Source organism: Cetorhinus maximus, chromosome 19, assembly GCF_964194155.1.
Source record: "Cetorhinus maximus chromosome 19, sCetMax3.hap1.1, whole genome shotgun sequence".
Classification (NCBI taxonomy): Eukaryota; Metazoa; Chordata; class Chondrichthyes; order Lamniformes; family Cetorhinidae; genus Cetorhinus; species Cetorhinus maximus.
Window position 1 is genome coordinate 79,285,655 of NC_135897.1, and position 72,089 is coordinate 79,357,743.

The window sequence follows — 72,089 nt, forward strand, 5'->3', positions numbered from 1 at the left end:
CCTGCAACCCTTTCATGGACCTTCCCTTGTGTTCTTTCTGACCCCTCCTTTCCATGCCTCTCTACTTGTTTGAAAACTGTTGCATCTCTAACTACTTCCAGTTCAAATGAAAGGTGATCAACCTTAAACATTGGGCAGAATTTTGCTGTCAGTGAGCAGGGGGCGGGGCCCGCTCGCTGACGCGTAAAATGATGTGGGGAACCCCCGATGTCGTCCCGGCCCATTTAAATTTTCAGGAAGGCGGGGGCGTAGCAAAATAAGCTGCGGGCCGGCCGACCTGTCAATGACCAATTGAGGCCATTGACAGGATCAATTAAATAATTAAAGGCCAGGAGCCCTGGCGGACAATAGATAAAACATGAAACCTCATCCACCGGCAGGATGAGGTTTCATGCAGGGTTTTAAACATTTTAATAAAGTTATTATGTAAATTATGAACATGTCCCATCTCATGTGACATTGTCACATGATGGGGGCATGTTAGGGATTTTTTTTCTATTTTTAATATTTTTAACAGTGTCGGCGCTCTCCCTGAGGCTGCACTTAGCCTCAGGGAGATGTGCGCTCTTTAGTACGCATGTGCAAAAGAGCGCACTCTCGCTTTTGGGGAATCCCACCCCCCCCCCCCCCCCCCCCACCGCCTGCACAGGGAGCGCATAGTGCTTCCCGCCGGACGTCACGCTGGGTAGGCCTTAATTGGCCCGCCCACTTAAAATGGAGGCGGGGCCCGCTTCTCCGGCGGGATTGGCTCCCCACCCGCCGGAGATTGGGTTAGGCCCATCCGCCAGGCAGGCAGAAAATTCTGCCCATTAACTCTGTTTCTCTCTCCACAGTTGTTGTGTGGTGCATTGAGGGATTCCAGCATTTTCTGATTTTTATTTAAGAATGTACACACTTGTATTCCATGGTGTAGTTTCAAGGTCTATTGCTTGTGAGCTTTAAAGGAAAATTGTTTCCCCCACTCCAGCACCACCCCTTCCCCCACCACCGTACTGGATTTCTCTCTTCCCTGAGAGCCTCCTTCTCCCCACACACTCAACATGGTCATACTTCACCTTACTAGACGTCAAAGTCAAAAATTTTCAATGAGAAAGGACATTGTAAGTAATGTCCTCTGGGAATGGCAGATCCATCAGTAATGGGGAAAAAATAGTTTTGAAATAGCTTCTCGATGTACTTGATCCCTGTAAATTTAATTATAAAAGCAACAGAGTTATTGTTTGAAATTGTAACACAGTTACAGTGAATGAATGCTGATAAATTTGTGCGCAGGGAAAAGAGGGGATTTTTCATCTGTTTACTTACTCAGGCTGTATTTTTTTCTATCTGCCACACTCCAATCATCCGCTTCTTATCGTGGTCTGGTTTCATAGTACATATAATCCTGCAAAAGGACAGTTTCATTCAGCATCCATTTATACAACATTTTCAACTTCGAAAAACATCCAGATGTGCTTTGCAGAAGCATCATCAGTTAAAAACTGACACTGAGTTTCGAAGAAGAAGAGTTCTAAAGGACGAGAAGGAGGCTGAGACTTTGAAGATGTTCCGGGAGGGAATTCTAGGGACTGAAGGCCAGGTAACTGAAGGCAGAACCGCCAATGGTGGGGCAAAAAGATTTTCGGGGTCCACAGGAGGCCGGAGTTGGCAGAGTTCTCGGGAAGTACTGGAGACTGGAGTGGAGAAGCTCACATAGAGAGAGGGAATGCTGAGGCAATGATGGGTTTTGAAGACAAGGATAAGAATTTTAAATTTGATGCATCAGGGAATGCCAGCTCAGAATTAATGGGTTAGTGAGTTTGTATGGGATAGAATAGTTGGAATAACCAAATTTGGAGGTGGTGAATGCACCCGTAGATGGGCTGAAAGAAGGGCAGAGCTGGGCTGTATTATGGAGGTGGTCTTTGTAATGAAGAGGATCTGGAATCGGAAGCTCAACTTTGAGTCAAATTAGATGTTGTGTTTGATAACAAGTTCATTTCGGATGTAAATCAAATTACTTTCATTTTGACAATGTTGAATAGGAATCAGAAAAGATGAAAGAACTGTTCAATCATCATTAAATCTAGGATTACAAAATCTATGGGGTGAGTTGCAACATATCATAGAGGAAATCATAAGCAGTGAATGATGATACAGTGCTTTACCAATGACAACCTCGTCTTCTATATATCTCAGCTTTGAAGACACTGACTGTGAAATTCTGCTGTGCAAATATTATCCTATGAAGGCTATGAACACATCTGGATGAAACTTGCTCTCTTGACCCAATTAAAATAAATGGATGAATGTCTCAGTTAAAATAATGGGCAGAAGTATTTACACATTAATTATCCTATGGTGTAATTACAATGTAATTACGTTCTTTGTATTTTCTCTCCAGATTCCTCCTGAGGTTACTGACTCATGCTGAGATATAGTTCCAGGGGTTTTGATAGCTCTCTCCATGGGAGGATTTTCCATTGCGGAGGCTAAGGCTGGGATTTTCCGTGCCTGCTGGCGTTGGGCATTTTCAGCAGCGTGAGCAGACAATATGGCGTGATTGGTTTCACGACGGCTTGAAACCAGTTCGCAACCGCCCACTCAGCCCGCTGATGGCAGGCTGTGTTTCCTGCCTTTGGACATCAAGAACCTCATTGTAATACATCAGCATATCATTATTAGGCCAGCCCGCCAGACTCATTCCCCCCGTCCCGCTGGGACGTCCGCCCACGTCGGCGGGAAAGCACGCCGATGTGTTTCACAACAGCATATAAACGGCGTGCACTTGGTGAGTTGCACTTTGAGGGGAAGTCTGAGGTGAGTACAGAGCAATGATGTGCAGCGCTCACCAGGATTGCCTGTTGCACTTCAAGATTGAGGAGCGTTGGGGGGTGGTCAGGGGTATCCCTGCCGCTGAGGTGACTTGTTGGGGGAGGAAGGGCAGCCCTGCCATTGAATATAGTGCACAAGCATTTGGTGTGGCATAGGGTGGGTGAAGGAAGCAGCCATGCAGTAAGGCAACCTTGCATAAAGTGACTATTCCTCTGCAGCTGAGACAGTTCAGGCACAGCCGCATTGATATGATTGGAGTTGGGCTTCTAGCTTATCTGCCCGCTCAAGCAATGCAGAGGCATCAAAGTGCCACCAAGTGCTCCAGAGCTTTTCACCTCTTGGACACACAATGCAAAGTTATGAGCGTTTTAGTGGATTGCAGAACAGTTGGACGACTGCACACGTTGTTCAATCTCCTTCCTAAAGCTGGCTATAGAGCAGTCACTGGTGGAGGCGCTCACAGCCCCCTGCAATGTCATCATCCCAGTTTGGACCAGTCTCCCCGATGGTTCAAGCTTGGTGAGGGCCTTGATTTCAGGCATTCCTCCACTGGTCTGCGACCTCTCCCTCTTGTTTGCTAGCTTGTCCTGCATGAATAAAAATCGAGAGAGTGTAAGCAGGATGCCAGCTAGATCAGATGATAAGTATGCCTGGCCTGTGTGGGTGGTGAGTGGTCCCATGGACAGGATGAGGACAATGATGGTGAGTGTGAGAGAGTAAATGGTGATGACCCTTGAACCGGCAGTGAGTGAGGGTCCTGTGGATGTGTGATGGGTTTGTGAGTGTGTGAGTTGAGAGTGATGAGAAGAGTGACTTACCCTGGTGGAATGGAGGACATCATTCGTCCTCTTGTGGCACTGGATCCTCTTTTGAAGGGCATTGGCACTGACCACCACTGCCACTGACCACCACTACCACAGTCTCCCAGGACTGGTTGGTGACGCCAGTGCCCATCCTGCGGGGGCAGAGGACATCGTGGCAGGACTCCACGAATCCAAAAGTTGTTCCAGTGATGCGTCACTAAACCTGGGGGCTGCAGCCTTCTTGCCTTTCATGGACATCTTCCCTGCAGCAGTCGTGGGCTGAAAGCACTGGGATGTGGTACGTGCGGCAGCCCTTCAAATATGGCGCCCGGCATGATGAAGTGGTGAGGTGATGGCACGGCAGGCGAATGAGAGCCCGTCTGCCATGGAAACGGCGCGTTTCCTAGGAATGCATAAATAACGTGGCGTGTTGGTGATGATACAGTGTGAAAACCAGCCATCGCGGCCAGCGGGTAAAACGTCGTTATACCCGCCCACTACTGCACTTAGTGAAAACCTGGGATGATTCCGCCCTAAGCCTGGTGGCAGAAGCGAATGTTGGAGTGACTTCCGCTGGAGAAGGGGCCGGTTGAACACACGAGATCCCGCGCTGCTCAGCTCATTAATTACGGCAGCCCTGAGAAGCATGTTGAATCTCGCAGTGAGGTGGGCAGGAAATGGCCTATCCAGCCATTACCTCGGTGGCTACCACATCTGAGTGCCATATTTGAACGGCACTCGGGCATCCATTCACTCTTCCACTCTACCCCTTGACTACCCTCCCCCCGCACCCCCCCTCCACACCCAGTCTGACCCCCTCCCCTGTGTCCAGCCTTGGTGCAGCGTGTGTGACAGGAGGCTGATATCTCTCAGTGACTGTATGAAAGGAAGGCGAAAGCAGCATCCACTGACCCGAGAGTCCAAGAAGAAGTCTACCTCGCCAGGCGCCTGCCGCTCGTATACAGTCGCAAAACAGAACGTTCCAAATTCCCGCTAAATTTGGAGGGGGACAAGATTCCAGTGTGTTGGCTTTTAATGACCACTCATGAGATGCAGATGGGGTTCCCAACATAGATCAGTGGGACCATAAGACCATAAGACATAGGAGCAGAAATTAGGCCAATCGGCTCATCGAGTCTGCTCCGCCATTCAATCATGGCTGATAAGTTTCTCAACCCCATTCTCCCGCCTTCTCCCCATAACCTTTGATCCCCTTACCAATCTAGAACCTATCTATCTTGGTCTTAAATACACTCAATGACCTGGCCTCCACAGCCTTCTGTGGCAATGAATTCCATAGATTCACCACTCTCTGGCTAAAGAAGTTTCTCCTCATCTCTGTTCTAAAAGGTCTTCCCTTTACTCTGAGGCTGTGCCCTCGGGTCCTAGTCTCTCCTACCAATGGAAACATCTTCCCCATGTCCACTCTATCCAGGACACTCGACCTGCCTTTAACTCGCTATGAAATCTAGGAGAGCAAGATTCCAAACTAATTTCCCAACTTGGGGAAACTGAATTTTGGCCTCCCGCCAAATCTTGCTCCCCTGCCCGCCACGATTCCCACTGCTTATGCGGGCAGAAAATTCCGCCCATATGTCACTCTAAACAGTGACTGGTGGAAGGCTATTCGACCATGGGGGAGGACTTTCCATTTTGGGTCAGGACTCCAGGGTCAGGGGGTGCTCCCAACCCTGCCCCGTGTGGGAGGCAGGCACCTGAAAGTAATTTTGCCTGAATTGGAAAATTCCAGTCAGCCTCTGATAATTGGCCTTTCTTGATCTTTAAATTGTGTGAACATGCGACCTGCTGTCTGCAGGCACACTGTTCTGCTCCCGAACCAGTCTCCAGAAAAATGGTTCGGGGGTGGGTGGGGGGTAGAATGGTACTGGCAAGCCCAGTACACTGGTCAGTGGCGTGAAATTATGTGCCCACCCGTCCCCATACTGGGGCAAAAGTCCCGCCCAGCGTGTCCCAGTTGAGCTTGATTCTATCCTCCCTCACCCTGTTCTCAGTAAGGACCACTGGAAACTGTTCGTAAGCAGGAGATTCCAACTGGCACTTGCCTCTTTCCCCTAACCCTGGGATGTGAAGGTCATATGGAGGTATTACTGTTGATGATAATTCTTAGGAATTGATTTTTTAAAAATGTTGAAACTGATGCTTTCTCTTTAACCTTAATTGTGTAATGAAAATCGCTTCTCTGATGGTTATCCTTTATTTAATAAAAACAAAAAGCTAAAAGCTACTGCGGATGCTGGAAATCCAAAACAAAAACAGAATTACCTGGAAAAACTCAGCAGGTCTGGCAGCATCGGTGGAGAAGAAATCAGTCAACGTTTCGAGTCTTCATGACCCTTCGGCAGAACTGAAGCATAGTTAGGAGAAAGGTGAAATATAAGCTGGTTTAAGGTGGGGGGGGCGGGGGGAGAGAGAGAAGTTGAGGGTGTGGTGATTGTGGAGATAAGCAAGCAGTGATAGGAGCAGATAATCTTTATTTAATGTTCTTTATTCTTTCACGAAATGTGGGCATCACTGGCAAAGTCAGCATTTGTTTCTCATTCCTAATTGCCCTTGAACTGACCATTTCAGAGGGCAGTTAAGAGTCAATCACATTGCTGTGTGTCTGGAGTCACATGTAGGCCAGACCAGGTAAAGACAACAGATTTACTTTCACAGAATCACACAGAATCACACAGTGCAGAAGAGGCCCTTCGGCCCATCGAGTCTGCACCAACACGTGAGAAACACCTGACCTACCTACCGAATCTCCTAAAGGATAATGGTGAATTGGATGGATTTTGACGACAATAGTTTCATAGCCACCATTACTAAGACTAGCTTTATATTCCAGATTTATTCATTGAAATTAAATTCCACCAGCTACCATGGTGGGACTTGAACCCATGTCCCTGGAGCATTAGCCTACACCTCTGGATTACGAATCCAGTTACACCACTGTCCCCCTCTAATGTACAAGAAGATAGTTAAATATTTTCCTAGCCTGATCACCAAAGATGGGACCCTGCTTTTATCCCAAGGTGGGAATGGGCAGGTAGGGGCGGAAGCAGGTGGTAAACTATCCACGGCTTCTCTTGCCATGAGGTTGACCTGGTGGGAAAGCCAAAATGGCAGCCCCATGGTTAAAATAGCAACCAGGCCACAATTATACCCTTGAAGTTTGACCTTTCCATGAGGTACCTCTATGGCTCCTGTCAGGTGTGCTTTCCACCAACTCAGATTGGGTTAAAACAGGCGGCTATGATACACCAGTGGGCAAGTTCCCTGAGCAATTTTAACTGCCTGACACCCTGGTGACAACCAAAGCAGGCACTGTTAAAATCTCCCCTAGAGAAATTCATGGCAGAATGCTATTCACCCTTTCTTGTCAATGTTGCATCCAGGTCTCTCTCAGGAGCTGCTTTATTGTATCCACTTTTCCTTCTTTCCCCCCAGGCTAACCCCATTCTCTTGCTTTCTCCTCAAAGGCTTTTGTATTCTTCTTCTTCAAGTAATATTCCTGTATCTTTCTTTAATGCTGCAACCAATTTAACAATGATCGCCACTTGTGGTAAAGCATTCCACATTCTGATTTTGCATGACAAAGATTCCTTTAACTTCTTTTATTTACCCACTACTAATTTTCAATTCGTAGTTTTGTATGTGGAAGGTCTTGTGGCAGTGTTCCCTATTTCTGGGCCAGAAGCTCTGGGTTCACATCCCACTTCAGGACTTGATGGCCACGGAAGGTGTGTTTGTAATGTAGCCAAACAGATTGACTATCAGCCTGTGAATCCTTCCAATGTAGCAGGTGGTAAGCGTGGGAGGGTTTCCTGGTTACCACACTGCAGAGGGCAATGACAAACCACTGCACTGCTTTGCCAAGCATAATCATGGACTGGGTTGACAAAAACCCCTAAAGGCATGATACCTGGTGGAGGAGTCCTGTACATACCAATGGAAGTAACCCTTCAATTCCTAAAATAATATTTTGAACACTTTTACTAAATTTTCTCTCAACTTTCTTAGTTTGAGAAGATACTAGTGACTCATCTTTCTTTGTAATTCAGACCCTCTCAGCTCTGTTAACAAGCTGATAAGTCAACCACATGTTTCACTAAAATCTTTATACTTACAATTAAAAAGCAGGCGCCCATCAGGGTGGCTTTAATCCTGACATCCAACGTCATTGGAAATTTGACCTCAAAGTTATCTACATCTGTGAGAACTTCAGTAATTAATCCACTCCAGTTCTTTGCTATATTTCCAATTGTTTTAGATGCATCAAGGTTTTTAATCTGTAATGAAATAGTAAAAATTGTAACCATGCAAGACCTCCATCAATGGTATTCGACGCTACTCCAGGGCAGGATTTTCGGGCGGACGCGATGGGAAAGCCTGGGAACGGCTGGGAAATGGTCTGCGATTCGTCCCCAACCCAACCGTGATTTCACGCCGGCTGGTTAATTACCGGCCCAGCCAGCCAGCATGAAACCTCTGCTGAAAGGCTCAACGCTGCCGGGGTGGGGGTGGGAGGAGAGCGAGCGCTGAAGTCTCTGCATGTGCGGCAGAGCACACAATGAAAGCGCCCTGAAGGCAGAGAGCTGCCTCAGGGAGCTGAAGAATTTTATAGTCAAAAACAAAGATTTGAAAAATCTGGCAGAAATGTCCCCACGTAGGACTCACTCACATGGACATATACATAATGGGCAGAAAATTCCCCCCGTCGGGAGGGCTGTGCGGGAGCGGGCACGAATCTGATCGGCGCCCCCGATCGGGGCTGCGCCGCCATTTTACGTTGGCCTGCCCATCGTAACGCTCGCCCGGAAGCGCTGAGCACTCCCTGTGCGGGATGGGGGGTGGGGGGGTGGAATTCCCTGAGTCAGGGCCTGCACTCTTTCGGGCACGCGTGCGAAAGAGCGCAGAGATCCCCCTGAGGCACGGAGGTGCCTCAGGAAGATTTGTTTAAGTTTTAAACATCCAAATAAAGAAATTTGAAACTTTAAAAACTTTTAGACAGTGGCACATGAGCTGGGACATGTCAATGAATTTTTAAAAAATACTTTATTGAATTTTTAAACATTTCATGAAACCTCATCCTGCCCATGGACGAGGTTCCTTGAAAAACGCGAAGGCCGCCTGGGCTCTTCGCCTGCCCGTCAACTTTAAGGCTGGACGGGCAGCTCATTTAATTATTGCAATTAGTTTTTAACAGGCCTTAATAGGCCTTTGACAGTTCGGTGGACGCACAGCTGACTCAGCTGCATGCCCGCCAAACTGAAAATCCAAATGGTGCGCGGTGACATCAGGACGCCCGCCCGATGTCACCGCGCGTCATTTTACGTGTCAGCGAGCGGGCCCCACCCTTGCTCGCCGACCCAAAAATTCTACCCAAAAAAAATTATATCAAAACATTTTTTAAAATTAATGCCGGAAGCCTCATCCCGCCTGTGGATGAGGTTTCCTCAAAACTCCAAAGGCTGCCTGACTGGTTCGCCCGCCCGCCAACCGTAAGGTTGGATGGGCAGCAAAAAAATCTCTCTTAATTAATACTTTAATGGCCTTAATAGGCCTCTTAATTGTCGGCGAGTGCACTGCTGACCCGCTGACTGAAATATTGCGTGAGTGCATGATGACATCAGGACACTTGCCCGACATTATTGCAATCCCTTGTTATTTTACGCCTGGTCAGGTCTGGCATGCGCCCGCTCACAGGATGTAAAATTCTGCCCCAGGTTGAAAAGAAAGAACTCGTATTTATCTAGCACCTTTTATTTCTTCAGGATGCCCCAAAATGCTTCACGGCCAACTAAATACTCTTGAAGTATAATCACTGTTGTGATGTCTGCAGTTGCAGAAGGCAACCTGCACATAGCTAGATCCCATAAAGAGTAATTAGATAATTGCCCAGTTCATTTGATTGAGGGAAACGAGCTTATGGCTTTATGGTAACATTGCATCACTGAATCTGAAGGTACAGAATCCAAACTCCACTCCTGACAGTCCTGGTGAGTAGAGACTGGAATATGCTAAGTAATGTGTTTATATTCGGAGGGGTATTCATGCCCAGATAGTGTCCAGTGGCTCAGTGGTTTACCCGTCCTTTAACTAGAAGGCACAGTGTTTAAGCTCTACCCTAGACAGCCTCACTGAGTCATTGGAGGTAGAAGGCTGAATTTCGGGTTGACGTCCAGTGGAGGACACTTGTACCCAATAGGAGAAGCTGCTCCGTCCTCTCTCCCACCCTTCACCATGGGTGGTTGCAGCTTTTTACCCTTGGTTGCACCCACCTAGTAGAAGATACCACGATGATAAAATCCCTGAGGAAAGCAACATGAAACCATCTCAACTCCTCTCCCTTGGTAAGTGAGCCAAGAACCTCATGACCTTAGTTAGGACATGCCTGAGTGCAGGGCTATTTAAGGTAATTGGCAAAAGAAAACCTGAGGTGAGATGAAGAGAAATGTTGTTGCCTAGTGAACTATCTGGAATGCACTTCCTGAAAGACTGGTGAGCGCATGTTTAGTGGCAACTTTCAAAAAAGAATGAGATAAATATTTGAAAAGGAAATATTTTCAGGGCTATGGGAAAGAGCAGGAGCGTGGGACCCATATAGCCATTTCAAAAAACTGACAATGGGCCCAATTACCTCCTTCTGTGCTGCATGATTCAATTCAATGGTTTGGGTTTCACAGTTGCAATGATGGCAAAATTATCAGCATTCACTACCATTACACTGTGAACCTGACTGCAAACTCTGGCACCTACACAGCACAATTACACACAGGAACCCAGAAGTTGTTGTCAATGACTCTCTGCACCTCACAGGATGGCACTTCTGAAATCACTTGAACTGACATGAACTCCCACTTTTATACAATTAGACTCACTATAAAAAGCCTAAAAAATATTACGTCTTGTTGGATGAAGGTTTTTAACAGCGTAACGAGTTCATAAATATTGCTGAACAACCTCTCTGCTCCTGAAACAGTCATTTTCTATTTGTGGAATATCAAATTTCTCCAATATGATAAAAGCAATTTCCATAGACATTGTAAATAATAATTTAAAAAAAAACTTTTCGAAGCTGTTTGTGATATTTCAGCTTCAACCTTAATCCCATGTGTATGTCCCAATCTTTATTTTGCTGACCATAAAACGATTAAACAGCGCAAAATAATCAGTACTTTTTACTTCCTTGTTTGCTGTCTGTGAGAATTCTTCATTATGATTAGCTGCTTATCTTGCTTGATGATGCATTACTTTCGCTGGATGCCAGCTAACCCCTTGAGCTGACGTCAGACTGAAAGTAACATCGGGAAAGGTGCAATCCACGCCACAGAGATTGCTAAACCTTTGTGGGCAGCTTTCTTCAAGGTCAGATGTGAGCACGGTTCACCGTTGATGACAAAATCTGGGTATATGTACCAATGACAGCACTGCAGATGATGGAATCTATCTTTGTGATGTTAGCAAGTGTTTTTCAGGTCACTGAAGAACTCTCCTGCTCTTTCCTGTGTAATACCATTGGATCTTTAATGTCTACCTGAGAGAGCAGATAGGACCTCTGTTCAACATCTCATCCAAAAGTCAAAACCTCCAACAGTGCAGCATTGAGTACTTCAGTATAATGCCAGGATTATATGTTTCAGTCTCTGGGGTGAAGCTAGAATGCAAGTCATTTAAGCTCGAAAATGAGAGCTGATGAGAATAACTATTCAATGTTCTTGAAAGGAAGGTGTGTCAGGACTAAAATATACCACGTTTCCCCATTTTGCAGCCAGTAACAATAATAAACAATTTAGCTGCAGCAACATAGCATAGCAACTCACCATTTGCTCTGAATCCAACCACCCCACCGCCAACCCCAACCCCACCACCACCACCCCCCCAACCCCGCCCTGCCAACCCCCACCCCCCACTAGGCCTTGATTATCTCAAGGCATTATGTTGGCACCTTCAGTCCCCATCACCCCTCACTCTATTTCACAGGGATATCAGGAGAAATTTAAAGTAATTTAAGCCTAGAAATTATCAGTGGAGCTATTAGCCCAAAATAACAACAGAAAGTGCTGGGAAAACTCAGCAGGTCTGGCAGCATCTGTGGAGAGAGAAACAGAGTTAACTTTTCGAGTCCAATGTACAATATCCAATATTGAGTCCCTGACAATCCTTGAGTAAAAACAGAAAATGCTGGAAATACTCAACAGGTCAGGTGGCATCTGTGGAGATTAACAGGGTTAATGTTTCAGGTAGCTGACCTTTCTGTTTTTATTCCAGAATTCCAGCATCTGCAGTATTTTGCTCCTGACATTCCTTTATTTGCTTTTTAATGTAAGCCGCATCTGTTTAGGTGGGTTTATCACTCATTTAAACAATACACGGAAGAATGTTTTGCATTAAACATGGCCAACAATAATTTCTAAGTTCTACAACCTTAGTTCCTTAATTATTTTGCCTGTGGTTCATTGAATGGATAGATACTGATCCACATTTCTTGTTCTAGAGGGAGAGTCATATGACCATGAATTTGGATATTTGGTAATGCATGACTTGAGAAACATAATGGCTGTGTTGCAATGACGCCTGACGTGGTTTTATGTTACAACATATCCAGTTGGGTATGAGGGGTTTGTCAATATGAATACAGCAATTCGTAAACTAAACCTTTACAGAAACTAAAGATTTTACTTAGCATGGGTAAAGGGAGTGACTACTGTAATAGCTATGTAATGCCTGCAGCACAATCTATTGCAAAACCGGACACAGATTCTTCTGTCAAGTCATGAAGCATCTCTTTTTAGAAGACATTGCCCTTGAGTATTGAGAGCAGTCATTTAGGGTTATGTTGATCTTCAGTGATATCTTAAGACAAGAGGCACCAAACCAGCAGACTGTTTTATACCTTAATTAATACTCTTGTCCATCACCATCAATGATTTACCTCTCTAATTATTAAAACAGATAAAATGGTGGTAGCGCATGTGGGTCCTATTCAAGCTGAGGTAGACTTGGGACCTACTTCCTTGCGCTCCCGCTGAGAGGGAAGTAAGGCAATGGCAAACCACCACTGACAAAAATGGCCAAGAAAAATGGCCTAGGGTGAAGCATCAGCAGACAATGAGCCAAGGACCTGGCTTTGGACAGAGTACACATGGAATGGAATGTAATTTATGTGAATAATATGTTAATAGAATGAGTGGGCATGGTTGAAACTTCAAATATGTTAGTTTGTAGCCACTTCTAGATAATTTAGGAATCCAGGTGTGGCTAACTGCATTGCTGATTGGCAAATAAAAGATGAGTAATAGATGCACTTTGTGCAGGTGATCTCAATACTCATATTTGCATGGTGTATTCATGTACACCTACCTGTGCTGTATGAGCCTATGTAAAGTGTTTGCTACTAAAATTAATGCATGTTGCTAGAACAGTCGGCGAAAGTGGCTGCTCAGCAATTTTTACTGGACAACACTGGCTTGAAGGAGAAAAGGTGTGCAGACTTTAGTTTTAATGACTTTATGCATAGGGTGGTGAATGTGCAGAATAGACTATCCAGGGAGGCAGATATTGTGGAAAAATTGAAAAGACAATTGGATAGATATTATAGGAGTGTCTGGTTGTGAGGTATGCGTTCTTGAGCACAGACAGATGGATTAGTGGTCCTGAACTTTCCTATATTCGTAAAGGATTTAAAAAAAAAACATTTTATAGCTGTTTCTCTTTCTATTTGTTTCTAGCCGAGAGGGTGATTGGAAACGCTGTTTCTAGGTTCCCAACGGTGGTGCGTAGCTAGCAGGGGCTGTAGAAGAGAAGCCCTGGATTTACTCTTGATATTTTTCTTCCTTTCTTTCGCATGCATATAATACCAGGACTGAAATTAAAAGGTCAATCTGAATCACTACTTTGAAACTAAATTTCGATGGTACGACAAGGATGCAGAGGTTGGGCAGGTGGGCATGGGAAGCTGGAGGGTTGCAATTTACACCTGTTCTCTTAAGCAGGCAGTGAGGGCACCTGCCCAAGAATAGCAGGTCTCATTATATTCTGCTTATGTTGGATCATGATCCAGCCACATAGCTGCTAACTCCAGGGGGTCCTCTCAGTCACCAACTTTGTGCTTGAAAATGGTGGGAAGCTGTGGCATTATTTAAAGTGCTGGTCGTTCCCGTTGCTTGTTTTCTGGCCTATTATCTCACTTCTCTTTGTGGGACCTTGCAGTATGCAGATTACCTGCACTGCTTCCTGATATTACAACAATGATTACAGCTCAAAACTATTTTACTGGCTGTAAAGTGCTTTTGGGCATTCTGCAACCAAAAAAATTCAAGGGCAGGATTTTGACCTCGGTGTGCCTGACCCCGCTCGAGCGTGAAATAGCACGCGAGGATATCGGGCGAGCGTCCTCGCGTCATCATCGCCCAATCGCGCGTTATTTTGGTCGGCGGGCAAGCGCGAGAGTTGGCAGCACGCCCGCTGGCAATTAAGAGGCTTTACTAAGACCATTAAAGTAGCAATTGACGGCGATTTTTCACTGCCCGTTGGCCGGCGGGAGATTCAGCCAGACGTTCTTTGCATTTTTGAGGAAACCTCATCCAAGGCGGAAGAAGTTTCCATGATTGATAAAAAGAAAGATTTAAATGCCTTGAAGAAAATGAGGGTGTCTCATTCTGATGGGCGGACATTTTCCCTCGATTTTAAATTCTGCTTCAATTGATTTTTAATTTGTCAGCTCGCTGAGGCAGCTGTCTGCCTTCAGGGAGTTTTCCTTCTGCACTCCCCCCACTGGTGACTTCAGCGCTCGCCCTCCTCCTGCCCCCACCCCAGCTGTGCTGAGCCTTTCAGCGTACCTTTCAAAAGGCCAGTTAATTGGCCAGCCAGCTTGAAATCGCAGTCAGTGGTCCATGGCCCGGCCGTTCCCGGGCACCACCGGTTGTGGCCACCCGCCAACTCGAAAATTCTGCGCCAAGTGTTTTCTTTCTTTCAATATTTGTAATTGACAAATAGCATTATTAGAATAAGGTGCAAAATTTGACATCTCTCTTAAAGGTTCAAAAGACACCAACACCTAATAACTAAATGCAATGGGTTCATTCCTGCCATCCATCTAGAGAAGACTCATCTATCATCTGGAGGAATGACTAATAATGCAGTTAGTGAATCTTTTAAGAGAATTGTGTACTGGGAGCCTCCTATTTCATTGACCCAAAGCTTTAATTGCAGCTCCGAAGAAGAGTCATATTGGACTCGAAATGGCTGTTTCTCTCTCTACAGATGCTGCCAGACCTGCTGAGTTTTTCCAGCATATTCTGTCTTTATTTCAGATCTCCCAGCATCTGCAGTATTTTGCTTTTACTTTATTTGTACCAGTTGGACCAATGTAAATAACATACTCCAGGCATCTCATTAAGGGCATACCTTAAAGTTAGTTGCACGGCCACAGCTTGAAACGCAGCATGGACCACGGATCTTCAAAACAGCGTCTTCGCTTTCATCTTGAATAACAAAGTTTGGCAAGCATGGGTGCCATTTTTGGACAATGTATCCTATAGGCTCACCGGGTGGTGCTTGCACTTCCAACTGTGAATGAAAGATTAGAGTAAAGAAAATAAAACAAAGTTATGCAAACAGTAGGATATTAGTACTGGATTTACTATTTCATGGGTGAGTAAGTAGTTTCCAGCTCGAAACAGTGCAGAAAAGATTCACGAGAATGGTTCCAAGGATGGGGAACTTCGGTTATGAAGACAGATTGGAGAAGTTAGGATTGTTTTCCTTACAGGAGAAAAGGCCGAGAGGAGATTTGATAGAGGTATTCAAAATCACGAAGAGTCTAGACAGCGCAGATAGGGAGAAACTGTTCTCATTGGTGAAAGGATCGAGAATGAGAGGGCACCGATTTAAAGTCATTAGTAAAAGAAGCAAAAGTGATATGAGGAGAAACTTTTTCACACAGCGAAGGGTTAGGATCTAGAATGCACTGCCTGAGAATGTGGCGGAAGTAGGTTCAACTGAAGCATTCAAAAGGGAATTAGACTTTTACCTGAAAGGAAGAATGTGCAGGGTTGCCAGGAGAAGGTGAGGTGGGGTCGGGGGGGGTTGCGGTGGTGGGTGGCACTAAGTGAATTGGTCATTTGGAGAGCCGGTGCGGACACGATGGACCAATTGGCCTCCCAGTGCACCATAACAATTCTGTGATTCTGTGAAAACTCCATCACTGAGACTCTATCACAACTGGACACTCACATACCTCTTTGCAAAATAATAATTCTGTTGACAGGAACATAAGTGTTATTCATTTTATGACGTTGAGATTCACAAACACTAGTAGGTTATTATTAGTTTAATGTTCAATTCCTGTTTACATATTTCTGAATAGTGCCGATACTAAGCCCTGTCAAATTGACTTCAGACTTCACCAGCACTATGTAAATTATTCATGTGTAGAATGATGTGAATAATTGTTTACACCGTTTGTGAAAAGAGGAAATAATATGTCACAAGGAACAAGTTCAACTAATTCAATGACATCAGAACCATGAGAATAATGCAGTCTCATAGTAATTCTTCACCATGTCAATGGTCCAGAAATTCCAGGGTTCTTGCTCCATCACCAGGTGTGCAGTGGAGTGGGTTTTCCGTTTACAAGATGTTGACCCTGTCCTAAAATGCAACAATGGATTCAATATCAATATATAGGATGAGCAGCCCATGCTTGTCCTGGTGTACTGGAGGCACCCATCCAAAAAATCAGATGGATGAGGAACAAGCCATTGAAGATTGAACAATGGAAGTTATTATTCCCACATGGACTAAATGGGCAAAATGTGGAAGGTAATTCACTAACAACTGCGCTATTCTTAGCCTTTGGCCCTCCATTCACCAGGCTAGTTCTGCTGCCATCAATTTTCTTAACCATTCCCTCAACATCAATTTTGATGCCCCCTTAACCCCAAAAAAGCTTCACTGTCTCCCATCTCAATCATCTCCCTTGGAAGATCCCCATCTCTCATAAGGTCCAAGGGTGCACAGACTTGAATGTATCTGGTACAAAGTTTTTGTGGTATTTGGGACATCAAATTTTGCGTACAATTAAAAAGGAAATAAACCTCATCAATAGCTTCACATTGACATCTGGGACTGCATAACAGCAATTATTTTTTTTATTGAACTAAGTATATTCCTTTTTGCATCAGTTAGACCTTGTGAGCCTAAAGGGGAAGATTAGCTCAACTAGAGACTTGCGTTAGCAGTAGAATTATATGTTGTATGTCACATGGTAAATTGTCCTTGTGAAGCACCCTCTCAATTACTGTGAACAATGATAAAGGGTATCTACTAGTGTTTATTATTGTAGCTTTCAATATTGAACACTATTTGTCACTAATCTGCTTACATGGCTTAGAATAATATCAATCTCATCATATTATTCCCTTTTCCAATACAATTTTGTGTTATCAACAAACTTAGACATTCTTAACCCTAAACTTTGATCCGCTGCTGGATAGAATTCATCAGGTCAGTCCATAAACAGCCCACAATTTTGGGACAGAATCCAGATCCAATGGCTTAACAACCACCAACCTTTCTCCAACTCCCACCACTCCTATGTCCTCCTAACACAGGGCAGGTCTGGGGGGTTGTCATGCCCAGTAGAGACATGTCCTATTCATAACTTTTAAAACACAAACTGTTATTGGTTTGGAATCTTCCAGAACTAACTTTTCTTTCAAATTGGACACTGATGGGCTGCAAAAGATGGCCGTTGTCGGCTCACCTGACTCTTGGCCTGTGGATTCCAAAAAACAACTGCCACAATGTCTCGAATGGGCAAAAGGACATTCCAGACTAAAGAGGTGAAAATAGCGATATCTTGAAACCAAGACAATGATTGTCTAAAACCCCAGGGTGGATGTTTGCAAAGGCCAAGGTTGTGGCTAATTAACTTAAACCTCATACATTATTTGGAAGAGAGCTGTGAAGGACCACATGGAAAGGTAGCAATTTTAGTCACCCTTAAAAAGATGCTTTTAGTGCAGTCTGCAAAACTACTCAGAACAACTGCAGAAACAGAAGCAGCAGAAAAGGCAACAACAAATATGCCTTGAGACCTGGAGACAAGCAACACTGTGAGGTATCCAAGCCTTTTCCTTTTCAACTCCACCAATACAGAAAACTGACCTCCTGGGTCTACATGTAACCTAAAAATCCATCTCTTTGAGGGGCTCCTTCAACAGTTCCGAGATATGACTCCTGGTGTTTCATCCACCTAGACCACGCTTCAGGAGTGAAATTTTTTCTTCATCGGGTCATTCTTTCTTTCAAGATGAGCCAAACATATGAATTATAAATTATTCTATTTTTTATATAACTTGCAAAATTGCACTATTCTCTCTAACTATATTTTCCGTGTGTGTGTGTGTGTGTATGTGTGTGAGATGTAGCCTTAGGTTTTCAGTGTGAATGTATGAATGAATAATTCTCTTTATCCAAACCCATGAAAGCTTGCTGCTGGTTATTCAAATTGACCTCCACCCAGGCATTAAGAAACACACATGTCTTCCTCTTCCTCTTCAACACACAGTAAGGGAAGGGAACCAAGGTTTCAGTTCTCTCTCATTCCTGCCCATAACTGGATGTTCCCGGGTTATCACTGGAATTCCATGTAGTGAGCCATCGGTAGCCTCAATTAGACCTACGCCATTTGAGAGTTGATGTAAATTTCATGCCAGGATTTGGGAATGCCCCATTAAGAAAAGTGAACAGGAAATCATTGTTGGCAGAAGGCAGACCAATTGTTCTTCAATAGTTGGTTCACCTGCCTCCCTGATTGAAGATGCTTTTAAAATATCTCTTCCTTTTTCAGGCCTTGGTTGCTTTAGAACCATAGAACCATAGAAAAGTTACAGCACGGAAGGAGACCATTCGGCCCATTTTGTCCATGCCAGCTCGAGGACACCCAGATGCCCTTTCTAATCCCACCTTCCTGCACCTGGTCCATAGCCCTGCAGCTTACAGCACTTTAGGTGCAGATCCAGGTACTTTAAAGTTTCTGCCTTTACCATTAACTTGGGCAGCGAATTCCAGACACCCACTACCCTCTGCGTAAAAAAGTTCTTCCTCATGTTCTCCCAAAGTTCTCCCCCTACACCTTCTACCATTTATCTTGAATCTATGCCCCCTGGTTCTAGAATTCTCCATCAAGGGAAACAGTTTTATCCTGTCCACTCTATCTATTCCCCTCATAATTTTGTATACCTCAGTCAAGTCACCTCTCAGCCTTCTTTGTTCTAAGGAAAATAACCCCAACCTATCCAATCTCTCCTCGTAGCTATTCTTTTCTAACCCTGGCAACATTCTTGTAAACCTCCTCTGCACTCTCTCCAGAGCTATTACGTCCTTCCTGTAATGTGGTGACCAGAATTGCACACAATACTCCAGTTGTGGCCTCACCAGTGTTTTATACAATTCCAACATTATATCCTTACTTTTATATTCTATACCTCTGCCAATGAAGGAGAGCATTCTATATGCCTTCTTTACAACCTTATCTACTTGAACTGCTGCCTTCAGAGACCTGTGTATTTGTACGCCAAGATCTCTCACTTCATCTACCCTTCTTAGTATATTCCCATTTATTTTGTAATCCCTGTAACTGTTTGACCTCCCTAAATGTATGACCTCACACTTCTCTATGTTAAAATCCATCTGCCACTTTACCGCCCACTCCACCAACCCACCTATATCGTTTTGGAGATTATGGCTATCCTCTACATTATCCACTACTCGGCCAATCTTTGTGTCATCTGCAAATTTCCCAATCGTGCCCCTCACATTCACATCCAAATCATTAATATATAACACAAACAACAAGGGTCCCAACACCAAGCCCTGTGGAACACCACATGAGCCAAATTTCCATTCGCAAGGGCATCCATCGACCATTACCCTTTGTTTCCTGTTACAAAGCCAACCTTTTATCCAGTTTGCCACATTACCCTGAATCCCATGGGCTTTTACTTTCCTGACCAATTTGCCATGTGGGACCTTGTCAAATGCCTTGCTAAAATCCATGTACACAACATCCACTGCACTACCTTCATCAACCCTTCTTGTCACTTCCTCAAAGAATTCAATCAAATTTGTGAGGCAAGACTTTCCTTTAACAAATCCATGCTGACCATCCCTGACTAGTCCATGCCTTTCCACATGATAGTTAATCCTATCTCTCAAGATTGATTCTACTAATTTGCTCACCACCGATGTAAGACTAACTGACCTATAATTGTTTGGCATTTCCTTTGATCCCTTTTTAAACAATGGAACTACGTTTGCATTTCTCCAGTCCTCCGGTACCTCTCCTGTATCTAGTGAAGATTGGAAAATCATCCTCAGAGCATCTGCTATCTCCTTCCTGACTTCCTTCAGCAGCCTCGGAAACAATCCATCTGGCCCTGCTGATTTATCAACTTTCAAAGTTTTCAACCCTTCGATTCTGTCAGAGTGGCACTTGTCACATGGAGTTCCACTGGCACAATGGGATGGGCATTAGTGGTGCACCCATATAAGTGTGGATTGCCCTCTCCATGTATAGATATGACCACATCCCCACAATTATGACCACAGGTAGCTGGAAGTCATGCTCCCCCGACAATTCTGTGGGAAAAGCGTGAACCCGAGAATTTTGGCCTTCTATTTTAAACACATTGGTCAAGGTCATCAAAGTCACAAGTAGACATTGTAAACACCAGGGTCACAAAACCAGTATCTTGTGATCTACACTTGTCACAGTTATGCAATTGAAATAACTATCGTGGAGCATGACCTTTTCTTTTCTATTATTTAGCCTATTATTAATCCTTAAAAATTAAACATTCCACACAACATCTCTACAGTAGCATGACTCTAGACTATTAACTATGAAATTCCTACCTATGAGTCTCGAAGGGAGAAAAGTACTTTCATAACCTTTTTTGTTTACTTCAGTACAGAACAAAACACAAGGCATAAGTATAACTTTTATCACATTTGCAAGAATGTGCAATAGTGGTGTAATGGTAATGTCACTGGGCTAATAATCCAACAGCCCTGGTAAATACTTTGAAGAACATGGGTTCATGTGGCAGCTACTCTCAGTAATGGTGATCGTGAAGTTATCATTGATTGCCATAAAAACTTATCTGGTTCATGAATGCCCTTTTAAGGAAGGAAATATGCCATCCTATCCATATCTGGCCTACATATGACTCCAGACCCATAGCAATATAGGGTTGACTCTTGACTTCCCTCTGAAATGGTGTAGCCAGTTCAAGGGCAATTCGGGATGGACAACAAATGCTGCCCTTGCCTTTGAGGCCCAACTCCTATGAAAAAATTTTAAAAACAGTGATAAACTTTGGGCAAGATTAGATCACCACAGTTTCACAGATGCTTTCTTTCCTATGGAAAGTGTAATAATTTTTTAACAAAGTAAAAAGGTTTTTGATCCCAAAAGTATGAAATATACATTACAAGATACCTCAGGTGCATATAGGAAACCCATTAGCAATGCAGAACTTTGACAAGTGTCATCTTGTGCTTTAGATATTAGACTAACTTCAGGGTGTGAGGAAGCTGGTCAACTCCACTTCCAAATTGTGTTCCCTGAAAATATTTCTTGTGGGAGCAATATTGGAGTGCTGGAGATAAATGGAGCAATTGGAAGAGGCATTGGATGGCAACTCAAAGGAGGTGAAATTAGTCTTGTAAGTAAGAAAAATAAATGTCTTTCACAATCTCAAGATGCCCAAAATACTTTACAGACAATGAAGTACTTTGGAAGTGCAGACATGGATGCAATGCAGGAATTGTGGCAGACAACCTGCATTTAGCAAGGTCCCACAAACAGCATTGAAATAATGGTCAGACCAGCAGCTTTTTTCCAGTGATGTTGGTTGAGAACAAATGTTGGCCAGGCTGAACTATCCTCCTCTTCTTTGAAATAGTGCCAAGGGATCTTTTACAACCACCTGAGACAGCCAACAGGACCTTAATTTAACATTTCATCCAAAACACATCACCAACTCCAATATTTCCTCAGGGCTGAATTGGCTCAACTCGCAAGCAGGAATTGAACCTACAACCACCTGACTTAGAGGCAAGAGATGTCGGTAATCCACACCTGAACACAATGGCGAAGAAAATTAGACAGGCTATAAAATGGACACAATGGATAGGAAAGAGCATTGGGGTGCTGATGGTAGGAGTGCAGACAGAGCCAAGCTTCTGGCACCACAAGCAGCCTGTCTGTACAGGAGGTGAGGAAGAGAGGAGAGCAATAGTAATAGGGGATTCTATAGTTAGGGGAACAGATAGGCGCTACTGTGGCCGTCAACATGACTCCAGGATGGTATGTTGCCTCCCCGGTGCCAGGGTCCGGGATGTCACTGAATGGCTGCAGGGCATCCTGAAGGGGGAGGGTGATAAGGCAGAGGTCATGGTACATGTTGGTACCAAGGACATAGGTAGAAAGAGGGATGAGGTCCTGCATCAAGAATTCAGGGAGTTAGGCAGTAGACTAAAAAGCAAGACCTCTCGGGTTGTAATCTCTGGATTACTCCCAGTGCCACGTGCTAGCGAGCTCAGAAATAGGAGAATAGTGCAGATGAATACGTGGCTTAAGAGTTGGTGCTGGAGGGAGAGTTTTAGATTCCTGGATCACTGGGACTATTTCTGGGGAAGGTGGGACCTGCACAAGCGGGACGGTCTACATCTGAACCAGAGCGAGACTAACATCCATGCGGGTAGGTTTGCTAGTGCTGTTGGGAAGAGTTTAAACTAATTCGGCAGGGGGAGGGGACACAATGTTAGCAGAATAGGGACGCATCATAATACAGTAAAACAATCAAGTCAGAGGGAGTACAGCTGAATTAAGTTTCAAGGGAGTAAGGCAGGGCTAGATGGCCTATACTTTAATGCCAGGAGTATTGCAGGTAAAACGGATCAGTTAAGGGTGAGGATTGACACGTGGAATTGTGATATAGTAGCCATCACTGAGAAGTGATTGAGGGAGGGGCAGGATTGGCAGCTCAATATTCTGGGATATAGAATCTTCAGGCGAGACAGGGGAGGGGGTAAAAGAGGAGGAGGCGTTGCATTATTAGTTAAGGAGCCAGTTACTGCAGTAAGGAGAGATGATATCTTGGAGGGGGCATCGAATGAAGCTTTGTGGGTAGAGTTTAGGAATAAAAAAGGGGCAGCCACATTGTTAGGTGTTTATTATAGACCCCCAGATAGTCAGTGGGAAATTGAGGAGCAAATATGTGCATGATTTGTGGAGGTGTGTAAAAACAATAACAATAGAGTAATTATATTAGGTGATTTCAACTTTCCCAAAATTAATTGGGATAGACATAATGTTAAGGGCTTGGATGGAATGGATTTCTTGAAATGTGTACAGGAGAACCTTTTAGGTCAATATGTAGAGGGTCCAACAAGGGACGGCGCAGTGCTGGACCTAATTCTGGGGAATGAAGCCAGACAAGTGGCTGAGGTGGTGGTGGGGGAGCATTTTAGTGATAGCGACCACAACATCGTACAGTTTAAGTTTGTTATGGACAAAGAAATAGACAAGGTGCAAAAAAATATTTTGGACTGGGGGAGAGTGGATTTTAGTAAAATAAGGCAGGATCTGGCCAAGGTAGACTGGGAACAGCTACTTGTGGGGAAATCTACAGAGGAGCAGTGGGGGGTGTTCAAAAAGGAAATGGGTAGGGTACAGGCTCAACATGTTCCCTCTAGGGTGATAGGAAGGAGTAACAAGCCCAGAGAACCATGGATGACCAGAGATATTCAGGTTACAATGAGAAGGAAAAGAGAGGCCTTTAGCAGGTACAAGGGAAGCAAATCAGCGGGGGCATTAGTGGAGTACAGAAAGTGCAGGGTGGAGCTTAAGAAAGCAATTAGGAGAGCAAAGAGGGGATATGAGAAAGCTCTAGCTGGTAAAAGTAAGGAAAATCCTAATATATTCTATAAGTATATCAATGGGAAAAGGATAACCAGGGAAAGAGTAGGGCCTATAAGGGACCAAGGGGGCAATCTATGGGTGGAGCCAGATGACATCGCTAGAGTGTTGAATGAATACTTCACACCCTTCTTCACCCAAAAGAATGAGGATGAAGGTATAGAAATCGGGGAGAGAGACTGTGAGGTTCTTGAGCAAATTGATATAGGGAGTGACAAGGTATTGGAGGTGTTGGCAGGCTTAAAAGTGGACAAACCTCCAGGTCCGGATGATTTGTGTCCCAGGCTGCTGAGGGAGGCAATGGAGGAGATCACAGGGGCTCTGACCCGAATTTTTAATTCCTCTCTGGCCACAGGGGAGGTGCCAGAGGACTGGAGAACAGCTAATGTGGTTCCGCTATTAAGAAGGTTTGCAGAGATAAGCCAGGGAACTACAGGCCAGTGAGTCTTACATCAGTGGTAGGGAAACTATTGGAGAAAATTCTGAAGGAGAGAATCTATCTCCACTTGGAGAGGCAAGATTTGATCAGGGATAGTCAGCATGGCTTTGTCAGAGGGAGGTCATGCCTAACAAATTTGATTGAATTTTTTGAGGAGGTGACCAGGTGTGTAGATGAAGGTAGTGCAGTTGATGTAGTTTATATGGATTTCAGCAAAGCCTTTGACAAGGTTCCACATGGGAGACTTATAAAGAAGGCACATGCACATGGGATACAGAGTAATTTGATAAGGTGGATTCAAAATTAGCTTAGTTGTGGGAGATGTGGGAGTGTGATGACGGAAGGATGCTTTAGTGACTGGAAGCCAGTGTCCAGTGGTGTACCACAGGGATCTGTGCTGGGTCCCCTACTTTTTGTCATTTATATAAACAACATAGGTGACTATGTGGAGGGTAGGATTAGTAAGTTTGCGGATGACACAAAGATTGGCCGGGTGGTTAACAGTGAGGTTGAGTGTCTTGGGCTACAGAGAAATATAGATGGGATGGTCAAATGGGCAGATAAGTGGCAGATGGAATTTAACCCTGAAAAGTGTGAGGTGATACATTTTGGAAGGAGTAATTTGACAAGGAAGTATTCAATGACCGGCATGACACTAGGAAGTTCTGAGGAACAGAGGGACCTTGGCGTGTGTGTCCATAGATCTCTGAAGGCGGAGAGGCATGTTAGTAGGGTGGTGAAAAAGACATATGGGACACTTGCCTTTGTCAATCAAGGCATAGATTACAAAAGTAGGGAGGTCATGTTGGAATTGTATAGAACCTTGGTGAGGCCACAGCTGGAGTACTGTGTGCAGTTCTGGTCGCCACATTATAGGAAGGATGTGATTGCACTGGAGGGGGTGCAGAGGAGATTCACCAGGATGTTGCCTGGGATGAAACATTGAAGTTATGAAGAGAGGTTGGATAGACTTGGGTTGTTTTCGTTGGAGCAGAGAAGAGTGAGGGGCGACCTGATCGAGGTGTACAAGATTATGAAGGGCATGGACAGGGTGGATAGGGAGCAGCTGTTCCCCTTAGTTGAAAGGTCAGTCATGAGGGGACACAAAATCAAGGTGAGGGGCAGGAGGTTTAGGGGCGATGTGAGGAAAAACTTTTTACCCAGAGGGTGGTGACAGTCTGGAATGCAATGCCTGGGAGGGTGGTGGAGGCGGGCTGCCTCACATCCTTTAAAAAATACCTGGATGAGCACTTGGCACATCATAACATTCAAGGCTATGGGCCAAGTGCTGGTAAATGGGATTAGGTAGGTAGGTCAGGTGTCTCTCACGTGTCGGTGCAGACTCAATGGGCCGAAGGGCCTCTTCTGCACTCTGTGATTCTGTGATTTTCTTTGGAGCAGAGGAGATTGAGGGTGGGGCATGATTTGTTATGAGGGGCATAGATAGGGTAGACAGGAAGGAATTTTTTCCCTTGGTGGAGGGATCAATAACCAGGGGGCATAGAATTAGGGTAAGGGGCAGGAGGTTTAGAGGGGATGTGAGGAAGAATTTTTTCACTCAGCGGGTGGTGGCAATCTGTAACTCACTACCTGAAAGGGTGGTAGAGGCAGAAACCCTTATAACATTTAAGAAGTATTTGGATGTGCACTTGCGATGCCATGGCATACAAGGCTATGGGCCTAGTGCTGGAAAATGGGATTAGAATAGTTAGGTACTTGTTTGACCGGCGCAGACTCGATGGGCCGGAGGGCCTTTTTCTGTGCTGTGGACCCCTATGACTCTAAGACTCTCTAATGGCATGTTGATTAACTCAGGCCAGGCACACTTTAATGTGTAATTTTATATGGATTAGGAAGGAACAAAAATAGATTAATAACCATTCTCGTTTTAATCATCACTAACCTTTTGCAAACAGCACGGACACCAGCAGCTGCCGCAGTGCAAGGACCGCCTCATGCGTATTACCTCAGTCCCCATATTGTCCACGATATTAATTTTGAAAGATCGCTGTGCCCCACAGAATATTTTGCAGCAGAGGTTCGACTTTTCAGTGGCAAAGTAGATCTGTTGGCCAATCTTGTTCTTAACTTCATATTTGTTGTTGGTCTCAAATCCAAACAGGGCTGAAAAGAAATTCACAGTAGTTGCTAACAGCAATTTGCCACTAAGGCAACGTGCCACTGGAATATTGTAGCAGAGATCGTGGTTTTTTTTTTGGAATCCTTCCAAGAGTTCAGAGGCCTCTATGTCATCAGGGCCATATTCGTGAAGGACGAAGGAAGGCCAGCAAATCAATAGTCTATTTATTTTACAGGGGGGTCGAAAACAGAAACTTGCCCACTTCTCGGTTGAACCATCACTAACCTTTTGCAAAGAGCACAGACACCAGCAGCTGCCACAGCGCACAGACGGTGGCGGGTAAGGTTATTTGGAGCATTCAGGAAGCAGCTGCAGGAACGGGCGCTCAAATAGCAAACAAACGCAAAAAAAAAGTTACCTGTTTCCCGTTTTTTCTCATTTCCTGAAAGTGGTAACTCATGCAAATTTCCAGTATTTTTATTCATTGTCTATTTGTGGGCCTAAGCATTGAGGGGCATCACAGCTGAGCCTGAATTCACCCTCCCCTCACATGGTCACATGCAAGTTTTCCACACGGACCCTTGGCTGGTTTTATTCCTTTTATGTTTTTGGTCGTCAGGTTCACTTAGTCCAGTGAACCTAGCTGCGCCCTTGATATTAACACATTAGCTGTTGCTTGAAACAATACAGGCAGAGAGATCGATTAACTGAACAAAAACTGGTAATTTATTGGAACTAAGAATAGAGCACTAACACCATGTGTGCTTCTTCAATCAACTAACTACATTCTCTTAAAGGTACATAGCACTCCACTTTACCACATCCCTCCCTCTTCTCTTGAAAGTACAATTGACAAGCATCACAACATCCCAATTATTTACATGAATAACTATTTACAAGTCAAGTCTCTCAGGAGGCTTCCTCAGACTTGTCGTGCGTCGTAGCTCAACGGCCTTGGCTGGTTTTTCCAAGACCCCTTCTCAGAGGTCAACTGTCCACCAGGCTCTTGGGTAGAAGTGGACAAGTTTCTGTTTTCGATCCCCTCCAGTCCAACAGGTCCCACCGGTACTTCCAAATTGTGTGACATTTCTTCCACCTGCGGTACAGACTCAAACGCAAATGATGACTGCATTCCTTCTTGTGGGACTGCCTCTCTTCTCCAGAGATGATCCATGTGTCATCTAATTATTCGGCTGTTTACTGACACATTATAGGAGAGAGGTCCTGTCATGCAGTCACTTTGCCTAATAGCCAATCGGGCCCATCTCCAAAGTTCATCGCGAGAACTGTGTCTCCCACCGTGAAATCTTTTTCATGATTATGGCTATCATGTGTAGCCTTTTAGGTCTCTTGGCTTCACTCTTCCCTCCCCCCAAAATTCGGTCTGATAAGAGTTAGATAGGGGCGGAGATGTCTCTTCATTAGTAACTCAGAGGGGACAATACCGGTGGTCATGTGTGGCGTCGTCTGGTATGCGAACAGGAACCATGACAATCTGGTGCTGATGGAATCCCCATCCAGCTTTCTCATTCCAAACTTAAAAATTTGGACCGCCCGCTCAGCCAAATAATTAGAGGCGGGATGGTAAGGTGAGGTTTTGATATGAGTTATTCTGTTGAGGGTTGTAAACCTGTGGAACTTCCCACTGGTAAATGCAGTCCCGTTGTCTGACACGAGCACCTCTGGTAACCTGTGCACTGCAAAACTCTGTCGCAAACAGTCTATGGTGGCAGCAGACATGGGTGACTGGACTTTGTAGACATCCATCAACTTGGAGTGGGCGTCTATTAGCAATAGGAACATCGTGCCCAAGAAGGGCCCCACGTAGTTGACGTGGAGGCACACCCATGGCTGCCCTAGCCATTCCCAGGGGTGTAATGCAGCTAAGGGGGGTAGCTTTTGTATCTGCTGGCATTGAAGACAACTTTTGACTAGGGTTTAGATGTCTGCATCCATCCCTGGCCACCACAAGTAGCTGTGTGCGAGCATCTTCTTCCTACTAATGCCAGGGTGAACGTTATGTAATTCAGCCAGTAATATCCTTCGCCCTCTCGGGGGCACGATAACCCTTACCCCCCAGAGCAATATGCCGAGCTGGCAGGTGAGCTCATATCTGTGATTGAAATAGGACTTCATGTCATCAGACTTTGGCTCGCCTGACCATCCAATCAAGACCTGCTCCCAGACGTGAGATAAAAGTGGATCTTGGCTTGTCCACTCACAGGTTTGTTTGGTCTGGACAGGGGAGGAATCTAAAGAATTTTGCACTAAGACAAGTTCCTGGGGAATTGGGACCTTCACGTTGTTATTTGGCAGGGGGAGGTGGCTCAGTGCATCAGCATGTGCGATCTGGCTTCCCGATCGGTGAATAAAAGTGTATTTGTAAGCAGCCAATATCAGTGCCCACCTCTGGATGCAAGTAGATGCGATGGGGGGTATCGCCTTATCCTCTCCAAATAATCCCAGCAGAGGCTTGTGGTGGGATATAATGTGAAAATGGCAACCGTGGAGCTATTGGTGGAATTTCCGAACTTCAAACGTAACTTCTCAGTTTGAGAATATCGTCACTCTGCAGTACTGAGCGTGCGAGATGTATAACCAATGGGTCGTTTGGAGCCATCCACCATCCGATGTGAAAGTACAGCCTCTACTCCATGAGGGGATGTGTCGCAAGTTAAAATCGACTCTTTCTTTGGGTCAAAGTGGACCAGTAAGGCCAATGATCTTAACAATTGCTTTACCTTCAGAAACACCTCCTGGTGTGGAGCTTGCCAAATCCATTTATGCTTTTTCTTAAGCAATGCATAATACAGGGCTAGTACGGTTGATAGATTTGGGAGAAATCGCCAAAAGTAGTTTATCGTGCCTAAGAAGGCCTTCAGTTCTGTAGTATTTTTCGGTGCAGGTGCCTCGCGAATAGCCTTGACCTTTTCTTCCGCGGAATGCAGACCCAAGTAACTACCTCTTTGGCTTGGAAAAGACACTTTTCCTCACTTCAAGCATACCACCGCTTGTGAGAAGCGTTTCAGCACCTCCTCCAAAGTAGCTAAGTGTTTTTCATCAGTTCGTCCAGTGACTAAGATATCATCCAGATAAACAACGACATGGAGCAGTCCCTGAAGCAGATTTTCCTTGGTACGCTGGGAAATAGCACACACTGATGAGACCCCAAAGGGTAGTTGAGTATATTGATACAGTCCTCGATATGTATTGATGGTCACAAATTCACTGGAGCCTTCTTCTAACTCTACCTGCTGGTAGGTGTGACTCATGTTGAGCTTTGAATATGTGATGCCCCCTGTCAATTTCAAATATAATTCGTCAATCTTCAATACCAGGTGTCTATCAAGTTTGGCCACTCTGTTTACAGTTAACTTATAGTCGCCGCATAAGCGAACACTTTGGTCAGGCTTCAGTATGGGTACAATAGGTGCCGCCCACTTGGAAAATTGCACCCGTTGTAAGATACTCAACTTCTCCAGCCTGTTTATCTCAGTCTCGACCTTGTCCTATAGAGAATAAGTGACTGGTCTGGCTCTGATAAATCTGGGGGTTGCATTAGTGTATATGTGAATCTTGACTTGTAGCCCACGAATCTTTCCTAGCTCGTCACTGAAAATGGAAGCGTACTTTTGTAACAATTCCTGTTCTGATTTGCCCATTGAAATTTAATCTTTTTGAGCCAGCTGCGACCAATTAAACTGGGACCTGCCCCAGCTACTACTATGTATATGTTTTTAATTTAGTGTCTAATTGTTCCAAACTTAAAGGATGGACTCCTTTATTCAAGTGTCTGAACATATGTTCTCCTATGACAGACATTGATGCCCCAGCATTGACCTCCATCTTGATGAGTTGTTCATTGACTCTAATGACTACCTGGATTGGCTCAGTTCTACCCACTTTCAGGTTGTACAATGAATAGATGTTGGATTCTGCTTCCTCTGGTTCTTCACCAAGACAGATTTTGCGATTTCTACCTTTGTCTTTAAAATGCTGTCTCAGCCGATCTTGACAGTGCCACGTTATGTGATCATTGCTGTGGCAGAAAAAGCATTCGATATTTCTGAACTGTTGGTCGTCTGCAGGCCGCCTGGATGCATTTTTCTCATTAATGTTGTGGGTTTTCACTGTAGTACTGTTGTTCTCCAATGGTCTGTACATAGTGGGGGTTCCCCGCCTTTCTGCAGAGTCCGATGTTTTTGTGCCTTTTGTTACCGTCCCTTCCCGCCCTACAAGATGGACGGCGACATTTTGTGTATCTTTTATTGCCTCCAAGTCTCTAACAGCGCTCTCCATGGCTGTTGCCAATTCTAATGCCTTACTGAAGTCTAGATTAGTTTCAGATAGCAATCGCTTTTGAATAGCATCGTCCCCGATTCTGCATATCAATCAGTCTCTCAATATGTTATTAATTGAAGTTCTGAACTCACAATATTCTGTTAATTCCTTTAAAAAGCTACATAGCCAGTGATTGTCTCTCCTGGAAGCCTATTCCTCAAATTGAATTTAAAACGCTGCAAGGTGACTGAGGGCTTTGGCTTCAGGTGGTTTTTTACAATGTTTACTAACTCGTCGAAAGTCTTCGTATCTGGGGTGTTAGATGATGTGAGGCTGCGGATCAGCCCATACATTTTGTTCCCACATGTGGACAAAAGAATCGCCCTCTTCTTGTCCTCCCCCGCGATGCTGTTAGCGGTAAAGAAGAACACTAGGCGTTCAACATAATGGGACCAGTCATCGGAAACGGGGTCAATTGTTTCAAGATGCCCAAACCGCGGCATACTCGATGACTAAGGAGACTGTGCTTTCAAACAGCTTTCACGGTAGTGATGAAATAACGTAGCTGGCTTACTGCGGCTTTCTTGATTGCTGTCAATTGATCCCATCCTCGTCGCTAGTTTTATGTTTTTGGTTATCAGGTTCGCTTGAACGCTAGCTGCCCCCTTGATATTAACACATTAGTTGGTGCTTGGAGCAATATCGGCAGAGAGACCGATTAATCGAACAAACACCAGTAGTTGATTGGAACTAAGAATAGAGCACTAACACCATGGGCAGAATTTTACGACAGCGGGATTTTACGTTCCCGCTGTCGTCAATGGGTTTTATAATGGCTCGCCGCATTTTACGGCCCCGTCTCCGCCGAAATGGACCCATAAAATTCTGCCCCATGTGTGCTTTTGCAATCACCTCCAGCTCTAGACTTACAGTTACCCAAAAAGCCTGTGCTGTGTAGCGATTGGTCAATACAGTCACGTGATCAACTAACTACATTCTCTTATAGGTACATAGAACCCCACTTTACCACAATTCTCCTTCCTGTACCAGGGATTATGAAATGACAATTCATCAGCCTGTGTACTGGCATTGGCCTCCCTGATGTCATTCTCATCTTTCCTTGAACTGCAGTTAGTCCTTGAGCACAACTTTCCCATTTTATCGTTGGCAGTAACCGAGTTTCCACTTTGCTGCAAGACAATGCAGTGGTTCCCAAAGTCTCTAGCCAATGCATTTTTCCAGCTAACTCTGAATGCCAGCTGCAGCAAGCTGTCTCTGAGGTTCCAGATCGGATGTTTTGGCAAGAGAGGAAGCTGGAAGCATGTTGAACAAACTGCCCTTTTTATACTTCTACTCTTCACTGGAATAAAAATGCTCGCCACACAGAGCAAACAAAATAAATGTTGGGTCAAACAATCATCTGATAGGCATTCGCGTATCTAAGCTCATGCACACAGTTATTCAGATGGGAAATTGAAATTTTTATGTGAAAGTGCCATTTATCCTAGCCAAAACGATGGTATCTCAACTAAAATTGGGGAGGCACTAGCTAGCATGATTGAGCTTTTATGTAAAGTCACCGACAGCTACAGTACCACACGTTTGCCTGCCAATACAGAACATTTAAAGCTGATTTTAAAAAGTCTTTTCACATTCTCTAAACAGCACGTTATTTCTCACAGTAGAGCACAGTGACTGGGGTTATTTAGGAAACTGTACTATGCCTCCTGTGCCAGCATCATTTGACAAACAACAGTGAGATGAACCTGTCAATTTGCCCATTTTTCGTGTTAAATAGGGAGGAAATGCTGGCCAAATTTCTAGGATGGGAAGGGGATGCCGGCAGTGGATAGGGCTTTCATACTTCAACTGAAAATTCTTATGTACTTAAGCTATTTCAATTTTCAGAGTGTAAGGAAAACTTTGGTACTGTGTACACAGTCCAAAGTGGAACTAAAGTTGATGTGTTCATACCAACTCATCTGTGTCTACAATCACTTACCTTCCATTAGTTCCAACTGCTGATGAATCAGAAGGCAATCTATCTGTGAAACAACAGAGATTAATTGATTTTCTATTTCTTTCTTATGTTGCACAACAGTGAACATCTCTGCCATGTAGTGGGTTACTTTTGTGGGATATGACTTGATTAAGTATAGTTTTTACATTTGATTGTTTTTAGTGTGCTTTCCTGCTGTGTGATGTCAAATGCTTCTGAATGATCTTTCGAGCATTGTATCTCTCATGAGACTACTTTGCATATTCAAAAGATAATGGATGAAATAATCCAGCATTAGAACCTGCCCTCTACAAGGCCTCATGGTTGATATATAACCACACTGGCACCTAATTCTGCTATGTGTAAACAATAGAGCTATGGGGAAAAGAGGCACATTGTGTTCAACTCATTCCTTTCAGCACACAGTGGGGAAATTTTATCCAATAGTGCTCTTGAGGGAAAAGCAGAATGTTTGATTGGCATCCCACCCCCCTCCTTAAACATGCACCCCCTCCACCACAGACACACAATGGCAGCAGAGCGTACCATCTACCAAAGCGTGCTGTAGTAACTTGCCAAGGATCCTTCAACAGCACCTTCCAAGCCCACAACCTCTACCGCCTAGTAGGAGAAGGGCAGCAGATGTATGTGCACACCACCACCTGCACGTTACTCTCCAAGTCACTCGCCACCCTGACTTGGAACTACATTGCCGTTTCTACACTGTCAAAATCCTGGAACTCCCTCTCTAACAGCACTGTGGCCATGCCTACACCAGATGGACTGCAGTGGTTCAAGATGGTAGCTCACCACCACCTTCTCCAGGGCAATTAGGTATGGGCAATAAATGCTGGACTAGCCAGTGATGCCCGCATCCCATGAACGAAGAAAAAAATGGCAGAGCCTTGGTTACTGGAAGTGTATGTAGAGGATTGGGACACATGCTCTATGTGAATCTCCAAGTGTTAACATGCACAGAGAGAACGTCATAAGGGACAGCACGCAATTCTCATTTAGTGCACCTGTTGAGGAAAGATCCATGTCATGAATGTGATTGTTTGCAATTCCTGCTAATGTTCCAAAAACATCCCCGCCAATGATTGGTGAAAGAACAACTTGCTTCCACCTATGATCAAAACCCCAAATAAATAATGCGAGAAATAGATGTTTTAAATATTTTTCGGAATATTGTGCTATTCTGTGGAGAAGGCTATGTGTGTGTGTTTGTGTGGGTGTGCGTGGGTGTGTGTGTGGGTGTGTGTGTGGGAGTGTTTGTGTATGTGTGTGTATATATGTGTGTATGTGTGTGTGTATGATTTAATTAAGATGGGCAGAGATTAATAGTAGACAGATTGTCTGGGGGGATTAAAACATGAAAAGGATAGTGGTGTTATGTTTGAGGTGCAAGTAAATAGGTTAGATTTAGCATTTGCATTTTTAGATAAGTTGAGACTTTGTTTGGACATCAAAGGAAAGTCTGAGATGGAAAGAAACATGCATGCATCTTGCAGGAGCTTCTCAGGTTTCTCAGAAGGGGGACATTATATTTTATTGACCTGAAGGCAAAGACAAGATAGAGGCTTGAAAGATTTTATATTTGGAAGGATTTGAGTTTCAAAGAGGTGTGAGAACAATGGAACATGAGATGAAAGGGGAAAAAAGGCAATTTAGAGTTACTGTGAAGAGCTTAGGATAGCCAAAGCTGGAACTGCAGTTTCTGCTGTTGAGATAGCAGCTAGAGCTGTTTGAGCTGTTGAGTTGAGAGCTGTCAGCTCTGAGCTGGGAGGAGATACATTTTAAATCGGCCATCCAGTCACGCCAGAAAAGTCTTGGGCTGCAAAAGGCAGTTTTATTCTGAAGTTTGGTTTTCCACAGCAGAGTGAAAGTGAGTTACAGGTCATGTGGTATGCCTTTATTGAAGCTACAGCAGTTTGCCTTGGGTAATATTACTGGATTTCTTATAGTTAGACATCTATAAGGGCGTATTGCCTGGAAGGTGTTCACTTGTGGGTCTGTTCTAGTGGAGAGTTTTTGGGGGGGAATGGTTATAAGACTAACCTTAATTGTGTAACAATAATCTTGTGTACTTAAGTTTTATTTTATTCTTGTTAATTTTTAAAATCCCAAAAATGTTACTGGACCTCTTACTACTGAGATCAGTACATTGTCTTCTCATTTTCAGAACACAAAAATACAGGGTATGGCCCGTAAGCCAAATTTCCCTCTGGGTTTTGGCTTGCACAACAGTTAACACCAGCTATGGTCATAACAATAACCAGACTTTCTAATAAGCTTGTACAGTGACTGGATACTATCAATGACTTGTCAATAATTACACCCAAATCCTTTATGTTTTCCTCCTCTGCTGATTGATATTAGGGCTGACTCTGTCCCTGACCGGGGCCTCCTGGTGAGGAGGTAGTGTACAGGGAGAATCATTTGGGGATATACAGGATTGAAGCTCCTGATTTTTATTTCATTAATTTTAATGTGGTCTTACAATTTCCAACCCAAGATCCTTGTAAGGGGCCAGTCATTATTAGAAATATTTTCTCAGAGAACCATTCCCTTCGTGTCTCTTAGAGCGAACAACTGTGTCATGGCAGAGCATAGCACTGTCACAAAGTGCTCTGTGATGGTATCCATTACCATCCATTCTCTGGCTAGCCAAGGTGGTCTCAATTCTTAATTCTGACCAATGAGGAGATGCTCTCAGTGTAAACAGTTTTCCTGGAAAATGCCTTGGCAGGGCAGGAATGGGTGATAGCGGTTAGGCTGCCTGCAGTACGTTCTGCCTAAAGTTTCTTTTTATTGAAGGAAGTTCAGGAGAGGTGTGCATCGCCCTTTAGTATCATCAACAAAAGTTTAAAATGAACAATTGGTCAAGTGCCTTTTGTACCTCTAGAAGATACTCTAGTCCTGGTGGGCAGATTGCAGGAAATGGAGTCAGTATTTTAGACATCCCAGGTTTCTCTCTCAGGAGTTGAAGACCAGGAAATTCGACGAGAAACAGTCCCTGGCCAGCTGGATTGAAGCAGAATTCCTTAAGTGTTAGTTGTTGCAGTTAAATTTTATTACTGGAGAACACATTAATCTTTACACTAGTCAAATGTTACTGCAGTTAGAAGGATACATAAATATCCAAATCTTCAAAGATTAGAAATAGGATTGAAAATTATAACTATAAGTAGGAACAAAGATTGGTTGGGGGTGGGGGGGTGGTCGGGAGGGGGGGGGGTGCGGTGGGTGGTGGGTGGGAGGGGAGGAGGGTGGGGGGGTGGTCACGGGGTGGGGAGGGGACCCAAAAACACCTTGCTCCCATGAGTTTCCCATCCAGGTGCATGAGGTGAAAATGAGTCCCCCCCAGCCCGCAGCCCCCTCCCCCACGCCCAGTGAGTTTCAGCTTTCTTTATGATCGCGCAAGGTGGGTGAGGCGGAGGGGGGCAATACCTAGCAACGACTATAATGCAACTCACTCAAAACCAGAACTAATTTAAGTCATCCAACACAAACATGTTTACCCAGTGCCTGGGACAAATCCATCAGGGAGTGTGGAGCATCTGTGTACTGCCACACAACAGGTCTGTACTTAAAAACAATAATGACGTGAAACAAGTTGAACCGCTGTTCAGCTGCAGCTCAAATTGTTCTCTTTTTTGTTACAGAGTAAAAGCCCAACGACAACAATTAAAATGTATTATATATGCAGAGAAATTTTTTTTAAGTAAAAAACAACACATTATGCAATCAATGCGCCAGTTGTAACTGCCCCAACACAACTGCATCAAGACATAAAAACGTTTTTTCTGTCACATTCCAGCTGTGGAGAGGAGCTTGGAGGTGATGGTGTTCCCATGCATCTGCTACCTCTGTCCTTGAAGGGTAGGTGGCAGGATGGGGGTAGTCCAACCTAGGGTAGGCTACAACATTCTCTGTGGGGCAAGGAGGAGCATTCTTGCTTTACCTGGCCACACAAAGGCCCAACAGCTGCCGATGTCCCTTCACGTGCTGAGAAAAATGTGGCATCTTCCCCGTTTGGGCCCAAAAATGCAATTGGGATCCTGTTGATATAACGGGACTCCAGTTTACATAAAGTGAAGAATCTCCTGCATGCTTCCAGCAGGTGTCAACACAAACAATCTGGTAAGGCTGAATGTTCTGTTTTAAAGGTCCCTGCCCCTCCCTGCGGGTTAAAATCTCTCCTCGTCCCCACAAAGAATATATTCAGCCAGGAGGGTTAAAATGTCTTATCTTTGTAGGTCACTTTGTGGCGTACTTTGGTGCCTTGTGAGCCACACACGAGGAATGTGTTGTCATCTGGTTGCTCTGCCAGTGAGGCTGCGGCAAGGATGACGTGCTCCATGGTAGAGCACCAGCCTCAATGTGTTCATGAAGTCAGCTCCTTTCGATGAGTTGGAGGTGCCACCAGACCAGATTGGACCAGGTGTGCATGTCGCATGGACGGGAAGAGATGAACAGGTTGGAAAGATTAGACAGATTCAATCAAGGCCTTCAAAAGAGAATTGGATAATTATCTGAAGAGAAACAGTTCTGGAGGGCTTCAGGGAAAAGGCAGTGGAGTTGGACTAGGTTGACTGCGCTTGCAGTGAGGCAACATGGATAAGCTGAGCCAAATGGCCTCCTTCTGTGCAGTAACCATTCCATGATTCCACCTGACTTGACCTAAAAAGTCTTAAGATATTGGAGAAAATGCTAAGAAACCCCAGAAGTTAAATCTGGCAGCAAAAGCATGATTTCAGTGGATGGCCCAAGTCTCCATGTCTTAGCTGCTCCTGGTCCCTGCTAAGCCTGCATAAAGCCTTACAGTTCTTTCATTGCATTGCATACTTACCTGTTGTTCATGGTGCCAATTAATATTTAAAGCCTTGTTCCACATGCATCTTGCAAAGGCTTCACAGATCAAATTCCTGTCAGTTGCTGGCACCCAGTTAAGTTTGGGCATTGGCCATTAATGAGCGTCAGTACTTTGGGAGTTGCTGCAGTGCACGACAATCAGTGTAAGATTAGTATGGATTGATTTGTTTAACTAGCATTTATCTTATTGCCTGCATCAATATGATAACCTATACAGTACAATTTTACAAATGCACTTAGAGTGTAAAAAGGATGTCAATACAGTGGGGGAACATTAAAGAATTTCTTTGATTAATGGTTGATTTAGTTTTTCAAGCTGTGCCAGAAGTTGTCACTGTTGTAGCACGCCGCAGAGCCAAGTTGTAGACTAGAAAAATACAAGCCTCAAATAGGAAAACATGATGCTCTCGCTCAAGGTATGAAGAGCATCCATGCTGAGGGATACAGCACAGCAAGAGAAAAGGATGACTGATTCCATCAGGTCAAGTAAAGAAACGGGGACTGAAGGGAGAGTGGATTTCTAACAAAAGGCACAGAGATAGAAAATAACAGAACAAATGCCATTTGCCTGAGCAAAAAAGTGCAAAGTCAATTAAAGTGCAAATGCCGGCTGATGGTTGTCTTGCTATTGAAATGAAGAAATTGGGTAGAAGTCGCTATTCCACCCAATATCCTTACAATGTATGATTTATAAATAACCCCCTAAACACTGCAATCTTTTTAAAATTCCTTTTTTGGGATGTGAGCATTGCTGGCAAGACTCATTTAGTGCCCATCCCTAACTGCTCTTGAGAAGGTGGCAGTGAGCCAAGTCCTTGAACCACTGCAGCCCACGTGGTGTGGGTGCGTGCACAGTGCTTTATTGCTGGAGCATTTTGACATGACTGAGTGGCTTGCCAACCCATTTCAGAAGGCAATTAAGAGTCAACCACATTGTTGTGATTCTCACTTCATGTGTAGGCCAAACAGGGGTAGGACAGCAGGTTTTTACCCATGAAAGACATTAGTGAACCAGATGGATGTTTTTTTTGGCAAGCTGGGAGTTTCATGATCACTATTAAGGAGACAAGAATTTTTTTTTCCAGATTCATTAGTTGAATTTAAATGGTCGGATTTGAACTCATGTCTCTGGACTATTGGCTCCTGGATTACTAGTCCAATGGCATTAGCACTATGCTTCCATCCTCCCCTCATGTGCTGAGCTATGCTGTGTGACAATAAAAGATCATTTCTACAACACTTTGTTACCAGGTCTGAACCCCTTGCGCAAAATTAATCTTATATGGGCATTTGAGTCATTGCTATTCAGTGGGAGGAAATGAAAGTGTTGGTGATGCTGATACCTGTTTGACACACGTGTGAGCAGCATATTAGCCTGGAATTAGCTACAGGCATAGAATTAAGGATAATAATAACCAGAAGCAGTGTCATTATGTTTTGCAATGTGGTTGTGGGTGTCCTTACTACTAGATAGGCCCAGCCTCACCTTAAAGGTGCTGAGAGCACACAAAGAGAATGCTGGAACTCTGTGAGTTCCCACGACATTCTGGCAGCAATGACAAGCACCATTGAGGTGCAGACATCACTAATGTGTCCAGGGAATGTGAGGCTGGACCATCACTTTGGTCTGAAGGCTGCACAGAGCACAAGGAAGAGGACCTGGACTGAGACACCTGTCCTTATCATATGCAGGAACCAAATTTGAGTGACATGAACACTGGTCATCAGAACAAGGAGCCATAGGCAGGGGGACATTCTAGACTAGCTGTAAAATGCTTTGGGATGTCCTGAGGTCATGGAAGATGCATTTTAAGTGTATTTCTTTCTTCTTATCGCAAACCTCGACAGCTGGCTTCCTGCTGACCTAGAGCAAGCTGAGTTAGCTGTCTTCACTCAATGAGTGGAATGTCCCAGATTTGCATTAAGTGCAGTAGCGGGCGGGATAAACGACGGTTTACCTGCCAGCCGCAATGGCGGCTTTTCATGCCGTATCGTCCCAATCCCGCCTCATCAGTTATGCATTCCCAGGAAACACAACGGTTCAATGACGGGTGGGCACTTATTTGCCCACCGCGCCATGATCTCAACACTGCATCATGCTGGGCGCCATACTTAAAGGGCAGCAGCATGCATATCTCTCAGTGCTTCCAGCCCATGACCACTGCACACAAGACATGGCCCCAAAAGGCAAGAAGACTGAAAAACCCAGGCCTAATGATGCATACCTTGAGCGCCTTTTGGACATAATGGAGGCTCGCCGTGATGTCCTCTACCCCTGCTCTGGCCACAGGATGGGCAGCAACATCACCACACTGGCTTGGGAGGCAGTGGCAGCGGTGGTCAGCGCCAATGCCCTACAAAAGAGGACAGCCACCCAGTGCCACAAGAATGATGATCTCTGTTCCACCAGCATAAGTCACTCTTCTCACCACTCTTAACTCACACACTCACAAACCCATCACTCATCCACCGGGCCCTCACTTACTGCTAGTGCAAGGGACATCACCATTCACTCTCTCATACACACCTTCCTTGTTCTCATCCCGTTGATGGGACCACTCACCACCCACACGTGACAGGCATACTTATCGTCTGGCCTGGCAGGCATCCTGCTTACACTCCCTCCATCACTATTCATGCAGGACAAGCTGGCACACAACAAGAGGGAGAGGTTGCAGACTGGTGGAGGAATGCCTGAAATCAAAGTCCTCATGGACCTGAAAATAGAGCCATCCAGCTGGCCAGCGAGGATCTGGACCATTCCTGTCCTGACAGTGAGGTCAGCGCTGCTCTACCAAGTGAGAATCCAGCAGTGCCACATCCATCAGACAACCATGCCGTGAGTGATGTGTCCTGTTTCACAGGCCACTGCCATGCAAGAATTATCCCCCCTTGCTTTCGCAGGCACATCTGGGAAGCAGCTGACAGAATCCACGACCCAGGGCCTGCAATCAAGGCCCAAATCTGAAGGCACCCTCCTTGAAGTCCCGTCACACCCTCCACCAGCGCAGAGACACACACCTCGGTGGGACCTAGTTCTAGAGTAGCTTCGGGATCACAGTCTAGTGAGCACATCACACTGTCTGATCCACAGTGGGCGGCAGCAGGGACTTCCCAGGCTTCTGGCACTCAGAGGACTGCTGGAGGCAGAAATCTGCTGAGTCTGAGTCAGATGACAAGCCTCTGGACTCAGTTATACCTCTGTTGCTGGAGCTGCAAAGGCAAGCTCAGGAACATCAAGAAGGGATGTCCACTGCGCTCCTCCTATTGCAAGGCATGATGGAGGAGTCTGTCCACCTTCAGCCTGAGGTGATAACACTGGCATGTCAACACTGGAGGATAGCAGCCGCCATGGAGACCTTGGTTCAGGACATTGGTCCTGCACTGCCGCAGGAGCTGAACTCCATCAATGACACCATAGTTGGCCTCCAACAGTGTGCATGTGAGAGTGGTGCAGGGCAGTTCGATCTCCCTCCAGCTACCCCTTCTCCTCAAGGAGTCAGCCAGAGGCCCCTGGGCACCCATAGGGAGGAGGATCAGCAGGTGCACCCCCTGTGGCCATCCACCCAGGTCACTCCGGGAGTGTTCTGCCCACCTGAATCTCCTCTTCCTGTGACCTCAGCAGCTCCAGCTCCACAGGCTGAGGAGGGTGTCACTGCCACACAGCAGGACCCTGAAAACAGGACGGGGCCCTCCAAGTCTTGGCCCTCCAGGGGACACCCACCTAGGTCATCACAGACGAGCATAGCAGTCAGCAGGCTGCCTGCACCTCCGCTGCAAGATGTCCGGGGAGCACCAAAACACAGTGGCAGGGTTAGGAAGGTTAAGGAGATGTAGTTGCACAGCCTGGGCACAGGTGTTTACCACTTGGACAAATTGGTCACTTTGTTACTAAACTCCCAAGAATGTCCCCCTGCCTATGGCTCCTTGTTCTGATGACCAGTGTTCGTGTCACTCAAATTTGGTTCCTGCATATGATAAGGGCAGGTGTCTCAGTCCAGGGCCTCTTCCCTGTGCTCTGTGCAGCCTTCAGACTAAAGTGATGGTCCAGCCTCACATTCCTTGGACACATTAGTGATGTCTGCACCTCGATGGTGCTTGTCATTGCTGCCAGAATGTCGTGGGAACTCACAGAGTTCCAGCATTCTCTTTGTGTGCTCTCAGCACCTTTAAGGTGGGGCTGGGCCTATCTCGTCAGCATCTGCGACCGGTGACGCTGTGGTCCTGAAGCGGACAGGTGTTGAAGGTTGACAAAGGATCAGGTTAAAGGATAAAGTTTAAAGTCACTGGCTAGGCCAACATTTATTACCCATCCCTATTTCAGAGAGCATTTAAGAGTCAACCACATTGCTGTGGGTCTGGGGTCACATGTAGGCCAGACCAGGTAAGGATGGCAGATTTCCTTCTCTAAAAGACATTAGTGAACCAGATGGGTTTTTACAACAATCAACAATGGTTTCATAGTCACCATTAGACTTTTAATTTCAGATTCTTAGTGAATTCAAATTCCACCAGCTGCTGTGACAGAATTTGAACCCAGGTACCCCAGAGCATTACCCCGGGTCTCTGGATTACCAGTGACAATACCACTACACCATCGCCTCACATCTCACAGGCTATGTGAAGATCTATGGAGTGTCCTCACTGCATGTCATCATTACCCTCCTGCAATCGAGCAACTATTAGGGCTCCAAAGCATCTCCATGACAGGAGCATTATTGCAGAGGTTGTGTGCGCTTCTCTATGCCAGACTGGAGTCAAACATTCACAGATGCAATGTGAGGATCTATGGTATCTCCTCACTGCATGTTGTCATCATTCTCCCCAAACCTAGCAGCTATGAGGGCTCCTGTGTGCGCCTGCCTCGTCTGGCCAGTGCGATGGCATCATCACCGTCATCGTCACCTTCGAGGACCTCCTCACCCTCATCCTCGTCGATGTCCTCCTCATTGGAGGCGACCTCCAGCTCCTTCATCTCCTCCTCAGCCGGCTTGTCTCGCCGTGCAGTGCCAGGTTGTAAAAGGAGCAGCAGTTGACGACGATGTGTGACACCCTCTGTGGACTGTATTGCAGGGCTCCACCAGACCGGTCCAGGCACTGGAACCTCATTTTCAGCATCCTGATGGTCTGCTCCACCAAGTTGCGAGTTGCAGAATAAGTCCCGTTGTACCTCCTCTCTGCTGCAGCCTGAGGCTGCCGCACGGGTGTCATCAGCCACATCATCTGCGGGTAGCCCTTGTCCCCGAGGAGCCATACCTGCAGCTTCTGTGGACCCTGGAAGATGTTAGGAATCTGTGACCAACTGAGAATGTAGGAGTCGTGCACACTCCCTGGAAACCATGCGCAGACCTGCAGGATGCGTTTGTGCTGGTCGCACACCGGCTGCACATTCAGCGAATGGAAGCCCTTCTGCTTGACATAGTGTGACGGAGATCTGAGCGCCATGTGAGTGCCCTGGACCTGTGGGAAACCCAGGATCTGGGTAAATCCAATTGCTCTTGCATCCTGGCTCTCCTGGTCCCAGGCGAAATGCACTCTCGCGAAGATGGCATCCGTGACCTCATGGATGCAATCGTGGGCGGAGGTTTGCGATATCCCACAGAGGTCACCTGTGGAGCCCTGAAAGGCAGCACTGGTGTAAAAATTGAGTGCCGCTGTCACTTTTACGGCCTTGGGCAGTGGATGGCCCCCATGTCCCCGTGGCATCAAATCCTGCAGCAGCTGGCAGATGTGACCGACAAGTTCCCTAGACATGCACAGTCTTCGGTGACACTGGTTCTTGGTCATCTGCAGGGGGCACCTATAGACCCTGGGTCTAGTTAGACACTGACCAGCGACGGCTCACTGTGGCTCTTCAGTGGCGTGTGCAGAGGCCCCAGTCGCCCCTTCCTCCTGAGGGTGCTCTCCTCCCTCTGTGCAGGCAGGTACCTCCGTCACTCCCTTCTCCCTCATCTCCATTTTCTGTACATCGCAAGACATACAGCTAGTTCACCAGGCTGCATGCTCCTGATGTACTCCTCCTGCATGATAAAAGAGGGAGATGCATGGGTTAGCTTGGGTGTTCTAAGAACCTCTCTTGTTTAAATCTGAAGGCCCCTTAATGCATCCTGGAGATCACTGGGCACCACTCGGATGGCCAGAGCTTAGTGCGCTGCATGGCTGCCCGAAACCACACCCTCCTCCAACCCACTCCACCTGACCCATTGGCAGCAGCTTTGCCCATTGGACTGCATGCTGTGCTCTCAGCTCAGGTGCAGGCATTCTCCTAACCCACATTGCAAGGTTGCACTGTTAGCTTGAACCACGGGAAAGACTGGTCCAAACCTGAATGAAGACATTGCAAGGGGCTGTGAGCACCTCCACCAGTGACAGCTCCATGGCCAGCTTTAGCAAGGAGTTTGCACAACTGTTCTACAGTCCACTAAAACGCTCATCACTTTGCAGTCTGTGCCTGAGGGGTGAAAAGCTCTGGAGCACTTGTTGGCATTTTGATGCCTCTGTATTGCATGAGTGGGCAGATACGCTAGATGCCCGACTCCCATCACAGCAATGTGGCTGCACCTGAACTGTCTCAGCTGCTGAGAAATGGTCACTTTATACAAGGATTCACTAATGCATGGCCGCTTCCTGCTGGCTCACCCTTCCCATTGTGCACTAGCATCAGCCACAGTGCAGCCTGTGCCACCAATCCCCCAACTCGACTCAACGCAGGGCAACCTTTGGCCAACCCTCCCCAATTCGTCTTATCCTCAGGGCAGCGCTTGCACCCCACCCCCCCTCACCCCCAGCTCACCTCAACCACAGAGCAGCCGCTGCCCCCCCCACCACCAACACCCCCCCCCACCCCAGCTCACATCAACCACAGAGCAGCCGCTGCCCATCCCCCCAAACCCACCTCAACCACAGAGCATCCGCTGCCTCCCCAATCCACCTCAACCACAGAGCAGCCGCTGCCCAACCCCCCCAACCCACCTAAACCACAGAGCAGCTGTTGCCCCCCCACCCCAAACCCACCTCAACCACAGAGCAGCCGCTGCCCATCCCCCCAAACCCACCTCAACCACAGAGCATCCGCTGCCCCCCCAACCCACCTCAACCACAGAGCAGCCGCTGCCCAACCCCCCCCAACCCACCTCAACCACAGAGCAGCCGCTGCCCAACCCCCCCAACCCACCTAAACCACAGAGCAGCTGTTGCCCCCCCACCCCAAACCCACCTCAACCACAGAGCAGCTGATGCCCCCCCCCCCAACCCACCTCAACCACAGAGCAGCTGATGCCCCCCCCCCCAACCCACCTCAACCACAGAGCAGCCGCTGCCCAACCCCCCCCAACCCACCTCAACCACAGAGCAGCCGCTGCCCAACCCCCCCAACCCACCTAAACCACAGAGCAGCTGTTGCCCCCCCACCCCAAACCCACCTAAACCACAGAGCAGCTGTTGCCCCCCCACCCCAAACCCACCTCAACCACAGAGCAGCTGATGCCCCCCCCCTCAACCCACCTCAACCACAGAGCAGCCACTGCCCCCCCCAAAACCCACCTCAACCACAGAGCAGCCGTTGTCCCCTCTCCAACGCGCCTCAACCTTGGAGTCCAACAGGCGACCCTGACGAGAGCGCTGCGCAACATTGCTGTGCACTCACCTCCGAGTTCCCCTCGAAGTGCAGGCCGCCAAGAGCCCGCCTTATACTTGCTGTTGTGAAGCATGTCGTGCCTGGACGATCCAGCGTGGGGGTTGATTCTGGGCTTATAATGATAGGGGGATGTATTACAACGAGGTTCCTGACGTCCGACGACGGGAAAGGCAGCCCGCTATCGACAGGAGGGGCGGACGGTCACAAACTGCCTTCACAACGTTGTGAAACGTTGGCCTTCTCACCATATTACCCGGGCATGCCGTCGGACATGCCCGCTGTCAGGGGTCACGGAAAATGCCACCCGACGTCTGTAGGTATAGAACTGGGACATTGGGGTTCGGCAAATCAATCGGCAATACTTACTGCTGCCTCCCTGCCTGGACCTCAATAATGTGCCCATCCATCTCAGAAAATCAGGAACTTAGATTCCCGACCAAGGATCACAGCTTCTTCCCAGGGATGCATGATCAAGGAAGCACCATCTCCTGACACATTTAAAAAAAATGTTATTCTCATGATGTGGGTGCAGCTGGCATTTATTGCCCGTCTGTAGTTGCCCTCGGTGGTGCTTGGTGCCCCAATAAGTTAGTTTGCTCAGCCCCAGGGGGCAGTTAAAAGTCAACTGCGATGGTATGGGACTGGAGTCACATATGAGGCAAATCAGGTAAGGTCCACAGATTTCCTTCACTACAGGATGTAAGTGAGCCAGTTGGGTTTTTACCATAATTAACCAAAACTCGAAACGGTAACTGTGTTCCTCCCTGCAGATGCTGTCAGACCTGCTGATCTTTTCCAGGTATTTTTATTTATTTATTTATTCTCATGGTCACTTGCCTGATATCCGGGTTGTTTGACGAAAGGTCATTTCGATAAGTGTTTCCCTCCACAGATATTGCCAGACCTGCTGAGCTTTTCCAACATCTTTTGTGTTTATTTGAGATTTCCAGCATTGGCAGTATTTTGATTTTATATTATTGTTTAAACTGATGTCCAGTTGATGGGATTTCCCATCATGTTCTCTGGATCATTAGTCCAGGAAACACACCACTGCATCTCTACACCCACATACCACCCCCCAAGCCACAGAGTCAAAATACAAATAACCATTAAGCAACATTCTATACCCAAGTAACATTGATCCAGGATAAAGACAGGAAATAGGAATTGAGAACATAAACAATGATAAAAATAATAAATAAATAGAGTGGTAAATAACAGCAAAATGTTAGTCCAAGATAACTTACAGATGTATTGGCATGAAGTCCTGTCAAACTGGCAGTTTAACTGACTCACTCAGAATCCCAAACTGGAACAGTTCAAAACCTATGACAGGTTTGGAATGTATCTCCCTCTAGAACATTGATATCCGTCCTGTCCATTGTGAATAAAATGCAGCAACAGTTGTGATGCAGAACCAGCAGCTCACACTTATTTAGCTGACCTTAGTCAGGGTAATAGTTGGCTGAAGTTATCCTGGCTGAGGGAGCATTAGCATTAAGCAGGGCCCACTTAATACTGATCACAATCTGCTCAATATCTGCTGGACATTTGTGAGGGGTAGGATCAGGCATGACTATGATTGCTTCCACAGTTGAATAGTTAGTGATGGGGGTGGGGTAGGAGGGGGAGTGGTGTAGGTTTTCCTGATCCTGAACTTGGGGTAATTCCCTTGCTGGGCTATAGATAATACAGGACATTTGCTCGGGTTGTTGGGGGTGGGGGCGGTGGGTAGAGACAATGCCCCAATCGAGGCGCTGCCCCGGCGATGGTTACCCAATTTTCATTAAATTACATGAAAATTTCTGCGGTTGAGGAACGGTTTTTACTTGGCAGGAGGGTCGGTAACCAGACGAAACAGATATAAAATAATGGACAAAAGAATTGGAGGGGGATGCGGGGAGATTGGTTTTCACTGCAACTTGTTACGGATTGGAATACACTGGCTAAAAGAATGAAGGAAGCAGATGTAATTGTAGCTTCCTAAAATGATACACTTTTGAAAAGGGATTCGTTACAGCGCTATGAGGAAAAAAGGACGTGGGTGTGACTAATTGGATCTGGCACAAGCTCAGTTGGGCTGAATGGCTTTGTTCTATGATGCATGATTTTTTTTTTAACCTGTACATGGGATGTGGGTGTCACTGGCAAGGCCAGCATTTGGCACTGGGAATTCCTTGTCAAGCTGGTTAACATATCTCTCACGCATGATCCCGCAGCTACGCGGAAGTTTGGTCTGTTTTTTAAAGAACTCTGGAATTTGGGGCCATGGCGGAGGGGCATGTTAGTGGGGTGGTGAAAAAGGCATATGGGACACTTGCCTTTATCAATCGAGGCATAGATTACAAAAGTAGGGAGGTCATGCTAGAGTTGTATAGAACCTTGGTGAGGCCACAGCTGGAGTACTGTGTGCAGTTCTGGTCGCTACACTATAGGAAGGATGTTATTGCACTGGAGGGGGTGCAGAGGAGATTCACCAGGATGTTGCCTGGGATGAAACATTGAAGTTATGAAGAGAGGTTGGATAGACTTGGGTTGTTTTCGTTGGAGCAGAGAAGACCTGATCGAGGTGTTCAAGATTATGAGGAGCATGGACAGGGTGGATAGGGAGCAGTTGTTCCCCTTAGTTGAAGGGTGAGTCACGAGGGGACATAAGTTCAAGGTGAGGGACAGGAGGTTTAGGGGGGATGTGAGGAAAAACTTTTTTACCCAGAGGGTGATGACAGTCTGGAATGCACTGCCTGGGAGGGTGGTAGAGGCGGGTTGCCTCACATCCTTTAAAGAGTACCTGGATGAGCACTTGGCACGTCATAACATTCAAGGCTATGGGCCAAGTGCTGGTAAATGGGATTAGGTAGGTAGGTCAGGTGTTTCTCACGTGTCGGTGCAGACTCGATGGGCTGAAGGACCTCTTCTGCACTGTGTGATTCTGTGATTCTGTGATGGGCAAGATTTTCCAGCCCTGCCCGCCGCCTGGATCATCCAGTCCCACCGGAAGTCACTGGACTTTTGGCTGGGCCGCGATGGGGGCTGGAATATCCCGGCCCAAATTTCAGGGAATTCCTCCTGGTCCCTCGATGAGCACAACATATTTATTTTCGTAGCTAGTTCTCATTGTCCCAGGTACTGAAGACCCTCTGAGGTAATGCAGTGCTTTGAGTCCTGTCACTGTGAGCAACACTATCCTCCCCTGTCAACCATTAGGCTCAAGGATGTGTATATAACAGTGAACAATGTGGAGGAGTTGTATGGATCTGTGTGAATCCAATCGGGAATTCAGAAGAAACGTCTTCACCCAAAGAATGGTCTGAATACGGAATTTTCTACCACAGGAGCGGTTGAAGTAAATAGTATAGATACTTTAAAGGGGAAACCAGAGGGAGAAGGGAATGAATGGTTATGATGGTAGATTTAGATGAGAAAAGATGGGAGGGGGCTTGAGTGGAGCATAAACACAGTGGGGGCTGGTTAGGCCGGATGGCCTGTTTCTGTGCCGTATATCCCATGTAATCCTATGTAATTTATTGCCCATCCCTAATTGCCCTTGGGACAGTGGTGGTGTGTCACCTCCTTGAACCAGGTTTTGACCCAGTGACAGTGAAGGAACGATGATGCAGTTTCAAGTTAGGATGGCATTGTGGCTTGGAGGGGAACTTACAGGTGGAGGTGTTCCCTTGGATCTGCTGCTCTGATCCTTCTAGGTGGTAGAGGGCACAGGTTTGGCATGCGCTGTCGAAGGAGCCTTGGCGAGTTGCTGCAGTGCTGCCACTGTGCATTGGTGGTGGAGGGAGTGAATGTTGAAGGTGGTGGGTGTGCTGCCAATCAAGCGGGCTGCTTTGTCCTGGATGGTGTTGAGCTTCTTGAGTGTTGTTGGACCTGCACTAATCCAGGCAAGTGGAAAGTATTCCATCTGACTCCTGACTTGTGCCTTGTAGATGGTGGACGGGTTTTGGGGGATCAGGATGTGAGTTGCTCTCCACAGAATTCCCATCCTCTGACCAGCTCTTGTAGCCACAGTATTTATATGGCTGGTCCAGTTCAGTTTCTGGCCAACGGTAGCCCCCAGGTTGTTGATCGTGGGAATAGCAATGCTATAGTTAAGAGGTGATGGTTAAATTCTCTCTTGTTAGAGGTGGCCATTGCCTGGTATTCCTGTGAAATGTAAATTTCTCTTTATACATTCATGGGGTGTAGGCATCACTGGCTAGGCCAGCATTTATTGCTCATCCCTAATTCACCTTGAGAAGGTGGTGATGAGCCACATTCTTGAACTGCTGCAGTCCATGTGGTGCAGGTACACCCACAGTGCTGTTTGGGAAACTTTTTAATGGATTGATAAAATTGAGTGGCCTGCTAGGCCATTTCAGAGGACTGCTAAGAGTCAACCGTTATGCTCTGGGTCTGGAGTCACATGTAGGCCAGACCAGGTAAGGACTGCAGATTTCCCTCCCTAAAGGGCATTCGTGAACCAGATCAACAATGGTTTCACGGTCACCATTAGACTTTCAGTTCCAGGCTTTTATTGAATTTAAATTTCACCATTGTGGTGGAATTCACACCCCAGTCCCCAGATCCAATATCACCTTGGGTCTCTGAATTACTAGTCCAATAACAATACCACTATGCCACCACCTCATATAAGGAGAGACCAGTTACCTGTAATTGTACTGTCCAGACAGCCCCAGGAACAGAAATTGAACGATCTCCCTCACACTCCGTGACATCTTTGTCAATCTCGCCTTAGCCCCCACCTATCACTGGCCTTCTCTCCGGCTTCACCTGCTCCACCTTCCTTCAACAGTATAAATTTCATCACATTTCTACTTCCCTTCGGCTCTAAAGAAGGGTCATACGGACTCAAAACGTTAACTCTGTTTCTCTCTCCAGAGATGCTGCCAGACCTGCTGAGTCTTTCCAGCATTTTCTGTTTTTATTTCCCTCATGGTCAACCAGTTTTCCCTCAATGACTGTCACTGCGGGCGGGATTTTACGTTCCTGCCGAAGTCGATGGAGCTCAGAACGGCTCACCGCGTTTTAGGGCCCTGTTCCCGCTGCGATGGACTTGTAACATTCTGGCCGGTATAATGCCTCTTCAGTCAGGAGTAATACTTACTAGTCTGCCAGTGCTATCTCAAGGGAGGTTACCTGTAGTGGAGTTGTTTTCTCCTATCCAATATCAGCTGCTTATGTATTGCAGTAGGGTCAAGATATTCCCCAGGGGCTGTGAATTTATCCTCCACTGAAATGTTACATGACACATCTCTTTAGCGCTGCACAATACAAAAGCCAATTCTTCTCGCTCACCGCTCTATGGGTCTTGAGCTGTGTGTCATTCATTCTGTTTAACAGTCACTTCATATCTGCTAATACCGTGCTCTGTAGTGGGAAATGGAGTTTTGGTTTCCCCTGACAACAGCAGAAGCTCATTCTTCGCCTGCCGCTCTCAATCAGTCGACTTCAGCTTTTCCAATCAGTGAGGATCTGACAGAATATCTATACGACTGGCAGAATTGCTTGTGCTAAAACCCTGCTCTTTGCATTCCTGCCACGCTGTGATGATATGGACTTGGTGTTGCGTTGATCTAGCTGAAACCCATGCAAACTCATGGCAGATTTGAGACATTCAGCTAGCTTTTTTCCAATCCAGACTCCTGTTACAGAGATTCATGTGATTTGAATGCATATCGAGAACTTGTGATATAGAAGCCAGTGGGCCCTCCATGAATATAAATGGAGAATTGTACAGAACGCACTGATCTCTACGTCCATATTCTCAGCATGGCCCCCCTCCCCAGTCAAATGTCCACTAATTCATGCAACGTAAGGGAGCAACTGAGAGAGGAAAATAAAGGAATAACTTGCATTTATGTGGTGCCTTGCAAATCCTCAGAACGCGCCAAAGGGCTTCACAGATAAGGAAACACTTTGGGAGTGTAGTTTGTAATGTAGGCAAATATGGCTGCCAATTTGCATACAGCAATCCCCCACGAACAGCAATGAGATAAATGATCACCTATCCTGTTTCAGTGAGATTTGGTTGTGAGATAAATGTTGGTGTGGATGCTCCCTTTGATTCTTTTTTGAAGTCATGCTCTGTGATCCTTTGCATCCATCTGAGCAGACAGCCAGGGCCTTGGTTTAATGTCTTGTCTGAAACATAGCATCTCCCATATGGCGTAGCTCATGTGCTGAAGCCTCTGGAGTGGGGCTTGAACTCACAACCTTCTGAGAAGAGTGTTACCAGTGAACAAGGTAAGGACCTGGGATATATAGCCCATCATTAAAGCTGAATTCCAACAGCGCCTTACCTGATATGTTAACCCGTCCTCCACTCTCACACATTAGTTAACCTCCTGTATTCTTACAAGCATTTTATCTTGTCATTGAAAATTCAGCAAGATATCCTGCACATGGTGCATCTGTTCTTAAAAATTGAAAAGCAGAATGCTGCAGGTGCTGGAAATCTGAAATAAAAACAAAAAATACTGGAAATGCTCAGCAAGTCTGACAGCTTCTCTGGAGAGAAACAGAATTAACACTTCAGGCATTCTAATGAAAGGTCATAGCCCTGAAACATTAACTCTGTTTCTCTCCACAGGTGCTGCCTGACCTGCCGAATATTTCCAGCATTTTCTACTTACGATACTATCCGTTCTTAATCCACCTCCTAACCAATTGTAAAATTCTAAATGAGATAAAGGATCAGATAACCTGTTTTTTAGTGATGTCGGTTGAAGGATAAATATTGGGCAGGACGCTGGGGAGAATCCCTCCCCCTGCTGATCTTCAGGAGAGTGTCAAGGGATCTTTCACATCTACCTGAGAATGCAGATGGGGCCTTGCTTCAGCCTTTCACCTGCCACCTCCAACAGCGCAGCACTCCCTCAGTACAGCACTGGAATGGCACTATAGAATTTGCGCTCGAGTCAATGCAGTGGGGTGATGAACCCACAACCTTCTTACTCAGATTAGAGCACTACCCACTGAGCCACAGTTGACAGTAAAATTTCGCAAGGAGGGGCATCAATTCTTTTTGTACCCAGGACGAGTGTTGCCATTGTTAGTGAAAGGAATGCCTTCTTGCTTTTTGCATCTGAGTGCTCCAAGATATTGCTGATACACTTTAGTCGAGCGGTGATGGTCCTGTATGATGAAGGGGTTAACATGTGTGTTAAAATGTCTGATGGTAGGCTGCTCCTCTAATTTGCTTTGTAGTTTATACATTTTGATTTCCAGCAGGAAACTGCCTCTGGGTTAATAGAAACCGAAACTTGGATGAATTTTGACTTTCGTTTTCAACATAAATTTACACTTTCTGGCCGATTGGTGTCAAGTGACAGGAATTAATTCCTGCACCACAGAGTCACCACGCCCTCTGGCCGAAATTAGCCGGTGTTTGCACCTAGAGAGAGCAAACATGGCCTCAGTTGAACAGGTCATCTAAAAGCTCAGCCCCGCGACAGTATTGCTCTAGGATATAGCTACTCCAAGAAAAGGAATCACAATATTGAGAGAAGTTCAAAGAAAGAGTTAAATGGGAAAATAATGGGGATAATTCAAAATTGATATTTCCTCCTTTTTTGTTGCCTGCTGCCTATACGCACTATTGCACTCTGTGTGTTTTCTGCAAGATATATACAGGTAAACTCATGCAACTGAGCCTCTCCAATAAATTACTGTATTCATGATACTGGAACGACTCTAGTCGGCCATTATTGCATGCCATCTGATACTTATGTAATTCATGTAACTGACCTCTCCAGTAGTTTACTGTAACATAAAATCTAGATTTTATTTGGCCATTTGTTGCAATATGAGGCGAATTCGCCGTGTTTGTGACTTCTGATCACGAGCGTAAATAAGTTTGAGGAACGGACTCCCTCTAGTGACCTGACCATGAACATTTCTTGTTCTAGGCAGATCTCTTTTAACCCAATGCGCAGCTGTGTCAGCTCCTTCAGGTCTTCAGGTTAGACCCTTAGCTGCAAACATTCAAATGCACTGATCAGGAAACTGGGAGAGCTACAGTGTGGGTACTATTGGAACCTGCCCAGGTCTGTGCTCACTAACAACCAACACCAGTACATTATCTTGCTTTCTCATGTCACACTAGACAGTCCTTGAGCCTCCTCCAGTTACCCACTGAAATTAACAGCAGAGTTTTAGGCAGACATTGACATGAAATGGAATAATGGAAATATGGTGTGATATATATAATGCAGTAACCTCTTGGGGAGGTTCATGATATGGAATGATTAACAACGTTATCTAATGGGGATTTATTAAATTACATGTTGGACACTAGATACTTTGAGTGAGCACAGAGTAATCTATTAGAAAGTATCACTTGGCATGCAACAATGGCCGACCAGAGTAGTTGCAGTTTCATGAATACAGTAATCTATTGGAGAGGTTCAGTTACATGAGTTTACCTGCGTTTATCTTGCAGAAAACACACAAAGTACAATAATGTTTTTAAGCAGCAGGCATAAGAAGGAGCAAATATTAATTTTGAATGGATTATCATCGTCATTATCTCCGAAGAAGAGTCATATGGACTCAACATGTTAACTCTGTTTCTCTCTCCACAGATGCTGCCAGACCTGCTGAGTTTTTCCAGCATTTTCTGTTTTTATTTCAGATTTCCAGCATCTGCAGTATTTTGCTTTTATCATTATTTCCATTATTTTTCCAATTTAGCTCTTTGATTGACCTTCTCTCAATATTACGATTCCTATTTTTGGGGGGGGTGGTAACCATATCTTAGAACAGTACTGTCGCAGGTCCGATCTATTACAGAACCCGTTAAGCTGAGGCCGTGTTTACTCTCTCGGATAGACATAAAAGTTCCCAGGGCACTACTGAGAAGAAGGTAAAGGGTGTTCTCCTGGTGCCCTGGCACTCTCACCCCCCCCAAACACGAATAGCAGCTCATTGTTCTCATTGCTGTTTGGGGAGCTTTACTGTGTGCAAATTGGTTGCTGTGTTTGCCTACAAACCAACAGCAACTAAACTTCAAAATAATTCCCTGGCTGTCACTGGGACATCTTGTAGATGTGAGAGATACTTTAAACACGCAAGTTCTTTCTTTCTTTCATGTCAGCCACTATTCATTTTTGAGCGGCAAAGGTTACTGAATGAATTTGTAATGCAAGCCATTTTTTGATTTTTTTTATTTGCTCACAGGATGTGGGCGTTGTTGCCCATCCCTGATTGCCAGTGAGAAGGTGGTAGTGAGCCACCTACTTGAACCCCTGCAGTCCGTGTGGTGTAGGTACACCCCTAGAGCTGTTAGGCACAGGGTTTCAGGATGTTGACCCGGAGACTGTGAAGTAACAGTGATATGGTTGTCAGTCAGGGGGCAGAATCTTCTGGCTGGCGCGCGGGTGGCGGAGCCCGCACGCCAGCGCTTAAAATGTCGCGTAAGCGTCCCGACGTCAGCGTGCAGCATTGCGATATTTTGGTTGGTGGGCATGGCATGCGGGGACGCGCACTCGCCATTAATTAAAGGCCTCGTTAAGGCCCTTAACTTGCTAATCGTCGACGATTTTGAGGGGCCCGTGCGAACTTCGGGTCGGCGCACTGGCCCAACGGGCAGGCGGGTAAGTGTTTTTTTTACAAACCTCATCCAGTGGCGGGATGAGGTTTGATATCGGGTTTAAAAACTTTTAATAAAGTGTTTGTTTATTTCATTAACATGTCCCATCTCGTGTGACATTTTCACATGAGGGGGACATGTTAATGAATTTTTTATTGTTCTATTTTTTATATTTGCCAGCCTTTCAGCGATCCCCCTGAGACAGCACTTTGCTTCAGGGAGATGTGCGCTCTTTCGTGCGCATGCGTGAAAGAGCGCACCCTGACAGTTGGGGAATCCCTCCCCCCCTCCGCACAGGAAGTGCATAGCACTTCCCATTGGACTGCCCACTTAAAATGGCGGCAGGGCCCGTTTCGGCGGCAGTGATCGGCTGCCCACCCGCCTATCGAGGGCAAAATTCTGCCCAGAATGTTTTGTGGCTTGGAGGGGAACTTACAGGGGGTGGTGTTCCTGTGCATCTATTGCCCTTCTAAATGGTAGAGGTCATGGGTTTGGAAGGTGCTGTCAAAGGAGCCCTGGCGAGTTGTTGCAGTGCATCTTGTAGGTGGGTACTCACTGCTGCCACTGTGCATCGGTGGTGGAGGGAGTGAACGTTTCAGGTGGTGGATGGGGTGCCAATCAAGCGGGCTGCTTTGTCCTGGTGGGTGTCAAGCTTCTTGAGCATTGTTGGAGCTGCACTCATCCAGGCGAGGGGAGGGTATTCCATCACACTCCCGACTTGTGCCTTGTAGATAGTTGACAAGCTTTGTGGTGTCAGTGGCTGAGTTACTCGCTGCAGGATTCCCAGCCTCTGACCTACTCTTGTAGCTACAGTATTTATATGGCTGGTCTAGTTCAGTTTCTGGTCAATGGTAAGCCCTAGGATGTTGATTGCGGGGGATTCAGCGATGGTAATGACATTGAATGTCAAGGGGAGATGGTAGATGGTTATATTTTTTGTTGGAGATGGTCATTGCCTGGCACTTTGTGGCTTGAATATTACTTAACACTTGCTTTGTGCTGGCTATTACTCCAGCCTATGCATTCCACTTGATTCCCATTGACTTCAGTTTTGCTAGGGCTCCTCAATGCGACACTCAGTCAAATGCTTAAGGTCTTCCTGCATGTGGGCACAAATTGCTTCATTATCTGAGGCATTGTGAATGGAGCTGTGCACTGTACAATCATCAGCAAATATCCCCACCTCTGACCTAATGATGGAGAGAAGGACATTGATGAAACAATTAAAGATAGGCCTAGGACACTGCCCTGAGGGACTCCAGCAGTGATGTACCGGGGCTGAGATGCTTGACATAATCACCTTCTTTGGTGCTAGGTATTACATCAGCTTATGGAGAGTTCTCCCCTGATTTCCATTGTCTTCAGGCTCCTTGATGCCACACTTGATCAAATGTTGGCTTGATGTCAAGGGCCTGTCACTCTCACCTCATTTCTGGAATTCAGCTTTTTTATCCATGAATGGCGCTAGGCTATAATGAGATCTGGATCTGAGTGGTCCTTGTAGAACACAAACTGAGCATTGGTGAATCGGTTATTGCTGTGTAAGTGCTGCTTGATAGCAATGTCGATGGCACTTTCCATCACTTTGCTGATGATTTACAGTAGACTCATGGAGCGGTAATTGGCCAGATTGGATTTATCCCTTTTTTTTGTGGACAGGACATACCTGGGTGCTTTTCCACTTTGTTGGGCAGTGTTCTGGCTGTACTAGGACAGGTCAGCTAAGGGCGCGGCCAGTTCTGGAACATAAGTCTTCACTATTGCTGTTGGATGTTATCGCGGCCCATAACCTGTGCTGTATCCAGCCTGCTCAGCTGGTTCTTGATATCGCACTTGGTTAAAAAGATTGTGTTCAAGCAGTTGGAAAAATAAGTCTCACATTTCCATGAGGAGGTCCGAATAGTCTTGACAGAGCGCTGGACAACAGACAAAATTCATTCACCCAATGTATCTTGTTCAACAAGTAAGGGAAGCAAAGGAGGCAGTATCCAACTATATAAAATTGCATGGCCAAAAAGGAGAAGAAGGGATTTGTATATCCTTTTTAAAATCCAGGTGAACTGCATGAGATCAATACATGATCAGCTGCCCTGGAGCAGGTTAAGCCTAAGTGGAAGGCTTGATGAATCTGTCCTCTAAGAGGGACCGCATTGCATCAGCCATTCACATGTTCTCTTTCAATTTTGACAGGCTAGACCCTGAGAAGCACTCACGCTTATAGATAGGCATGGTAGGATTGACAATCCTTCAGGAGTTTGCTCAGTTTCCACTTGGAGTAGGAAGGCAGTAAACCGTGTGGATGTTGTTGCTGTGAATGATGGGGGAGTGTGGAGTGGATCATGGGGTGAATACATTCAAGCAGAGCAGGCAGCCTGATGGACCATTAATAACTATTTAGGCCAACAGCTGGTTTGTTTGGGATTGGACCAGTTTTCAAATCTTCACCAAGCTTCAAGAAAAGTACCCAATCTACATTCCAACATTGCCATCTGCTGTTCAAGACTAGAAACACAACCTGGTTGGAGCTTGATCAACTGAATTAGGTTTGGTTGCACAGTTGGAAATACAGGGCGGAATTGTCCCAGATTTGCACAAAGAGTAGCAGAGGGCAGGAAAAAAAGTCATTTTACCTGCTGGCCGCAATAGAAAGCTGCAGCACTGAGGGACTTGGGGGGGGTCCTCGTGCATGAATCACAAAAAGCTAACGTACAAGTTCAGCAGGTAATAGGGAAGTCAAATGGAATGTTCGCCTTTATTTCAAAGGGAATGGAGTATAAAAATAGGGAAGTCTTGCTAAAGCTATACAAGGCACTAAATAGTCCACAGCTAGAATACTGTGAACAGTATTGGTCCCCTATCTAAGGAAAGATATACTGGCATTGGAGGCAGTCCAGAGAAGGTTCACTAGTTGATCCCAGGTATGGAGGGATTTTCTTATGCGGAGAAGTTGAGTAGGTTGGGCCTGTACTCACTGGAGTATAGAAGAATGAGAGGCGACCTTATTGAAACATATAAGATTCTTAGGTGGCTTGACAGAGTAGATGATGAGAGGTTGTTTCCCCTTGTGGGAGAGTCTAGGACCAGAGGGCATAATCTCAGAGTAAGGTGTCGCCTATTTGAAATAGAGATGAGGAAGAATTTCTTCTCTCAGAGGGTAGTTAATTTGTGGAATTCCCTACCAGAGAGGGCTGTAGATGTTGGGTTGTTAAGTATATTCAAGGTGGAGATAGACAGGTTTTTAATAAGTAAGGGAATCAAGGGGTATGGGGAAAAGGCAGGAAAGTGGAGTTGAGGATTATCAGATCAGATCTCATTGAATGGCGGAGCAGATTTGATGGGCTGAATGGCCTACTTCTGCTCCTACATCTTATGGTCTTATGGTCTTATATCGACTCATTCCTGCCTCATTAATTATGCAGCCACAGGAAACACGCCATCTCACTGGCGGGCGAAGTCCGATTTCTCTGCCATGCCTTTACCTCGCTGCTTCCTCATGCAGGGCACCATATTTAAACTGCAGCCGTGTGCACACTTCTCAATGCTTGCAGCCCAGGACTGCTCCAGAGAATTCATGGCCCCAAAAGCCAAGAAGTGAAGCATCCCTGGGACACCTTCTGGACGCTGTGGAGGCCCACCGTGATGTCCTCTACCCCTGCTCTGGTCGCAGGAGGTCCATCAATCTCACCACTCCGGCTTGGTAGGCGGTGACAGTGGTGGTCAGTGCTAACACTGCACACAAGAGGCCAGTCATCCAGTGCAGAAAGAGGATGAATGACCTCATCTGTGCCACCAGGTTAAGGCAACCATCTCATCACTCTAAACTCTCAAACTCACAAGCCCATCACACATTCACTGGCATCTCACTCACTGTCAGCTCAAGGGACATCACCACTCACTCTCTCACACACACCCTCACATCTCCACCTGGCCTCATCTCCTCTGGAGGCTGCCTCCTCAGCCCTCACCACCTGGAGGCCACTTGCACGGATCAACATGTGCCCCCACACACACCCTGTGTACAGTACAGCCCTCACCCTGTAGCCTCTTCCCTTGCCTGAGGCTGCTTCTCCCCATTCCTCAAGCAAGCCCTAGCCCTGCAGCCATTGAAAAGCCACCCCGGCCTTACGGCCCCCTTAAAGGTGATGTGGTGCAGTCTGCAAAGCCTGGCGCTGATGACTACAGTGCTGCCTGAAGCAAGGTAGGCAAACAAGCCTCAATGTCCAAGGGAAATGCAACGCACCAGGTGGACATCGCTTATGTTCAGTTGTGAAACATGTCGGGTGCCCGGATGACCTAGTGTCGGGGAATGATTCCGGCGAGCAGGGCTTATAATTAGATGCAAATGTATTAAATTACATTTCTGACGCATGGCGGCCAGGAAACAAGGCTTCCTACAAGAGAGGGGACGGTCCTGGACTTAATTTTAGGGAATGAAGCCGGGCAAATGGTAGAGGTATCAGTGGGGGAGCATTTTGCAGATAGTGATCATAACTCCGTTAGATTCAAGGTTGTTATGGAAATGGACAAGGATGGGCCAGAAATCAGAGTTCTAAATTGGGGGAAGGCCGATTTTAATAAGATCAGATAGAATTTGGCCAGAGTGCACTGGGAGCAGCTACTTTTAGGTAAATCTGCATCAGAGCAGTGGGACTCATTCAAGAAGGAAATAGGGAGAGTACATATTCCAGTAAAGAGAAAGAGTGGGACCAACAAATCCAGGGAACCCGGGATGTCGAGGGATATACAGGATTGGATAAAGAGAAAAAGGGAGGCTTATGGCAGATACCGAGTGCTCAAAACAGTGGAAGCCCTAGAGGAGTATAGAATGTGTAGGGGGGAGCTTAAAAAGGAAATTAGGAGAGCAAAAAGGGGCATGAAAAAACATTGGCAGGTAAAATAAAGAAAAATCCAAAGTTATTTTACAAGTACATTAAGAGTAAGAGGATAACTAGGGAAAGAGTAGGGCCCATTAAGGACCATAGTGATAATTTGTGTGTGGAGACGGAAGACGTAGGTCTAAATGAATACTTTGTGCCGGTGTTCACAAGTGAGAGGGATGATGTGGGTATGGAAATCAGGCAGAAGGACTGTGATATAATTGAAGAAATTAGCATAGAAAGGGAGGGGGTTCTAAGTGGTGTGGCAGGCTTAAAAGTAGATAAATCTCCAAGCCCGGATGAAATATATCCCAGGCTGTTGAGTGAGGCAAGGGAGGGGGGAGCAGGGGTGCTGGCAATAATTTTCAATACCTCTCTGGCCACAGGAGAGGCGCCAGAGGACTGGAGGACAGCCAATGTGGTACTGTTATTCAAGAAGGGAGGAAGGGATAAACCAGGGAACTACAGGCCAGTCAATCTAACCTCAGTGGTGGGGAAACTATTAGAAGCAATTCTGAGGAACAGAATTAATCTACACTTGGAGTGGTCGGGATTAATCAAGGACAGTCAGCATGGTTTTGTTAAGGGGAGGTCATGTCTGACCAATTTGATTGAATTTTACAAAGAGGTGACCAGGTGTGTAGATGAGGGCAATGCATTTGACGTAGTCTACTTGGACTTCAGCAAGGCTTTTGATAAGATCCCGCATGGGAGACTGATATTGAAGGTAAGAACCCATGGGATCCAAGGCAATTTGGCAAATTGGATCCATAATTGGCTGAGTGGCAGGAAGCAGAGGGTGATGGTCGAGGGGTGTTTTTGTGACTGGATGCCTGTGTCCAGTGGGGTTCCACAGGGATTGGTGTTGGGTCCCTTGCTGTTTGTGGTATATATAAACGATTTAGACTTGAATGTAGGAGGGTTGATCAGTAAGTTCGCGGATGACACGAAAATTGATGGGGTGGTAAATAGTGAGGAGGATAGCCTTAGATTACAGGAGGATGTAGGTGGGCTGGTCAGATGGGCTGATTAGTTGCAAATGGAATTTAATCCGGACAAGTGTGAAGTGATGCACTTGGGTAGGACAAACAAAGCACGGGAATACACGATGAATGGTAGGACCCTGGGAAGTACCAAGGATCAGGGGGACCTTGGTGTACATGTCCACCAGTCCCTTAAGGTAGTGGGATAGGTAGATAAGGTGGTTAAGAAGGCATATTGGATACTTGCCTTTATTAGCTGAGGCATAGAATATAAGAGCAGGGAGGTTATGCTGGAATTGTATAAAACGCTGGTTAGGCCACAGCTAGAGTATTGCGTGTAGTTCTGGAATCCGCATTGTAGGAAGGATGTGATTGCACTAGAGAGAATGCAGGGGAGATTTACCAGGATGTTGCCTGGGATGGAGAGTTTTAGTTATGAGGCGAGAGTGGATAGACTGGGGTTATTTTCCCTGGAGCAGAGGAGATTGAGGGAGAACGTGATTGAGGTGTATAAAATTATGAGGGGCATAGATAGGGTAGACAAGAAGGAACTTTTCCCTTTGGTGGAGGGATCAATAACCAGGGGGCATAGATTTAAGGTAAGGGGCAGGAGGTTTAGCGGGGATGTGAGGAAGAACTTTTTCACCCAGAGAGTGGTGGGAATTTGGAACTCACTGCCTGAAAGGGTGGTAAAGCCAGAAACCCTCATAACATTTGGATGTGCACTTGCGATGCCATGGTATTCAAGACTATGGGCCTAGTGCTGAAAAATGGGATTAGAATAGTAGGGTACTTGTTTGACCGGCGCAGACTCGATGGGCCGAAGGGCCTTTTTCTGTGCTGTAGACCTCTATGACTCTATGACGCTATGACTATGGCTATTGACGGGTGGAGCGGACAATCGTGAACCGGTTTCACAACAACGTGAAACCGAGTTTTGGCCTTCTTGCCATATTGTCCCCGCCCGCCCCCCTCCACCCACCATGATGCCTGATGCCAATGGGGCCGGAAAATTCCAGCCATAGAGGGAGGCCATTCAGCTTATTGTGTCTGTGCTGGCTGAAAAGAGTTATCTAGCCTAATTCTACCTTCCAGCTCTTGTCCCCTTGCCCTGTAGGTGCTTCAAGTGCATATCCAAATGAGCTTTAAATGTTATGAGGGTTTCTGCCTCTACCACCCTTCCAGGCAGTGAGTTCCAGATCACCCCTCTCCCTGGGTGAAAAAAAATCACTCCTCACTTCCCCTCTAATCCTGCTAGCAATTACTTTAAATCCATGCCCCCAGTTACTGGCGTCTGCTAATGGAAGTCAATCCCTCCTATCCACTCTGTCCAGGCCTCTCGTAATAGTTGAAACTTTTTCTAAAGTAAAACGAAGCCAATTTTTCAGAGTTTCGGGTAGCGCCTACAAAATGTCACTCCAGTTGCCTTGCAGCAAAACACCTTCTGCGTCGCACATGTTGATGTTCCTCAGAAGTGGTTTCCTGACAGTTGTAGAACCTGCATCTGCGAAGGCTCATCCAGTGCAAGTCAACAATTAGAGATTCCCAAGGTCATTAAATAGTTATGGTGCTGACAGATTCCCTGTCTGCTTAGCATGGGTTTCCCTGAGGCGTGAATAACTACAGATGAATGCAGAGCAGAACAGAGTTTGAAGGGAGCGGCTATGTAGCAAATCTGAAAGTTCATTAGCCAGTGCTCACTGAAGACTTCCAGACAAAGAAGGAGAGGCTCTGTGAAAAATAATGATCAGGACAGTAAGCGGTTACAGTTGTTAATAGCACTCGTATCTGGTATTTGTAAGGCAGTGCGTTGTATGGTGCAGTTGAACAGCAAGAATCTGTGGGACCATCTTGTGAATGCATGAGGCTTTAATAAGCTGATCTCACCTGTTCCCTGTGCTTTGATGAATTACCAATTAGCAAACCTTTGCCTAAAATATTTTCCACCACAAAGACATCTTTCCCACTGAACAGTGAACTGTGGCATTGAGCACCTGCTATTGATCAATTAAGCAGTCCTATGATTAGCAGACCCAGCAGGTCTGCACTCAGCAAGGATTCTTCTCAAACTATAACCATAGCCGCACTCCCTTATTCAACAGCATTTTTATAACAATTCCTCCAAGCAATTTACAAATCAAACATGCATTATCTTTAAGGGTCAAACTTGGCTGGATGTAATTGAAGAAAGCACAGCCGAGATTTAACGTCAAGTGTACATGTTGATACCCACGCAGACAGTTGTGAGCTGGAGCTCAGTGGGTAGCACTCTTTACCTAGGGAGTTGGAAGGCTTAACTCTCACTCCATGAAGCTTAAGCACAAAACCTAGGCTGACATTTTAGTGCAGTACTGAGGGTGTGCTGTATTGTTGGCGCTGCCATCTTTCGGATGAGATGTTGTCTGCTCTCTTAGAAGATCCCATGGCACTGGGGAGAGTTTTCCTCAGTGGTGTGGTCAATATTTATCCCTGAATCAACAAGAGAAAAGATTATCTGCTCACTATCTCATCGTTATTGGGACTTTGTGGTATTGTATATAAATTGGCTGCTGTGTTTCCTACATTACAACAGTGACTGCTTTTCAAAAAACTTCATTGGCCATTAAACACTTTGGGATGTCCTGAGGTTGTGTAAGGTGCAACATAAAAATGCCATTCCTTGTTTTTTTGTGGGCAACTGTCCACCTACGATGGCAGCAGGTTTCTCCCCAGGGTCGGAGGTCGGGAATTCCATCTGCTACTGTAGGATCAATTGTAATCCAAGGAATTTAGCTCCGCTCACTCCCCTTTTAGAATTTACCAGGAACTGCATGACATTGCCTGTATATTCTACAACATGCAATGTGAGTGGATGTGAACAACCAGTCTCTTTACTTCTCCTGATGAGTTTTGACAGTCACAGATTGATTCCCTGGCATTTCTCCGTAGCGTTTGGAATCACTGGAATAAGTTTCCACTTTATAATCTGGCTGAAAAGCTGCAAATTGGTCGGTCGTTATACAAGTTGCCAGATTTCCATTGCAACCAATTTCAATGAAGATAAAAATCGGACAGTTTTGTCAACAGGCACTGATCCACAACAGCAATTTTATATTCAGACAGCAAGCTGCAAATCTTCCCCAATATCACCTCGCTATATTAGGACAATTTGGGTTTCACTTCTCTACAAATCAACGAGTGCTTCACTTTCATGTAAAGCGAACGATTTGTCTTTTAAGGCTTGAATTGCCTTTGACTCTGATTAGTCAGCATCAGGTTCTGTCGTTGTATTTTGTTTTGGAATAAGGGGCAGGATTTTCCCCCAGTTGGGGGCGAAGTTGAATGGCGGGCGGGTGGAGGCGCGCCTCCGATCGGCGCCCCAATTGGTGGCGCAGCACCATTTTCCGTGGGTGGGCCAATTAAGGCCCGCCCAGCGTGACGTCCGCACGGAAGCGCTATGGGCTCCCTGTGCGGGTGGGGGGAATTCCCTAAACCTGAGAGTGCGCTCTTTCGTGCATGCGCAGAAAAGATTGCACTCATCCCCCTGAGGCTAAGTGCTGCCTCAGGGAGATCGCCTCTACTGTCAAAAATATTAAAAATAGAAGAAAAAAGTTTCCTGACATGTCCCCTCATGAGTTGGGACATGTCCATAATTCAAGAAAAACTTTAATACTTTGTCGACGGGAAAATCCTGCCCGAGGTTACTCAAAAAACCTTGTGTGAAGTTTCTAACCAAATTCCTGTGAACGCTTTAAGATGTCTGGCATAGTGGGACTTTGCATACAATTCATCAGTCATTTAGTATATTTATGCAATGCATCTTTCATGTCACCTTGTCACCATTGTCAAAAGTGTCACTCTCGACACGGTAGGGGAAATCTGCCACCCTTTATACAACTTGCCCAATTTCCATTGAAGTCAATGGAAAGGTGCATAGGAGAAATTTGGATGAGACCATTCAGCTCCTCAAACCTGTCCTGCAATTCATCATAGCTGACCAGCACCTCGACTTTACTTTCCCATCCTTGCTCCATATTCCTTGATACCCTTGAGCAGGAACATAGAAACAGAAGTTGGCCATTCAGCCCTTCTTTTTGCCATTCAATCAGACCATGGCTCATCTCTTAACTCTATCTACTCACCTTGAATCTGGAACACTCGTCTAACAAAAATCTATCTCAGTCTGAAAAGGCCAGGTTACTCTGATGTGCATAGACTTTTGGGGGTGATTTCCACTAGCCTTTCTATGAAAGAATGAGAGGGTAAATTGATAGGGTGTAGAACAGGTGACCAATTTCCAAGCGCCTGTTTTTTACCTCTGCTACAGTTATCATCCACCAATAAGAAACTAATCAAAAGGACTCCTTTTTTAACTTAAGATAGCCCCACCTCGCAATGGCACAACCCACCCCCCCTGCCCAAACCCCAGTTGACTGCAAATATCACCACCTGGTAACTGACCCGAGTGGTGAACCCCCAAGTTGCAGCCTTATTAAATGCAAAGTTAGCCAGTTGAGAAGGGGCCAGGGAAGATGTGACCTCTTGCTCCACAAGTGGAACATGAGGAACACTTCAAATTGTGACTGTGACCACCCAAGTCCGACCATTGCCCATATAACAAACTCCTGCCCGGTGGCATCTCAACCACTCACTGCGCCAGATGAAACTGTTGAACGGATTGTTAACCTTGACATCAAACTATAACTGCTTCCCTAGCCACACGAATAAAAAAAAAACCTTAAGACAGAAGGTACTATCTGTGGCGCTTAGACCAGCCTTTGTTATGTTAGCTTAAAATCCAGTCTCTGTCCCTGTTGAGAAATGAAATAAAATGCCTTTAAACAGCATGGGATTTGGGGAACAATCACAATCACTTAAAAAACTTGTCAATGATGTAGCATTCCATTGATTTCCTCCCCTCCCCCCATTTTGATGATGCACTTATTCTCTTGAGACTCCCAGATAGATTAATTTGTGGACTGTTTGTGTGAACTTAAGGATTATAAATTTGGGTGGAGGGTACTTTAACTGGGAGGGGATTTCTGACCAGTGGGGGTCAAGGCAAGTGTCAAATCCCCACATGGTTCCCGGATGCCATCGATTTGAGGCCCACTATCATTTAATTCCTACTGTCCAGCTGCTTCCTGAAGTGACTGTAAAGAGTCGGGTAGCTGGCAGATGGCAGTCAACACTCGGGCATCCAGTGAGTGCTAATTAAGAGCCATTCAAGGACCTCAGCCCACCACTGCTGGTACTAAAACAGCAACGGGGGAGGGCCATGCCCTGTGGGCAGGCAGCAATGAGGTATACTCTGGCGGGCCTGTGAGTGGCTTGGGGGAGGGGGCATTCCTCCTGTGTGGGCAGCCTTTGTCCAATGGAAGGAACTGCCAGTGGCAAAGACCACCCTCACAGGAAGGCCCCCTCTGCCCTTTAATCTGACTCCCCTATACCCCCATCGCTGGGGTCTTCCTGACTGGCTCCAGCGAGGCCTCACCTATCTGTGTGCAGGGCTTCATGGCTGCTCGACCTGACGAGGACAGCTGCAGTACCGGCAGTGGTCACTGCCCCTGGTGGCTCTGCTGGTACTGAAGAACTGCCAGCCCCCTGACAGCTCTTGGAGGTAGGACATCCATCCTCTCATCCTCAGGAACCCTGACACCTACCAAGTAGGTGCTTGATTGGCTTTTAATCGCTTAAAGCGCCCAGGAATTTCCTCGGTGGGATTGTCACCTGCTCTCCAGCTGGTAGATGGGCCCACTGGTGTGGCCAATAAATCCAGACCAAAGTGTCTGCTTGTGGGGAAGTTGAAGAGACCATGAATATAAGTTATTCATTAATAGGGAATTCAGGAGAAACTTCTTTATCCAAAAAGTGGTCAGAATGTTGAACATATTCCCACAAGGACTAGTTGAGGTGATTAGGAAAGACACATTTAAGGAATAGCTTGATAAACAAGCGGCAAGCAAATATTAGAAAGATATGTTGATATACGGTCAGAAGAAAAGTGTGATAGGAGACTCCTGTAGACATAAACCCTGACTCGACCAGTTACACCAAATGGTCCTTATCAATGATGACAGACTTGTGATCATACATATGCTGTTTCACAGAAAGATGGACAAGAAATGAAGAATTCCCACCCAATAGCACTGGTTAACATCAAATAATAACAAACACAGAATTTGGGTATTTTGTCATCAAAAATCAGTAACCCTGACAACAGATGGTGCGTTACATAACATGTAAACCCCATTGCTCTATAACAGCTTCGGACTCACAACAAGCACCCCAACAGGCGATCCTCCAATAAGAGATGGAGGGAGGGGATTCCAAAGCTTGGGGCCTAGGCAACTATGGCCACCAGTGGTGGAGAAATTATGATTAGGAACGCATAAGAGGCCAGAATTAGAGGAGCGCAGATATCTCGGAGAATTGTGTGATTAGAAGAGGTTACAGAGATAGGGAGGGGTGAGGCCATGGAGAGATTTGAAAACAAAGATGAGAACTTTAAAATCAAGACATTGCTTGACCTGGGAGCCAATGTAGGTCAGCAAGCACAAGGGCAATAAGGAGGTCAGGACCTGCTGTGAGTTAAGACATGGGCAGCAGAGTTTTGAATGACCTCAAATTTATGGAGGGTAGAATGTGGGAGACCAGCCAGGAGTGTGCTGGAAAAGTGCAATTTCAATGTAACAAAGGCAAGAATGAGGGTTTCCGCAGCAGATGAGCTAGGCATGGGTGAAGTGGGGCTATGCTATGGAGAGGGAAAATGGCAGCCTCAGACGTAGCATGAGTATGAGGTCAGAAGTTCATCTCAGGATCAAATGTGACACCAAGGTTGCAAACAGGCTGGCTTCATCCCTCTCCCTGGCAACAGTCTGAGATTGGATCGGTAGTTATGGAACAGAGTTTGGATGGGGGACTGAAAAGAATGGCTTCAGTCTTCCCAATACTTAACTGGAGGAAATTTCTGCTTATCCTGTACTGGTTGTTGGATAAGCAGGCTGATAATTTAGCAACAATGGAGGAGTCAAGAGAGGTGGTGGCAAGGTAGACAGAAAAGTATACTTTTCAAATAAGCGGGTTGACAGGTAGGTGGCAATAGCGCCAAGTTCTTAATTCCTTAGAAAGCATAGGAAATGCCTTTTGGAATAAGATTTACTCGATGGCATTTGTGCATTGAAATGACTTGTTTTTATTGGTGATGGGAAGATTAGGATAAGGTCCGGAGGACATGGCCATGAATCTCCAGCTGACTGGCCTGTGGAAAATGACCCCTCTAGAGCTTAATTAAAATGTCAACTCTGTACAGTTAACTCGTCCCCTACCCTGAACAAATCACAGTTTTTAAAAATGACTCTATCATGCAACAACTGCAAATTCAATTTTCTTTAAATAACTAATTCTAGGTTTTGCTAAGATATAATGAATAAAATATTAACATCCTATGCCAGTGGCTCATTTAAATGAATCTGTGTTGCAGTTTCATTATAATAGATGTTGAAGCAAAAAAGCGTGGGAGTAAGACATCCACCTGTCACACGAATAACATAAAACAGCTTTATTATATTCATGTGGCCAGCTCAACCCCTTGGAGTAGTTTTCATAGAGATTCAAAATAAAGGTTAATCTATGGGGGGGGCGCTTTTCCAGGTAGAAACTACTCTTGGGTTTCAGTGCAGAATGGACAGGGAAGGGATCGCCTGCCTTTTATATACACCGGTCATTATTCAGGGTTCAATTGAAGTCAACACAGCTAGATATTGTGTGGGTCATTTTCTAGGTGGTGGATGTCATTTCAACCACATTGCACGACCGCTCAAAACCAATATCTACCATTTTGCCTTTAGTGGGTCCAAAACTATTAGGGATCAGACACGTTATATCTGATGCCCGCTTTTCATTTTCATTAAAGGCATGGGGCAGGATTTTTGAGTCGGTGGTCGACCGCAATTGACGGGTCCGGGAGTGGCCGGGGAACGGACGCCTGTAATCAGCCCCCCGACCGCGATTTCACGCCGGCTGGCCAACTAACGGGCAGCCAGCGTGAAAGGTGTGCTGAGCGGCTCAGCGCTGCCGGGGTGGGGGGCGGGCGGGAGGAGGGCGAGTGCTGAAGTCAGCGCGGGCGTGGGGAAGGGCGGAATGAAAGATCCCTGGAGGCAGAGAGTTGCCTCAGGGAGCTGAAGAACTTCAATTCAATAGAAACAGATTTTAAAATCCGCAGAAAATGCCCACGCATCAGAATGAGTCACCTAAACATATGGATGCTGAAATTTGTGTCCAAGCATGTTTATCTTTTTTTAAATTAATCTCGGAAACCTCATCCCACTCTTGGATGAGGTTTCCTGAACAATGCAAAGACCGCCTGGCTGATTCGCCCGCCCACCAACCGCAATATCAGATAAGCAAGGAGCTAATGGGAGGAAAGATCTTGCAACAGTCTCTGTCAAGAGGGGCAATTTATTTGACCAACTAATGGGATTAAAGGCAGACAAGTCGCCAGGACCTGATGGCCTGCATCCAAGGGTTTTAAAGGAAGTGACTGCAGAGATAGAGGAGGCATTGGTCGAAATATTCCAGAAGTCACTGGATTCTGGGAAGATCCCAGCAGATTGGAAAAACACTAATGTGACACCCCTGTTCAAGAAGGGAGGGAGACAAAAAGCAGGAAACTGTAGGCCAGTCAGCCTAACATCTGCCATTGGGAAAGTTTTAGAGTCCATTATTAAGGAAGAAATAGCAGGCCATTTAGAAAAGCTTAATGCAATCAAACAGAGTAAACTTGGTTTTGTGAAAGGGAAATCATGATTGACAAATTTGCTAGAGTCCTTTGAGGATATAACAAACAGAGTTGATAAAGGGGAACCGGTAGATGTAGTGTATTTGGATTTCCAAAAGGCATTTGATAAGGTGCCACATAAAAGGTTATTGCACAAGTTAGGAGCTCACAGTATTGGAGGTAATGTATTAGCATGGATTGAGGATTGGTTAACTCACAGGAGACAGAGAGTCGATATTAATGGGTCTTTTTCAGATTGGAAAGATGTAACTAGTGGAGTTCCACAAGGATCAGCACTAGGGACCCAATTATTTACTATCAAATTAATAACTTGGAGGATGGGGCAGAGTGTAATGTATCCAAATTTAGGACAAAAATAGGCGGGAGGGCATGTTGTGATGAGGACATAAGGAATCTTCAAGGGGATATAGACAAGCTGAATAAGTGGGAAAAAACTTGGCAGATAAAGTTTAATGTAGGAAAGTGTGAGGTCATACACTTTGGTAGGAAAAATCAAAAAGCAAACTATTATTTAAATGGAGAGAGACTCCAAAAAAGTGCAGCACAGAGGGATCTGGGTGTTCTTGTGCATGAAACACAAGAAGTTAGCATGCAGGTGCAGCAAGTAATTAAGAAGGGAAATGGAATTTTGGCCTGTATTGCTAGGGGGTTGGAGTTTAAAAATAGGAACGCCTTGTTACAACTGTACAGGGTGTTGGTGAGGCTGCACCTGCAGTACTGAATTTAAGAAAGGATATACTAGCATTGGAGACAGTTCAAAAGAGACTCAATAGGCTGATTCCTGGGATGAAGGGGTTGACTTATCAAGAACGGCTAAATAGGTTAGGCCTTTATTCATTAGAGTTTTGAAAAATGAGGGGTGATCTTATTGAGACAAACAAGATTCTGAGGGGACTTGACAGGGTAGATGTTGAGAAGATGTTTCCACTGGTGGAGGAATCTTGAACTAAGAGTCATAGTTACAGAATAAGGGGACACTCATTTAAAATTGAGATGCGAAGGAACTTCCCTCAGAGGGTAGTGAGTGTCTGGAATTCTCTACCCCAGAGAGTTGTGGAGGTTAGATCACTGAACATATTTAAAGAGGAGGTAGATAGATTTTTGAAATATCGGGGAGTTGAGGGCTATGAGGAGCTGGCATGAAAGAGGAGTTGAGGCCTGGGGTAGATCAGCCATGATCTTATGGAATGGTGGGGCAGGCTTGAGGGGCCGAATGGCCTACCTCTGCTCCAATTTCTTATGTTCTTATGTAATTTTGGATGGGTATCAAAAAACCCCAGTTAATTGCGCCGTTTATGGGCTTAATAGTCCTCTTAATTGTTGGCGGGCGTGCTGCTGATTCTCCCACGTGTCTGCCGACTGAAATATTGCATGATGACGTTGGGACACTCACCCCATGTCATCGCACGCTATTTCACGCTCGAGCGTGTCGGGCGTGCACCTGCACACTGAGCGAAAAAATTCTGGCCATGAAAAGGAAAATTGAGGTGGGGGCTGTGGAGACAGTACAACAGGGTTGGGGTTTGAATTTTCCTGACCCCTACTGGACAACAGTTGGGCAACAGTGTGGTTTTCCATCTCGTACAGAGAGACAACAGGATGGTACATCTGTTTCCAAAATCCATTAATCAGGAGCCAGACATTTTTAGGCATTTTAGGCCTTGCAGAGATGATGATCGATTAATGAGTTTTAAATTTACCTCAGACTAGGAGCTGCACTGTTTTGATGGGAAGAGAGTGACAGAAATTTACAGTCGAACCTGCTTTTGGCTTTCTATCCCTCTCTGGCTCCAAAGCCTGTGGGAGTGAAATGTTCTTTTACCTCTGCCTGTGACATGACATCACTTTTGGGGGCAGGATGTTGGCATGTCAAGCTAGACCAGGAAGTCCTGACAATTCTGCTTTCTTACACAGTCAATGTAAGTTAACTAGCATGAAACAGGACACTCCCTATACAGGGCTTTTTCTAGGCACCCACCTCCCACTCCCAGTATTGCTGCATTCAAATGATAATTTGTGTAATGTTCTTTCATGGGACATGAGCATCGGTGGCAATGGTACATTTGTTGCCTATCACCAACTGCCCTTGAGAAGGTGGTAGTGAATCTTGAACTGCTGCAGTCCATGTGGTGTAGGTCCATCCAAAGTGCTGTTAGGAAGGGAGTTCCAACAGTGAAAGAACGGCGATATGTTTCCAAATCAAGATGGCATGGCTTGGAAGGAAACTTGCAGATGGTGGTGTTCCCATGTGTTTGCTTCCCTTGTTTTACTAGTTGATCAAGGTTTGGGAGGTACTGTTGAAGGAGCCTTGGTGAGTTTCTGCAGTGCATCTTGTAGATGGTGATCCATGGTGTGCCTGAGGTGGAAGGGGTGAATGCATAAGGTAGTGGAGAAATGCCAATCAAATGGACTGTTTGTCCTGCATAGTGTTGAGTTTCTTGAGTGTTGTTCGAGCTGCACTCATCCAGGTAAGTGGAGAGAATTTCGCCGCACTCTTGACTTGTGCCTTCTAAAAATATCTCTGACAAAGCAACACTCCTGCAGCACGGCACTGAAATATTGGCCTAGATTATGTGCTTAAGTCCTAGAGTGGGGTTTGAACCTGCACCTTTCGGGTTCAGTCGCAAGAATGTTATTAATGGAGCTTTTTACTGTATTAATGTTAAATTTATGGCCTTGACATCATGGGAAGTGCCTTATTTGACACTGAGCCATAGAAGGAAATATCAGGACAGGTGTCCAAAAGCTTGATCTGAGAAGCAGATCCTAAGCAGTATCTTAAAGGAGGAGACAGAGGTAGAGAGGCAGGAGGGTGTAGGGAAGGAGGGCTGAAGGACAGAGAGGTGCCCAGCAGCACAAGGAGGTGGCTGGGTGTAGCTTGGGGCTTGAAGAGTTCATGGGGATGACATGGATGTCAGGGATCTCC

General features: G+C 45.8%; 1 protein-coding gene across 1 annotated transcript; it reads right to left on the bottom strand.

Annotated features, from left to right (window-relative positions):
* Window positions 1–1,002: 1,002 nt before the first annotated feature.
* On the bottom strand, window positions 1,003–36,778 carry LOC144694093 (phospholipid scramblase 1-like). Its single transcript, XM_078564452.1, has 8 exons — window positions 36,692–36,778; window positions 35,315–35,458; window positions 32,419–32,461; window positions 25,959–26,179; window positions 15,033–15,194; window positions 7,751–7,912; window positions 1,306–1,384; window positions 1,003–1,184 (listed from the first exon to the last, which is right to left on the bottom strand). Exons 1-7 carry the CDS (start codon window positions 36,776–36,778, stop codon window positions 1,352–1,354), a joined length of 852 nt encoding a protein of 283 aa, XP_078420578.1. The 3' UTR covers window positions 1,003–1,184; window positions 1,306–1,351.
* Between the last annotated feature and the right edge of the window lie 35,311 nt (window positions 36,779–72,089).

Coding starts and splice junctions, on each gene's coding strand:
- LOC144694093 (XM_078564452.1), bottom strand. CDS start 36,778: ATGGAGCACGTCATCCTTGCCGCAGCCTCACTGGCAGAGCAACCAGAT. Junction 7,913..15,032: donor GCCGTGCAACTAACTTTAAG/GTATGCCCTTAA, acceptor ATTTCATTACAG/ATTAAAAACCTTGATGCATC. Junction 1,385..7,750: donor TGGGCGCCTGCTTTTTAATT/GTAAGTATAAAG, acceptor GTCCTTTTGCAG/GATTATATGTACTATGAAAC.